At 43.8% G+C, this 70,667-nt stretch overlaps 6 protein-coding genes across 6 annotated transcripts in view; 2 read left to right on the top strand and 4 right to left on the bottom strand.

The window, feature by feature from the left end:
• tmem230b (transmembrane protein 230b) overlaps positions 1 to 2,294 on the top strand; it is a 3,113-nt gene extending 819 nt beyond the window's left edge. The window contains exons 2-3 of the mRNA XM_080533072.1: positions 701 to 823; positions 947 to 2,294. Coding sequence (XP_080389198.1) covers positions 701 to 823; positions 947 to 1,087 — 264 coding nt within the window. The 3' untranslated portion in view covers positions 1,088 to 2,294. The remainder of the gene's footprint in view (positions 1 to 700; positions 824 to 946) is intronic.
• A 31,704-nt stretch (positions 2,295 to 33,998) lies between these two features.
• gatd3l (glutamine amidotransferase class 1 domain containing 3, like) lies at positions 33,999 to 36,535 on the bottom strand (the record flags this gene model as incomplete). The annotated part of the gene is given in 6 exon segments (XM_080531450.1): positions 33,999 to 34,043; positions 34,045 to 34,146; positions 36,057 to 36,120; positions 36,265 to 36,314; positions 36,318 to 36,323; positions 36,416 to 36,535. Coding segments are annotated over 6 exon segments (387 nt in total).
• A 3,008-nt stretch (positions 36,536 to 39,543) lies between these two features.
• Positions 39,544 to 42,040, bottom strand: tmem127 (transmembrane protein 127). Its single transcript, XM_080531249.1, has 3 exons — positions 41,394 to 42,040; positions 41,112 to 41,276; positions 39,544 to 40,853 (listed from the first exon to the last, which is right to left on the bottom strand). The coding sequence occupies exons 1-3, from the start codon at positions 41,635 to 41,637 to the stop codon at positions 40,543 to 40,545; spliced, it is 720 nt and encodes a 239-aa protein (XP_080387375.1). The 5' UTR covers positions 41,638 to 42,040; the 3' UTR covers positions 39,544 to 40,542.
• A 278-nt stretch (positions 42,041 to 42,318) lies between these two features.
• Positions 42,319 to 45,057, top strand: ciao1 (cytosolic iron-sulfur assembly component 1). Its single transcript, XM_080532665.1, has 7 exons — positions 42,319 to 42,678; positions 42,891 to 43,039; positions 43,155 to 43,266; positions 43,416 to 43,504; positions 43,677 to 43,878; positions 44,001 to 44,085; positions 44,174 to 45,057. Exons 1-7 carry the CDS (start codon positions 42,540 to 42,542, stop codon positions 44,406 to 44,408), a joined length of 1,011 nt encoding a protein of 336 aa, XP_080388791.1. The 5' UTR covers positions 42,319 to 42,539; the 3' UTR covers positions 44,409 to 45,057.
• A 63-nt stretch (positions 45,058 to 45,120) lies between these two features.
• On the bottom strand, positions 45,121 to 59,018 carry snrnp200 (small nuclear ribonucleoprotein 200 (U5)). Its single transcript, XM_080533021.1, has 45 exons — positions 58,712 to 59,018; positions 58,240 to 58,403; positions 57,969 to 58,140; positions 57,592 to 57,784; positions 57,408 to 57,463; positions 57,200 to 57,298; positions 56,934 to 57,086; positions 56,744 to 56,843; positions 56,506 to 56,642; positions 56,282 to 56,362; positions 55,887 to 56,060; positions 55,613 to 55,750; positions 55,263 to 55,418; positions 54,991 to 55,161; positions 54,619 to 54,812; positions 54,365 to 54,488; positions 54,067 to 54,216; positions 53,790 to 53,900; positions 53,108 to 53,239; positions 52,763 to 52,951; positions 52,420 to 52,617; positions 52,051 to 52,203; positions 51,833 to 51,913; positions 51,600 to 51,683; positions 51,377 to 51,483; positions 51,151 to 51,269; positions 50,883 to 51,037; positions 50,513 to 50,702; positions 50,212 to 50,385; positions 49,921 to 50,081; positions 49,520 to 49,747; positions 49,200 to 49,391; positions 48,855 to 49,033; positions 48,623 to 48,774; positions 48,408 to 48,516; positions 48,173 to 48,281; positions 47,886 to 48,075; positions 47,547 to 47,711; positions 47,282 to 47,403; positions 47,029 to 47,172; positions 46,672 to 46,848; positions 46,402 to 46,562; positions 46,184 to 46,265; positions 45,981 to 46,073; positions 45,121 to 45,653 (listed from the first exon to the last, which is right to left on the bottom strand). Exons 1-45 carry the CDS (start codon positions 58,754 to 58,756, stop codon positions 45,504 to 45,506), a joined length of 6,414 nt encoding a protein of 2,137 aa, XP_080389147.1. The 5' UTR covers positions 58,757 to 59,018; the 3' UTR covers positions 45,121 to 45,503.
• Positions 59,019 to 62,895: 3,877 nt separating this feature from the next.
• slc20a1a (solute carrier family 20 member 1a) lies at positions 62,896 to 67,560 on the bottom strand (the record flags this gene model as incomplete). The annotated part of the gene is made up of 10 exons (XM_080530996.1): positions 62,896 to 63,208; positions 63,338 to 63,422; positions 63,572 to 63,757; positions 63,879 to 64,347; positions 64,504 to 64,719; positions 64,837 to 64,956; positions 66,404 to 66,500; positions 66,667 to 66,752; positions 66,945 to 67,088; positions 67,224 to 67,560. 10 exons carry the CDS (start codon positions 67,558 to 67,560, stop codon positions 63,053 to 63,055), a joined length of 1,896 nt encoding a protein of 631 aa, XP_080387122.1. The 3' UTR covers positions 62,896 to 63,052.
• Between the last annotated feature and the right edge of the window lie 3,107 nt (positions 67,561 to 70,667).

Below are 70,667 nucleotides of genomic sequence, written 5' to 3'. Positions count from 1 at the left end.
TATCTCACATCCATAATTGCAATAATGAATTCAAGTGATACAGCAAAGAAAGTGGCTGGAAATGTGTTTATTTGGTTTACTACAAAGCATTAGGTTGTTAGTGCAAATCTAACACATGCAATGCAGTTTCTGCAGCATCTCTCATGTGAAGAATAGTGGTAGCTACATCATGTTATGGATATGTTTGTCACCGCCAGGGACTGGGGAGTTTGTCAGGATCAAGAGAAAATGATTACATTTGCTGAGTTGGTAGTGGCATCCGAATCTACAGTGTGTAATTGATTCCTATGTAAATCAGAGGCCCTATAAAAACAAAGACAAATTCCAAAATTACATAAACTATGATCCTTGCATTAAGATGGACTCAATTCAACGTATTGAGTCATTTGTTGATGACATTTTTGCATTTTAAACATGTTCATTTAAACAAATTTCAACATGAACTGCTCAATGTCTGCTAAATGTCTAAAATGTTAAAAATGTAATGTAACATGTTGATACAATGTTGTTGCTAGTGTAATTAAAGACCCCATTTTGTGAAATCCAAGTAAGATGTTTGCTTCTGGGACTTCATGACAATTAACATCAGTTTTGTAAACTGTCTGTTAATAGCCCATGCTTTAGCTGCTGGAGATCATGGAGATTTAAAAAAATACAAATATGAATTGATAAGCACTTAAGTTTCTCTTCTATCCCACAGTTCAAAAGGAGCCCACCAAAAGTTCCATACAAAGCCATTGCCCTGGCCACCGTCCTCTTCTTGATTGGCTCTCTGCTAATCACCATTGGGGCCCTCCTCTTGGCAGGATACTTTGGAGTCACGGTGAGTTTGAAGGGTAACCGAGCCCACCTTGACACTATGAGAACCAGATGGATATTGAGTTTTTCTCCTCAACGTCTTTGTTGTACTGTGTGACTTGATTTGTGTTTTTCTTACCCATTTTAGCATCGGGATAGAACTGTGCCTGTTCTTATCATTGGAATCTTGGTTTTCCTGCCTGGATTTTATCACCTGCGGATAGCTTACTATGCATCTAAGGGCTACCGTGGTTACTCCTATGATGATATCCCAGACTTTGATGACTGAGCCACTCCTATGTTAGCTTTGGTTCCAGTCTCTTTCTCATGTTGCCAACTCCTTGCACCCAGATTACTCCTAAAGCAGACGACCTTTGATGCTAATGTTTATCATGGATTATCTGCTTTCTTTTTTTCATTGACTAAAATGCCGCCATGGACTGACTTCTATGAACAACAAATATGTTTCACATTTCATTCCTAAGCAAGTTGTATTTGTTGTTGACCAGTTAATTAAACAATGAAATGTTATCCCAGGTTTATTTTTTTTCAGGTTATAGCAGTTTCCATTTAGAGTCAGTTTTTCAAAGTATTTCTAAATTAATTTGTATATTTGTACATGCAGTGCAATACTGTACAATGTAAGGACATTCATTCTATGCTGATTGAACAACCTGATTATTGCATGACATTGTTGCTGAAGGCATAATGTTTGAAATGTGATGGCTAGTTTATCAAATTTGCACTTTTTTTTCGGTTGAAATGTCACTTGCTCTTTCCAGAAGTGTCGGTGTAACTTATGTAATTAATGCCAATCCTTTGATCTCCATATGGTGTGCTTAGCCTGTAAAGTTAATTAAGTTAGAACAGCAACAATGTTACGCAACAATCTTATGTTCAAATTGTTTGATATCCTTTTTAACTGATAGTGTTGTCACTTGCATGGACTAAGGAATGTGCTCAATTATGAAATTGATTAGCGTTTATGATTCTGTAGTCTACTGGTTGTGCACTAGCTCAAACACAAACTGTATCTCCAACCTTCAGTTTCACTTTTGAATAGTTACATGGTACCTACCTGCCCCAGTCTGATCAGCCTACCTCAATTCTAATGATTGTCATTCAGTTTGGGTCAACTCATGCCCTCTTGTGGATTATAAAAGTTTGCTTCTTTGGAAAAAAACAACAACTCAGTGTTATACACACCTCTATTGACATTGTCTGAATGTCAAAAATGACACACATAAAAAGCTAATAAACAAAACATGATTTATTAACGATCAATTGTGTGTTGATTGGGTACTTGAAGCCTGTATCGGAACACATGTGCAGCCGTTGGCTGTTTTAAATCCAGGTAGTTTATTAAATGCAGATCTTAGATCAGTTTACCCCACCCCAGACCTGTATGCTTTCTATTTGAGGGAGAACTCCGTTTATATTTTTTTTTATAGCTTCAGTGTTGCACATGGATTTTTGGGTGAAAAATTATAAATAGATAAAAGGATGTACTAGAATGTATAGGGACTAAATAAAAACATCAATATTAAACTGGACCAGTGTTATTTCATTTTTATAATTGAGGGGGATATGCCTATTGTCATTGTTCCAACGTGCTCCACCGCGGAGCGTTTGTCTTTTGTAAGGGACCCCAATACGTCCCATAGTTTACGTCGCTCGTTCCCACGAAAAGGCGCTTTGTCTGAGGCGCTCTGTGAACAGTGTGTGCATGTGGTAGGGAGGAGGGGGTTTCGAGGAAGGGACGAGACTGAAGAACATTAGTATATGACTATCGAGAACTGGCTCTACCATCACCGTCTGAAACGAAGGTGCACATTTTTTCGTGAATATTCTGAACAACACTTGGATTTTTAAAGTTGGTCTCCAGCGCTTGTTTTTCGTCACTTTGAGTAGGCTACGTTTGGACAAAGCAGCGCGATGGACTGGGCAGAATAAGAAAGTATGCCTGGACACTTTCAATGGGCTTTCCAATATTGCAGTCCATTAGGCTATTCCATATAGTTGAATCCGAATCCTATGATTCAGATAACATTCAGTGACATTTCTATTACAAGGTCCACCATTGAGATTGAACGCATTACTTTTTTGACTGTCCACGACCACGCGTCAAGAGAGGATCGCGAAACACAGCGCGCTACATGAATACGACCACCTGCTTTTTGAGGAACACCTGCATTTTTCACAAGTTATGTTTTTTTTTCTCCAAAGGAGTAATGAAACCATAAATACGCCCAATAAAGTCCTGTAGGACGTCTGAAAGAAAAGGCCACCGATGGACTGATTAGATTTCGGTCAACTCAGAGAAGTGCCTCAAGTCAGGTAAGGTCGGACTTTTAAATCGGGGCACATCCAACATGTGAACATCATTATGACAGGCTACACAACGGACCAACCTTTAATACACATGTATATATTATGCATTAATTACAGACTATCCTTTCGTTAAAAAAAAGGTTTGCCTTTCATCTTAGTCCTAGACAAACAACTATAATGGCATATAGAGGTAAAGACTATTTAGGTCTCTGCATGGAATTCAGTGTACCACGAACATGATACGCACTCCTCCACCCCTTAAATTGTATTCAGTCGTTCATCATTTATTTCATTTATTTATTCACGTTTTTAGTCACTGGTAGAGGTATTACAGGTGTAGGTGCGATTTATTTTTTGCATGTGTGAAGTCGTTGGAAATGTAGTTAATTCATAGACTGCATTAAATAAGTCTGTTAGATTCTGTGCTTTCATTAACCTAATATGCATTCAGAGAACTGGTCAATCACTGCATATTTATGTTCATTTTTTATTCAGGGACTCTTCCCTATTAGCCCATATGACTGGGGACGTGTCAGACAATAGACTGAGGGACCTGTTCTAATCTGCATAATAGGAGGCAGGCTAGATGGTGATATGGAGCATCCTTGTAAACAACTAAAAGATACACTGATGGAGCTCTATAGTAAACATACATTTTAGGCTTCTTGAGCTGTTGGTGCATGATTATACACTTACCCTTTACTCATGTGCATTTAAATACCTCCTATTGTTTCTTCATGTTTCTAAACTGATCAATGAGAACAGCATCTGTTCTCTTCACACAACACAAATCCAACAGAAGAGGCAGAATATGCTGCATGTTTTCTTATTCTATACTCAGAGTGTACATTCTGCAATATGACAGCTTTTCCCTACATGAGTCTCACATGTCATTTGAGACTGACTTGATCTTGGTCATGATGATGTTCTGCTTGATACGGATATGATTTATAGATTTGCACAGATAGAGCATAGAAGTCAGTTGTGAGTGTGACACACTTTTATACTACCCTTTGGCTTTGTTAAATAATACAGTAAAGCTAAAGCTTTCATTGTAACATAATGATGGAGGGTTTGTTATTGCTGATTTTGTCGCTTTTCAGTTGCTTACTGATTTTGACTATTGTGACCAAAGTCCATTTGTCAAGCTCAGTTCATCCATGGACCTCAGTGATTTACCAGACACTGTGGTCCGATGTTCTGTAGATATCTTTGGAAAATAACTTCTAACATTTTTAATGTTGGTTATGACTGTCTTTAACATGGAAGTGTAATAAAGCATGTTTAATTTGTAGTTTTTGTTTCTTGCAAGGACTTTATACAAAATCGCTTAAAGTTCTTGGGAAAAATCTAAGGTAGATTAGAGAAAGAGCAAAGAAAGCTGTATTTCAAATGTAAATGACAACATTGTTTATGGCTATTCCTGTCTTGTGTTGGAAACTCTGATTGTGCTTCTTAATTACCAGATATGTTTGTTTTTGTGTTATATGAACTTTCTTTGGATCAACTAGGCTAAAGCATTTAGGCTGAGTCTTGTCTTTGGCCATGCCTCTTACCGGTTTACAAGATCCCACAGTTGAGATCTTATATTATGTATGTATGTTTCAATATCTGTTAGATATAGATTGTGACTCATGTGCAGAGTTGGTTATGTCATGAGACCCTTCCAGTCCCCAAAGTTCAGTGTCTTTATTCCAGAGAGGATGGAAACCAAGAGTGTTCTCTGACAGGCACTTTCTGTAATGGTCGATTATCAGACTAGGGCAGGAGTCAGGCGAGCTGGTTGCCAATGGGGAAAATAATAAATGTATATATACAATATATATATATATTGTATACAATACCGTATACAGTATCTCCACTTTTGCAGTGTTACCACCACCATCATGACACTGCTTATCAGCATGTTTCTATTTGAACCACCTCTTCATGTGTCTCTTCTTATATCCAGTCTCTCTGTTTAAGCAGCTTTGGTGGAGTCAGAAGTCAGGACTGGACTGAAACTCAAGGTCATGGGATGGAGTAAACCACTTTAAGGACTCTCAGAATTAAAGCTTAAGGATGTCAGTACATTAGATTTAGACCTAATAGGTTACACTGCACACACACCTGACTGCCCTGCCTCTCCACAGAGGCTTGCTTTTTGAGAAATATTATTTTTAATAATCTTTGAGGAAAACGCAATAATGTTCTTCTCCCAGTGCCTTCTTTTCAACTGCTTCGGTAAATAGTTGGTCAACTCTCTCATTGGGAGTAAGGTAGTAAGGCTGTTATTGTTTGCCCAAATCTTTTCTTTCTATTAATTATTCTTGTGCTGTATTGTAGTGGTTGATGATTGATGTCTTTAACTTCAGGCTGTATAAGCAGTGCCACTATAGACGTGTTCCTTCTTTGCACCTGTGATATCGTTCTCATCAGCCCCCCCCCCCAGACCAGCCAACCTGCTCTTAAGGCCATGCCCCCTGGCAGGATTAACCAGGATTACTAAGGAAGTAATACTACTGCTTATCAGGCCTGTCTCTGTCACCACCATGGCCGATGGGCCTGCTCAAGTACGTACACACACACACCCACACCACACACACACACACACACACACACACACACACACACACACACACACACACACACACACATACACACACACTCACACACACACGCACACACAACCACACACACACACACACACACACACACACACACACCCTAAACTTTTGTTGGGTCTACTTTCAGTGAGTTTACTGCTGGGGGATTATTATGGACAGCATTTCAACCTTCTCACCGTATGTGGCATGTCACTTCAGAATGACCACATCTTCTTAAGATCTGGCTCAACTTGTTCACCTCGCCATTCCCTCACTTTACAATACATACATGTACTGTCTACATGCCATACTTATTAAACCCTCCATGTTATTTGTCATGCGATCAAAATGGTTAGCAGCCATGTAAACAGAATTATCTGCAGTATTTGCTTTCATGTTTACTGTTTCATGTTTGCTCACAAAACAATCTGTAACATTTGTGATGGCATGCTTGATCAGATGTAGGAACTTAGGAAGAGATGATGTTTGGAATCCTGCATCTGTCAAAAGAAATCAGTAGCTCTCAGTCAAGCAGTGCTACAGTCTGCCAACTGTCTTCACAGGCATACTCATTATAGCCTGCTGACAGATGCCCTTTGGCAATCTCTCTAGTTTGAATTCTAATTTGATTACACTATTAACATGGAAGCAGCACTGCTGGATTAGTGTAGGTGTTACAAATACAGGCCTACCATCCTGAAAGAAAGACCAGCCTGGATCCAAAGCAATTTGTTTCAGTGTAGCCCAGCAACTAGTCTTAACCAGGTCATGTCTTTGCGTTTACATTTCACTAGTATTATCTTAGTGAAAAGTCTTGCTGCTGCATTTTCATGGGCCCAAGCTACATGAATGTCTCAGCTGTGTGTAAATATGATTATGTAAAACTGTCTATTTTACTAGGGTACCCTCCTGAGGAGATCATGCACAGTACAGGCAAAGCTACCCTCACCTCACACGTACTCAGCGCATCTGTTGTTCATTGACATACAGCAGCTCCATGCTGGCATTAATGTCACTGGTCAATATGTATTTGTTTAAATAGAGAAGAGAAATCATATTTTGTAAAGCGTTCATTCTGCTATTGATGACAGGCACTGTAACACATGAATATAGTATACTGTACGTACACTATAGGCTATGGGATTATGAAAGATTATGTTCTTTAGTACATCTCCCAGTACAGCACTATCAAATTGGCTTGCTAGCTGATTCTGTAATGGCCTATATGTGCATTAAATCTACTGGATATTGAGTCAAACTAGTGGGCCTTCTGTGTTTACATAGATTAAAAAGCCTCCTGCCTATATGTCTTACTCTACACCTGTAGACTTTGACCCTGTGAGGCTCTCTCTGTTGCGAGCCTGGACACTCCCTCAGGAACGGCTGCCAGATTCACGACCAAGTAACCAACTAAAGCCAACAGCAAAGACATCATCGTGTTGTCATCACTGTATTTTAGGTTGTTGATACCCACCACACCATGTTGAAATAGCTCTTGATGGAGACACATCTAATAGGTTATATTATGAGTACCCTAGTGTAGATAGAGCAGGTCAAAGTAAAATACTTTGTAGTCAAATGAGGTGTCCCTCACAATAACGGCTATAATAATATAATATAATGGTAATATATGCCATTTAGCTGACACTTTTATTCAAAGCGACTTAGGCCTTCATTGCAGTGAGAGCATACGTTTTTCAACAAGTATGGTCCCAGCGAGTGTGGTGAGTGGTGAGTACCTCATCAAGCATGATGCAGTCCCAGTGACAATACTTGTTATAATGTTTACATTTATGTAAGCGAAACATATCACAATTTATTAAACTCACAAAAAAAAATAATCTACTTTGCCCTTGAAAGTGATACATATCACACAGACTAAACCACCACTATGGATAATTCTCAACAGGTGTTAAGGGTCCTACTCTGACTCTGTCAGCCAAGTACAGGTCCAGGGGACAACAATATCCTTGAGGTGTTCTATTCAAAGCTGTTTACTAGATTACTAGTACCATTACTTTTATGAAACCAAATGTGTCATGTGAGTTGGTGAGCATCACCAATCAATAGTCTTTGACTATTGTCAGACTGCATCAACTACTGCATTCCACTTACTAGCTTTCCAATAATAGCCTCTTACATATTAGTGTAATTACTTAAAGTAATAAGCTGGTATTAGTAGTAATGAGTGAAGTGAGTGTAAAATGTAGAATGGGATGGCAGGGGGTCATTTCATATAATTGTCGAGAGAAGTGGGGATAACTCACAACTGTATTTGACCTTAAACTGTGGGTTACATCGCTAATTTTAACTGGATGGTGCAGCACCTCAGTTCTCAGAAGCCTCGTTGAGCTCTTTTTCTAATAAGAGTTTTTCCCTTCTTTTCACTTTTGGTGATTGACAGGTTTCATAAACAACAGGAATGGATGTATATTGAGTGGTTGCAATGCTGCACAAACAGATTCTAGATTATTCAAGAGGAGAGGGACTTATGAGGTCAAATGCATAGATACATAATTACTAGGGGTGTAACGGATCACGGAAATTCCGTGATCCGTTCGGATCGCCCTCCACGGTTCGGAACGCGTGTGTACCGCGGATCAATTGCAAAAAAAAAAAAAAAAAAAAACTCGTTTTTTTTTTTTTTTGCGTTCGTAAATCCGCTCTGGAATCTGATCAGCGTTCAAGGAACGCCTCTTGTCCAATCAAATTACTTGGTCCCTTTATGACGTCGGACCCAGTGTGCGCTCCGGCGCTCTCAAAGCGAATTTACGAACGCGGCCCAAGTGTATCATGTTACGTTGTTCGGCGGAGAAGAACTCGAAATGCCTCCCTCGTCATTTAAATCCCATGTATGGGAGCACTTTGTCTTCTCTGTCAACTATGACGGGAGGCACGAAAAAGGTAGCTCGACAACTCAAAAAAAACATTTTTTTCATACCATGTTCAAAATAAGAGTTCACTTTATTATTTAGTTAAAAGTGGCATAAAACATGTGTATTCATCTGCTTTAAAGAGCCCAGTGATTCACTGCTGCAACCAGGCGCCTCCTCCCTCTCTCCTATCAGTTAAATTGAGTGTATTTCAGTATGATTATGTCATGTTTGAGTGTAGAATATGTTATATATATTATATATATGTATGTATATATATATATATATTACCAGTTTTGACATCTTGAATGTTGTTGGTTTTTGTCACATAGTAAAAGTGGTGTTTTTACAGAATTCAAGGAAAAAGCAGTTTTTATAAAAACAAAAATGTTTGTGTTGATCCGAAAAATGATCCGATCCGTGACTCAAAAACCGTGACACGATCCGATCCGTGAGTTAGGTGATCCGTTACACCCCTAATAATTACTAAGTGTACTAAAGACTTTCGACTGGATGTGTGGTGATAGAAGATGGAGTGTTTGATAAACACAGATGGGTCTGGTGTTTTCCTATTGCATGTGTCACCTGTCAATTACTGTTGGCCTATTTAGACTGTGACAAGGCCTACTGTATGAGCTGGACCAATCACAGAGAGGAAGCTAATCCATTTGGCTATATCAGTGACAGAGACACCTACAGGTCTGTCTTATGATGTCACGCACACGCGCACAAACACACGCACGCACACACACACACACACACACGCACGCACACACACATAGGACTTGATGATGTCCACTAGCTGAGAAGGGGATATGGTACCCTCCAAGTGTAGGTTGTAATAAGTACTGTATGCTTCCTCTAATCCAAACCACAGATCAGACATCCAATCTTGCAGTAGACAGATTGTTTAGAGAAAACAGTCAGTTATCAAGCCATGAACCGAGTGGAAGGCTGTTTGAAGTGGGTTTATGAAATCATTTTGGGATGATGTTACTGTCATTTGAAGGATTACATTGGTCTTGTCTGAGCAGGGGTGTAGTGGGAAGTCCATGCAGTCTTGATAGCTGTGAAGTGTGTTACATAATGTCCATACGTGGGATGTACTGTATAAAGTGAATGTGTGTTTCAGGTTTGGAGATGTGTGAAGGCGTGTGAGGGACGGCCATGGGATTGGAGAGACTGTGGCTTCTGGGTGTCACCACTGCTGTTACGCTCTGTCTGCTGCGTAAGTATCTAACTGTAACCCTTGACAGAGTGTATATCAAGTTTTCATTCACCATTCACCATTCAATAGTGAAGATATGCAAATGTCGTCAACTCTTAAGTGAAGTGAATTCATCTGTCCCCTACTTTCCCTCTCTCACCATCTCTGCCACTTTGCTCGTATCCCTTTTGTTTGTTCCACCCCTTCCCACGTTCCCTTCTTTAACCACATGTATGTAATCTAATATAGGCCTGGGGCCTCATTTATAAAGCTTGCATAAGCCCAAAAACGTGTGTACGCACATTTTCCGGCAATTTTGGGATTTATAAAAAACGAACTTGCCGTGAAACTGTGCGCACCTCTACGCACACTGGGACCCATGCGTACGCCAGGAACTGGAGAAATGAGCAACTGCGACTCTGCTGGCAGAAGGATGAAACTGGAGAAACACTTTGAAATGGATACCATTTCCACCAACATAAATGGACATATTACCTCTCACATATTATAAATGAAGGGGTGCACACAAAGAATATACGTGAAATGTCTTTTTTCCGCCATTCTGTCTTTTCACTGACCATTTATAGGCAACTATGGGCGTTAAAAAGGGTGGGACAAGACGCTTGTGCACATGCTCCAAATTTTGAGTTGATTGTGATTTATAAAGGGAAGCAGGCGTGGAACTTGCGCGCGCACTGTTTTATAAATCCGAATATTGGTGTGCTTGCTTTGCGTACATACGCGGGCTGTTTACGCCAGTTCTACGCAAAGCTTTTTGGGCCTTGGTTTCTACAGGCTGGAAGAGTAAGTGGTGGATATTTGTGAATGTTTAGAAGAATTCTAAACTTTGGCTTTAGTACATAGAAGGCATCATACATCAGCCACTATTCTCATAAAGCCTAAATATTGGAAAGTAAAGTGGAGGGGGCTAGGGGGGTTATAGACACAAGTGGGTGAGCGAGAACGAGGTGAAATCCTGCTCCACAAAATAACTGCGGTTGCGGATTAAGATCAATCTGGGATTTATGATGCCCCAGTCCCAACGAGGCACGCTTCTGGGGGGAGGGGAGTTTGGTGGTCTGCAGGCCATGTGTGTACCCCAGGGGGTCGAGGGGAAAGGAGGGGTGAGGGAGGGGCCTGCTGCTCTATCAGTGAGCGTCCCCCTTTGAGATTAAAGCTTAATCACTGTGCCAGATGAGGTGCAGAACAAACACTGGCACCAGCAATCACAGACACAGCAAGCAGCAGACATATAGGCACAGAGAGGCCTGTAGGCAGTGCCCCAGGTGCTGCTAATGGGATTGCAGCATGTCCAGAGGTCCTGCAGCCCTGTGATCATGTCACCAAATGGAGCATCATTGTTTTACATGTGTATCTAATTTAAATGGAGCATACTCTGGAGGGTTAATAGCCATTGGAAGAGATTGGAATAGGCAGGCCGAAGTCTTCACACATTCCTGTGTGAAATGCATGTTTGTGTTATCCAGCCTAATCACTTCTGCCTCACTCATTGTTGCTTTACAGTATCTCTGTCCTTCCAGTATCTCTCAATCTATCTTGCCCTTTCAGTTTTATCCTCGCCTCTCCTGTTTTTATCCTTCCCTTATCTCTCCTGAGGCAGCCTAGATGTTGCTGTTGAATCATTTTATGATCTAATCTAAACCCCACTGAAAAAGAGAATGTGAATATTTGCACAATATCTCCTTGCAATTTTGCTCCAGTGAATTCCAGTGAAGTTTATCTGGCCCCACTACATGAGACTCAAATCTCTGTAGAACAGAGCCACATATTTGGTGGATGTTTTAAAGCTCTCTAGGATATTGGTTTATGTATCTCTCCTGCTGCTGTGTTTACCATTAACCGTTCAAGCATCACAAGTTCCACATCTAATTCAGCAGCATTCATCCTCCATGTGTTGCCTCCTTAGGTACCTCCCAGGGTGTTGAGTCAGTGGTCCGTGCCAGGGTTGGGGGCACTGCAGAGCTGACTTGCAGTCTTACCCCCGCTTCTTCGGGAGCCACCACACCAAACCTCTTCCCACTGCACGTGGTGGAGTGGGTTCGCCTTGGCTACAATGTTCCAATCCTCATCAAATTTGGAGTGTACACACCACGTGTGCATCCAAACTACAAAGGTGAGTCTTGCCCCAGAGCTGCATTCTATCACAGTCTCTATCAGAGCAAATCTAAGGAAATACATTGTGTGTGTGTGTGTGCGTGCGTGCGTGCGTGCGTGCGTGCGTGCGTGCGTGCGTGCGTGCTTGCGTGCGTGAGTGCGTGCGTGCGTGCGTGTGTGTATTTATAACATCACTGTACATTTGAACCTTTTGAGTCTAGCTTTCAAAACCTTGGTGCAATTGGACCTTTTGTTACGCTGGTTTATTGGAGGCCGTTAGCCTGCACACAAAAGCATAGGGCCGTGTTTTAATTGCATTCCTCAGTAATAGAACAGTGCTGCACAGGGGAGAAGGACAAAGCACAGTTTAACCTCAGTCACCCAGAGAAACTAAGATAACAGTTGCTGTTTCTCAAAGGACTGAATACAAGAACCTGGAAAAGACTGATTTCTCTGGTTATATCTGAAGTGATCTCTTGCTTAAAAAAAAAAAAAAAAAGGTTCCATTCCCTTCAAACAACTTTCAATGACCTTCCTTTGAGCTTTTCTTTCCCTCTCACAAGTGCCTGGCTGGGAATGTCCCATAAGTACAGCTGTGTTGTTTGAGTGGGAGTGGGGAAGGGGGTTACACTGGTATTTATGAAAGCTGGGGGGTTTTAGTTGAGAGACAACCCCAAATAGGTAATCCACCCAAACAAGAGCCCTGTAATTACTGTGTGTGTGTATGTGTGTGTTTTAGTACAGAGGTAGTGCAGGAGAAGGGGACAGGATGAGAATGGAAGGATTTTAATGGATGCAATCAGGGTGGTGGGCTGACAGACGGGCTGTGTGTATGTGTGTGTGAGGGGGCGGGGGGGGGGGGGGGTGTCGGGATTAAAGAGAGTGGGGTTAAATCGAGAGAGGCATGGGTAGGGTGGGGGCTGGTGGTCTGATGACAGTGTTTTTATTGGTATTCATACGGGTGACCCAGTAAGAGGAGATTGTTTTGCTGTAAGGAGGACGGGTGAAGCATAGGGAATAATAGAGTTTTCTTGCTAGAGTACCATAATCCAGTCATTGTCTCTCTGAGAACAAAAGACAAAGAGGGCTATCACACACCCACCCCTTCCTCTGCCGGAGTCCCTAACCACAACCTTCACAATCCCCGACCCTCCCGTCTAGGTCACTGAACCTTACAGTGAAGCTTTCAATCCCAACCTATAGTTTAGTTTTCACTTGAATAGATAGCATTCAGTAAGCACACCGAAGATCAAACGGAGCCTGGTGTGCACACCTAGCAGGCTCTGTCCACCAAGGCATGGGTTTAAGAGCGCCTGCTCTGCAGACGTCTAGCTTACGTCTAGGTTAAAAGTTTATTCTTAGAGGGCACTCATCCAACGCGTTCCCACCCATAATTCATTACCGCAACTGTGGGAAAGCTCGAAAAGTAAACAACATTCTAACAACAGAATAGAGATTGAAAGACTTGATGTTGATGCATAGTCTCCTGACATTGCCCCCAATAAGCTATCATACCTTCTGTGTCTGGCTGTCTGCTTAACCCAAGTCTGCCTCATTTCCTCCAATCTCTCCTCCCACTGGAGGCAGATGGCAGCATGTGAAGCATATCAGTGCTGGGGACTAATGTATTCTACCCTCAAATTATGGGGATTTCAGATTTAACCACAGCCCCACCCCACAGCACAGTACAAAAACAGTCAACGCCTCATATTCTTCTAAAGTTTGTGCGCAGGGACATACCAAATCAAGCTTTTTCAACAAGCTCTTGCAATTATGGACTTCCCAACTTCATCTAGTGCTCTAAAGTTTGCTCTGTCTGGAGCTGAATCTAGTGCTGACGACACACACCACCCTGAGAGTGTCACATGAAAGAATGAGAGGAAGAGCTATCTTAGCTGAGGGCATTACAAAGTCATGCTTTTAACCTCCAATTGTTCAGATATGCTATCAGGTGAATTTGAGATTACAATGAGTGTGTGATGTGTTTCTGTCTGTGCCACAGAGTGCTGTCCTTCTGTTGACCCCATTAGAAGTCCATCGCTCTCAGCCACAGACAAAGGGCTTGTGCAGGCTGCTGCTTGCAAATCTTAGATTTCTAGAGGGAATCAGAAACCCTTTTGAAGATGGCGGCCCACTTCCCCCTTCCCCTGTCTCTATTCCACACATGCCCTGGAGGAGCGATCATCAATCACCTGATAGCAGAGAGAGTAAGAGCCAAATAAATAGTGACTGAAACACTTGAAATGCAGTTGACAAGCTAGCGAAGTCTGTTGGAGTTGTGGCTGTTTAGCGAATGTGTTCGTCCAGGGCCCAGGCCGTCCTGCAAGTCTCCTTGCGCTGCTCACGCTGTCAGGGGCACTTACTCTAAAAAGGGCAGATCAAATGCCTCCTCTCTGCTGAAGTAAATGAGTGGAGACGGTGTGGATGGGACACCCTCCTTGGGGTAGAATGGCTGAGGCAAAGCCCCAGACTCAACCCAGCAGGCCCCCATCACTCTCTCAGTAAGAGCCCTGAGCAGTGGGAGCCATGGCTGTTTTACAGCACACAGACACACACACAGACACACACACACACACACACATACACCAACATTGTGCGCTCTTTTTTTCCTGCTGCAGTAAGACTGTACAACTCCTCCTCCGGCTGGCTCGATTGGTGTGATCAGAGTCAGGCTGGGGGATGTTAATTCATACTGGACTGTTCTTACATAATGTTTCAGATGTCAGATGTCTATTTTATTTAATTCTATTATTCTATTGTCATCTATCTAACTATCTATCTATCTATCTATCTATCTATCTATCTATCTATCCATCTATGTAGCTATCGAACTGACACTTTATTTTGGTTAACAGAGCGCTAGCGAACATGACCCTATTTGGCCCACCTCAGGCAGAACACTGGGCCAAAGAAAGTGGTGGCAGCTGAGGCTGATCAACATAATCCGCCAACCTGTATTTCTGCTAAAACTGGACTTGGTGAGACTAGCCAAACAGTGACACAATAAGAGAAGAATGCAGGCTGGACCCGTGGATCTCATGTTCTCCTGCTCAGAGGTGCTCAGGCAGGACAAACAGCCTGTTACTTCATCTCACTGCGCTCAAGGTGTGTCCCATGGGCCGGAATCAGAGGACGGGGAATGAGATCAATCCCAGCATTGTACTGTGTGGCTTTTGTGTGAAAGCCTTATCGTAGGTCCAGGCACTGCTGGGAGGTTGTAACTTACCACAGGCCTGGTTTGAGTTTCAGAGCCAGGCAGGAGAGCTGTGGCCGGGAGAGGGGTTGAGCAAGGTCTCTCTTCCCCTCTGCCATAGAAACAAACCAAGCATTGATTATTTGAAGGTAAACAATGTTCTTTCAAAACATTTATGGCCCGGTGAAAAGACCACTTTTTTTGGCTGTAGAGTTCAATTTGGGCCTGAAAGATGAAAGAGTTTAATGCATCATGTTAGTATTTTGGTGAGGAGGTTCTAATGGCCATATGTTGAAGAATGTCCCTGTTGCTTTGCCTCAATGAGCAGGTGCAACACCTGTTTCAGAGGCAAAGGTCAATCCCCAACTGTCAATAATTCACTGGCTTACATACAGGCAATCGTCTCTAAGTCATATGTTAGTTTGCAAATGCAGTGATGTAGTTTGCACAGGGAGTGCTACTGCTAAAGTTTGAACCCATGTGCTGCTGGTACAGTTGGATTGAGCATGTGAGCACAGCGGGTGCTGGTGCAGGGGTTAACATAGCCGGATAGAGAGGGAGAGGGCAAGTTAACTGTAATCTATCGCATGACAAAGAGCTATTCATAAGAGGGTTAAACTGATTAGGGGAGAGGAGGATTGAAGAGAGAAATTTTGGGGGGAGGGAGGGGGAGGGCTGTCAGGGGCTGGGGGCTGGCCCCAGACTTATGATTGTATTCAAATCAAAACACGTCCCACAATGCACCTCTCTCCGTCTCCCCTAAACACATACGGATGGACAAAGAAAAACAAGACTGAGAGCCTCTCCAAACATGGTGATGGGTCTTCCTCCATAGGTGCCACTGCCATTGTAGCATATGAAATTATGTATATCCTGATGCATTAGTACATGTAAATATGTGGCAGTGGGAACTGCCGCTGCAACGATCACATGTCCATTCCATTTCCTCTGAACAATAGAGCTTTATCCCAGAGATTTAATTCCACAATGAACACAAGCAACTCAAAGGACCAGAAGAAAAGACAATAAGCAATATTCGCCACACACTATCGCTACATCTAGCGGAAGTGTTGAGCTCCATGTAACACTCAGCTTGAATGATATTGTTAACACTGGTTTCAATATTGGCATTGGAGCACAGAGTGAGTTCAAACACACTGAAGTCCACCACAGAGAGCTTCCTTGTATATTAGAGCCCCAGGCCATGATTACATAAAAAAAAAAAAAAAATGTTGTCAGAATACAAAAAGCACAAGGCTGGATTTCTGGCAGCTAGCGGCACAGCTCAGAGAGAGCTGAGTGATTCCTAACCTGCCACCCACTGGGAGAGAACCTGACTCTTGCTAATATGAAGAGGGTGCGCCTTAGAGGGGCGCACAGCACTGGAGGATTAGCATTTCCATTTTGCACCCTTGACTGCACAGCAGCCAGACCTGTCAGACAAGGAGCTCATTTTAAGGTAGACTGGAGTTGTCATGTGATATCTGAGGGTGGAAAAAAACATAGAAGAGAATAGACACAAGCACAAGAAAGGAGCATCTATTGTTTCAGTCCCTCTGGGCCTATAGAGACTAGTGTCTGGATGATGTAGAGAGGAGGACCTAATGCACACCAAGGGGGAGTGATGAATGTGTCTGGTAGAGTATTGCAGCTCACTGAGGTCACAAAGGTCTCTGGCTCATTGGTGGTAGTCGGTGGATTATCGATTCAAACATTCGACCTAACCTTTCCGTAACCTCTCATTGAATTCCTCATGGAATGTAGAAATGGGTAGTTTTACTGTTCTGTATTGTTTACTGTTCACGGAAATGTTGAACTATTTGTACATATGGATTGGGGATGAAAGATGCCCCATTAATGTCCAAATATTGAGCAGGTTTCCTAATGCATTTGTGTAGGACAGAGGTATTTGTCCATCCTCGATAAAATGGGACAAAAGTAATCGTTCACAGAACGGATAGCTATTTATTTTGACCTAATTGGTTTTTTATGCATGGCTGCAATTTGGGCATATGGAGCACCCAGGCAATATGTGTCACTCCATGTCAAGGTTATTGTCTCACCACAGATTCAAATGAAAACAGGCTTTTGACTCTCTCTCTCTCTCTCTCGCTCGCTCACTCTCTCGCTTTTATCTCTCCCGTTTTCTGTTCCTCACTGCTGGATCTGTCACAAGCCATTTGGCCATTATTTAAATCAAAACATGTTGTTTTCATGTGTCATTTTTCAAATCACAGGCACAAATCCACCCCTCAACCCTCCCCAGTCAGTGTTTTGCCCTGTTGTGTTTCTACAGCAACTGAATTCAAATCCAAACTCCCAGCCCGGGGTATTCTTGGTTTCATCACTATGGTAACCTGAGAGAATTAAGAGGGGTGAGGGGTGCCGTCTCTTTGTAGGGATGGACAGCTAGGAGGCAGTGGGAAAGGGTTAAGTGTTCGATGGCGAAACTAGAATTCCCTAGTGGTGAGCCAGTTGGCAGGGCACACACTAGGCTTTTGAAAATCAACACTTATGCGTGTCCACGTGCTTCAGTGCCTGGGTTCCTGGTGTAGGTAGCCGCTATTTAATTAGCTATTGGGAATTCCATGGATTGTGTTTGATTCTTAATTCAAATCATTCTAAGAGGTGCTGGTAGCCTCTAATGAGCTTAAAATGTCCCTCAATATTTAGCCACACAGGGATTAGGTGCGTGTGTGTGTGTGTGTGTGTGTGTGTGTGTGTGTGTGTGTGTGTGTGTGTGTGTGCGCGCGCGCGTGTGCGTGTGCGTGTGTGTGTATGTTTGTGTGTGTGTGTGTGTAGTGTAGTGCAGTGCACATGAAAGTGTTTTTTCTTCATCGTACTCAGTTTAGAGTTTATTACGTTGCTGTTTGGAAAAGAGTGCATAGGAAATGGGCAGTCTAGGGAGGATCCCTCACTTTGAGATAACAGAAAATATACGAAGCCTTTATTACACCTGTTATCATCTCGGCACACATTTCCCCTCTCAGAGAGCCCAACCCAGTCATTTAAATCACCTGACCTAGGATCAGAGCTATCTGTTTATGGAAACACAAACTGAGCGACACCCAGCCAAAGGCTTGGTCTGTCATTGTGCAGGTTAGTCAATCATTACCCTGGAAAGCAAACCCAACCATTAACCACAATAGCCCCAGTTAGGAATGTGAGGTTATTTGTTAGTCATTGTAATCCCATAGTGTGGTGTTTCAGCCACCCTTAAGGCTATGCATTTCACAAGATGTATCCCCGACCACTCCTGTCGGAAGACAGCTGAATGGGACCACTATTGTGTTTTCCTCTGATGTTTTTTGGGCATAATTTCAAGGTTGAAGTAAATTCAATAAATCTCCCCCTGTCATACAACACCCTGGAGAGATGACCTCCGGAGCTGAACTTTCAGATTGTGGAGTGAAAAGATTCTATGATGGAGCTACTTTTTAATCATGGTTATTCAATGAACAGACCTGCTTTCAAATTGGTGTTTTACACATTGTGCTTTTCATTGTGATTAGTTTCCGATGCACAAGTATTTAATTAAGACACTCAAGCTGTGAATATTTTTGGTTTGTAAAAACTTGATGCCTTTATCAAACTGGTCCTTTTCTTTATAGTCAAAACAGTTAATTTGTTTCTATTTTCCATCTTGAAATGTTGTTTATATACAGTGTTTAAGAGCTTTGATTTCTGACCACTCTCCTTGGTTGTAGAGTAGGTTTTATTGTGGCTGCACTGTTTACTTTCAAACTGCTTTGGCTGGGGCCTGCTATGAGCTATATAAGGCATTTATTTCCCCCTCCTATCATTTAAACCCCCTGAATTTGGGGGGAAAAAGACTTCATTGATATACAGAATAAAAGGAAAGGGGTGGGGGAAGGAAGGGTAACTCGGTACCCTGAAAACCAGGCTTCAGTCACCAAGCAACCAAGAGATCAAGTTTCAAAGCCCATAAAGGAGTTGTAAGAAGTAGACAGAGAGAAAGAGGGGCGGGGTGTGAGTGAGAGACCCGCATGTGTGTGTGTGTGTGTGTGGTGGTGGTGGTGGAGGGGGGTTGATGTCATACAGCGTGTCTTCCGCACTCCGCTGTGTTTGTCTCTGCCATATGCTCCTCCATGATAAACAAAAACAGGTGGTACATTTCAGAGCATGATCTTTGGATCCTGGTGAAATCCAACTAGCTGAAACTCACAGAAATATCCAGCCTACCTATGACATAGGTTGCTATTGCTGTCAAACTGCCTTCACTTCTGCTCTGCACTGCGCCACATTTCACTGCACTGCACTCTGCATTGTAAACAACTGGAGGCGCAAATAACATAGGAGATCTTCCTCAACCATAATCTTGCACAAGTGAATCATGTGTTTGCACTTCTCGACCCAAGGATCTCTGGTTTGTCGCCTTTAAATTACATTCCATGTCTGGCTACTGCCATATTTCTCATTCCATATACATGTATTTCTTCCAGCATACCAAAGTAATAGCGCCTTAACCCAATGCAGAATCACTGTAATGTGTTGCTGACACTAAGAGCAACCCACAGCAGTGACCATGTTCCCCCTGAACTCAGAGTTGTGCACCAGCTTAAAAACTTTGACTGTGGCCTTTTGTGTGACACTGGATGCCTGTGTCCTGTCCTCTGCTTGGTAAGCCCCATGTCTGCATGTGCTGACTCAGCTAGTCTGGTAGTTGTGTGTGTGTTGACCTGGTGGCCTGTCTCTCTCACTCTCTCTCTCTAACTCTCTCTCTCTCTCTCTCTCTCTCTCTCTCTCTCTCTCTCTCTCTCTCTCTCTCTCTCTCTCTCTCTCTCTCTCTCGCTCTCTCCAGGCCGTGTGTCTCTGACCCGGGGGGCCTCTCTGCTGGTGGAGGAGCTGAGCCTGGAGGATGAGGGCTGGTTCGAGTGTCGCATCTTGCTGCTGGACCGCACCACCGACGAGTTCCGCAATGGCACCTGGACCTTCCTCTCCATCACAGGTGCAGCACCGCGGGTATCTGTGGCAGAGGGACCAGACAGGACAGGGCAGCATCTAGCTGGTCATCCCACTGTCAATGCTGTCCTCTAGAATACCCTCAGTAGGAGGCTGGAAGATTACAAATACAGTCCCTCATCCACTGCTTTTCATGAGTCTTATTGCAGTGTGTGAGGGGTTATTGCGTAATCCTCAGCATTTAACACAGTTCACGTCTTGTCTTTGTCTGTGCCTGCTGTCTTCCGTGAGATGATGTTGACACGACACGGTAGTGTCTGTTATGAGCCACAGGGGACTACTCAGAGAGTGCTCGTGACATGAGCTTTGGAGGATAATGGGCTATTAAGTAAAAATGTTGTGTTGTAGCATTTCTCCTGTCAAGCAACACCTTCCCCCAACTTATTTTTCTCACGTACACACACATCTCCAAACAAGTAGTATCTGTCTGTCTGTCTGTCTGTCTGTATCCTTCTCCGCCATCTTTCACTCCCACACAAGCATTCACAAACAGATACAGTACCCACACACACCCACAGTGATTAGGTTACAGGTTATCCTGTAGTTAAATAGGGGGAAAGTACCGGTAAGCAAGTCTGATTATACACAAGCCAGTGTTAAAGCACTACATGTGTTGAGTCAGGTTACAGACAATTGTCTCTCTGCCAGGCCTGAGTCCACACTAGGAAGTTATGAATACACCCATTACCATTTGTTGTGATGTCAGTGTCAGTTGTTGCACATCAAATAGGGATGCTTCAGCACCCACAGTATTCTGTTACATCTGAATACACTTCCTTAGAAATGTGTTTGTGGTATCAGATGGCAAATATAATGGCAAACAAACAGCATTTATTCTATAAATACTGCACTCATTCTTATACATTCATTTAGTATGATTTGTAACATTCCTCTCAAATAAAGAAGCGTCATTGTGAATAACGAAAAATTAGATCACACATGATGTTTTCAACAGGAAGAAGCTTTTCTGAGAAACTGAAACAATTCCTTCCAGACTTAACAGTGTTATACGAGCAGTATTGAGATCCAGTAGTGTTTCATCTTCTGCTTCATCTGTTGTAGCTCCACCTGTCTTCATCAAGACTCCTCCTACCTTTGTGGAAGTCCTTCAAGGAGACTCCCTGACACTCAGCTGTGGGGCCCATGGCAACCCTCGACCCACTGTCATCTGGCATAAAGATGAGATACCCGTTGAGAAACATCAAACAATTACGGTATGGGAGGATACGCTTTGTAGGTTCAGTTTGTTGTATAAAGCATTACATTGTTGAAACCAATGGATTCAAGACTTAGACATCTAGATTATTGTTGCAGTTGTATTTTCTTATGTGCTTGTGGCCACTGTGCCAGTGTCATGACCTCCACCTCTCTCTCTCTCTCTCTCTCTCTCTCTCTCTCTCTCTCTCTCTCTCTCTCTCTCTCTCTCTCTCTCTCTCTCTCTCTCTCTCAGGTGCTCAATGGCACCTTGTCTCTGGCCACCGTCACCAGAGAAACAACAGGAATGTATAAATGTCACGTGTCCAACTCGGAGGGGAATCTGACCCATACTACACAGCTGCTGGTCAAAGGTTAGTGTTGTAACTATCAGTGTTCTAACCATCTGGTAGAGTCATATTGTCTCTGCTGAGTTCAGAACTCACTTTAATGGTCTCCTAGGTGTCTCCTAGGTGTACCCTTAGTGCTATCATACATTAGTCCTTGAACTATAAGCCTGGTCAACAAGTCGAACCATTTAGTTGAAGGCCACATATGTTTTCCACATATGTTATGATGTCTGACTTTGACAATGAAATGAGACAATCCTATCATTGTCTTTCCTGCTCAAGGGCTTAAAGATCAGATTAGGTTCACTGCAAACAGTACTTTGATAGTCTGGTTTACTGGTCACAGGTTAGAGTATAGATAGACTGCCATCTAGTGGTGTATGGGTCGAAGTGTTCACTGTGCTGGTCAGACCAAAACCGAATCTGATTGTAAATGTATTAGGCTTCATGACCATTTAGGTAAAGCAGTATGATTCAGGTGTGTGTGTGTTTTGCAGGTAGTGTACAGGTAGAAGCCAACTGTTTTGGTAACTCCCCACTCTCCCAACTTCAAAACAGGTCCTCCAATCATCATCATCTCTCCTGAGGACACCACACTCAACATATCCCAGGATGCTGTTCTGCAGTGCCAAGCTGAGGCCTACCCCTCCAATCTCACCTACGAGTGGTGGAAGCAGGGAGAGAATGTCTATCATATAGAGTGAGTTGACTTATGTAAATCAATTGTATCAAAGTTCAATAAAAAGTATTGCTTTTGATTATTTATCCATGTTTTCAATCCCACAGCATCAATTACTGATTATCCCATAAAGCCATTTACTGTATAATTACATTACAATACTATTAATTAGATACATACAGTATCCTATTACATTACACTTTCTTACGAAGTATGTTTGGGGGATCAGATGGCAAATTACACTTTCTTACGAAGTATGTTTGGGGGATCAGATGGCAAAAAGCATTGCTAGTACATGGTAGCGTCTTGAGCACCTGTACGGAAACTATTGAGGAGGGACATACAATATGATGGAGGATATACTACCGTAGCCATCAAAACAGCAAAAAATATATAATCCATCCCCTTAACCTTGTTATGCAACCAGATTTTTTAAGTGTACGTAGATATGTTCTCTTTTTAATTATGAAGCTATTATTTACTTGAAACATCTTAAGGAGTATCTTGTCTGTATGTTTATCTGTTCTCAGGTATCTCAAATCCCGGGTCAAGATCTTAGTGGATGGCACACTCCTCATTGCTAGGATAGTCCCAGAGGACACTGGGAATTACACCTGTAGACCAACGAATGGGCTATTGACTCCGCCCTCTGCCTCTGCCCACCTCAAAGTGAAGCGTAAGAGCTTTGGTTAATGGCTGTCTACACATCTCTTGATCTCCTGTGTGTTTTAGTTTAGCTCTGGTAGCGTAATTCACCTGCCTACTCTGTCTCTCTCAGACCCTGCCCGTGTGGGCCGAATGCCAAGGGAGACATACCTACCTGCAGGAATGGGGGGAGTCATCGTCTGCCCAGTCCAAGCTGAGCCCCCCATGCTCTTTGTCAACTGGACCAAAGACGGGGACAATTTAAACCTTGACAATGTGAGTGAATAAGCAGGGAAACATCAATCCTATCAATGGGGACCTGCGTCATTCTGGTCTGTTTTATTTCATGACGTTTTTCCTTTGCCTGTTAAGTTTCCTGGCTGGATGGTGAACAACGAGGGCTCTGTGTTCATTGCCACTGCTAATGATAATGCAGTGGGCATGTACACCTGCACTGCCTATAACAGCTATGGGACCATGGGCCAGTCTGAACCCACCAAGGTGGTCCTGCAGGTAAGGCTGGTCCTCTTACATCATCGCCCTGATTAGAGTATCAAACACCACCTAGGTTGCTACAGGAATGCTACTATGAGGAATATGCAACAGTGTTACAATTCTCTCCCGTTGCAGGACCCTCCCTCATTCAGTGTGTCTCCACGTGCTGAGTACCTTCAGGAGGTAGGCCGAGAGCTAGTCATCCCCTGTGAGGCCAATGGAGACCCCGCTCCAAATATCACCTGGAGCAAGGTAAGGAGTCCCATCCACCAGTATAGCTTAATCCAGACCGTTTATGCCCCCGACACACACACACACATCTCTCTGTTTGCACACTCCTGATACCCCACTGCCTTCTAGGTTGGTCCTCCTGTCCGCTCCCCCTACACAGTGTTGTCCAATGGCTCCCTCCTCCTGCGGCCTCTCAGCAAAGACCACCAGGGTGCCTGGCAGTGCTCTGCTACCAACCGCGTAGCCACTGTCAATGCAGGGACTGTGGTCTTAGTGCTGGGTGAGAGTCAGTCTATTAACATGCACATTGATCATTATAGTACAGTTCACAGGGGTAAGCTTACTGTCCTCATCTTCCCACCAGGCACCAGTCCTCATGCTGCGTCATCAGTGTTGGTCGGTACTGGGATGAACCAGGCCAACGTCTCCTGGGAACCTGGCTTCGATGGGGGTTACACCCAGAAGTTTACTGTCTGGTTAGTAACTTGACTCAGTGTACATCGCAATGATACTGATCACTGTCCTCGGAATTCCTGGCTGTTAAATATGTTTTTCCTGCTTTTGTTCCCAGGGTTAAGCAGGCATCCAGAGGGAAACATGAGTGGTCTTCTCTGCCTGTGCCCACCTCCAAGAACCACTTGTTAGTGACTGGGCTGCTGTCTGGCACCAGCTACCAGTTCAGTGTTCTACCTCAGAACAAACTGGGCTCTGGGCCCTTCAGTGAAATCACCTCTGTCAGGACACAGGGTCAGTGCCAGTGCCAATCCCAGTATTGCTCTCATTAGTCTCCATTGGACTCATTAACAGTACTATTATTGTACATGCTGTACAAGCCTGAGCTCATCTTGTCTCTCCTCATCAGCCCTGCCAACAGACCCACCCACAGTGGTGACCATTCTCCCAACACTGGATCCTCCCATGTATCTATCAGCCAATCGGACTATGTTGGGGATCCTCCTGCAGTGGTCAGCTCCTGAGTATCAGTCCTCTCCTCTCACTGGATATGTGCTCCAGGCAAGGCGGGGCAAAGGACAATGGCTAATCCTCGATAGTGCTGTCAGTGTCAACCAGACTGAACTACTGGTGCAAGGATTGCTCAGGGTGAGAGTCAAGTCAACGATTGTTTTAGAACTGGGCAATATGATGAAATAATATGAGTGTTATATAAAGACTTAGATTTTGTGTCTATTGAACCATTACTCTTCCCTCCTCTCAGGACTCCAATTATGACCTAAGACTGATATCTTGCAGTAACAAACTTATGAGCGAGCCCAGTGAGTCTGTCAATGTGTCCACCACAGGTATGTACCATTACTGTATTACTATCTACTGCTCAACGGTTTGATGGAAACACTGGTTAGGTTCATATAGCCTAGTCACATCTAATCAATGTGAATATAGCTTGAATATATTCAGGCTCCTGAGTGACTTTGTATTGACAGTTCCCAGAGAAGTGCTTGCCTTTCTCCATGGTGTTAGGAGTGCTTCGCTCACACTGTAACTGTTCTCACAACAGGGATGGAGATGTACCCTCTGCGTCCAGGCTTCCTGGAGTTTGTCCCTGAGCCTTTATTGGCTGGTGTTTTGGGTGGAGTGTGCTTCCTGTTTGTGGCCATCATCCTCTCCCTGGTGACAGCCTGTTTTATGAGTCACAGGAGAGCCAGCCGGCGCAGGAAGAGGAGAGAAGGTAAAGACTCTCCTGTATCGGTGGTCCCAAAGAGAGAGGGAGAGAGAGAGAGAGAAAGAGAGAGTAGTGTGTCTGTTCCCACATACAGTATTAATTGGTTACATGTCCAAACAATAAGTAATGTGAAGGACGATAAAAGGTTGTTTACAGGTCATAAAAGAAAAAGAAAACGCTGTTGACAAGCATGTCATTGCCACATCTCTCCTTAAAGTTGTTTCTGATAAAGACTTTCAGAGCCTGCTCTCAAGTTTCAGTTGATGGCATTTTTATCATCTCATCTTTTTAGTTAATTTTAGTTGTGCCATTGTTTGACCTTTTCACCCTCCCCCATCTTTTCAGATCTCCCCTCTGCCTTCCAGAAGAGTACATCTGCAGAGTAAGTGTCCATCCTTACCAGCAGCTCTCCCACATTACATTGGTCTTCTCACCAACCCATTCTACATATTTATGTGCTCATTTATCATTTGAGGCTTCTGAATCAAATACGCATAACAATACCACTCTCCTTTGTGCAACAAATTACTACAATGTTGCTAATTTTGAATATCCAATGTACTTCACTTAAGCTAATCTATAGTCATGATTCACATTATGTTGCCCCTACAACCTGTGTAGTAACTCTGCAATTACTCTAGTAACAACATTTTATAAACATTCTCTGACATATTGTGCAGGAATGAAGTAATAATGACTGTGTGACATGTTAATGTTAACATGTTAATACAATGTTGTTACTATGGTAATTACATAGTTACAACACAAGTATAGAGGCAACTTTATGAGATGTGGTACCTTTATTCTGAACTCATCTCTCATCCGTTTTTTCTTCCTTAGAGCTCGCTCGCCTTCTGACAGCCCCGACAGTGTCCTGAAGCTGAAGTTGTGCCCTCCCTTGTCTTTCTTCCCCAACTCCTCATCTTCACAATCTGACCGCTCCTCCTTTGATAAAGGCAGCCGCGGAGAATATCAGGATCAGCGCAGACAACTCCTAGCCAGCCCCTCTCCTCCACCCCATTACACACTGTTTGAGAGCTACATGGGGGGTAAAGCCCCCTCGCCCTCTGCTCTGGAGTCCATCACACGAGGGCCAGATGGACGTTTCATTATCCAGCCTCTGCCAGAGGGCTCTAGTCCTGCCAACATAAAGAAAAACATGAAAAAGGACTCTCCCAAATCCAGCACTCTGAGCTCTGAGAAGGATGCACAAAAGGATTCTCCCCTCACTGTGAATGTCCTTGCCTCCAGCAACTCCCCCCATTCTCCAGGCAGGGTGAAGGCCATGGCCAGAAACTTCTCTCGCCATGGCTGCTTCTACTCTGACGATGGGCAGGGCTCAGAGGCACTGCTGGAGAGAGCCAGCTTCTACTCAGACAACAGCGAGAAAAGAACCTGTGACTCCTTGAAAAGGTACCATGTGTCTGGGCACCCGGAGGACCTGCTCCCAAGTCTGGACAGAAGAGCTAGGCGGATGGAGAGGGACAGAGAGAGGCCTCACCACTCAGGCTACCAACCTATGGAAAGGGAGAGTCAGCTGACCAACACCACCGTGGTGTCACAGCTGGACAGTGAACATGAGAGGGACAATCTTAGCAAGTGTCTACAGCTAGCTAAGGAAAGGGAGGAGATGGAGCGGGAGCTGGAGAACTATACTGCCAGCCAGAAGGTGCGGGAGCATGAGAGAGAAAGGAGGCAGCCTGAGAAGGCAGTAAGCCCTCAAAGGGAGTTGGGCAGTTCAGAAGCAGAGGAGCCTATATGGAAGCCACTGAACATTACCTTACGTCAGAAATCTCACCGAGTTTCTGGGCAGACAAATCGAATATCGGACTATAGGAAAGCTTGCTACTTTGGGAATACGAGCAGTCCAATGGATCGTCTCCCTTCCTCCCATATACAATGGGACATTAGCCCAGTTACCTCTGTCACCGGCCTTGTCCCAGTGCAAAGTCCACTAGAGACCGCCACACAGAGGTATCAACATCCTCACACACGTCATGTTGGGTCAACTATGGAGGACTCACTACAAGTAGACTGCTCCCGCTCCCCAGTCACTCAGTGCACCTCTCTGTCCCTCATCTCCCCTAATGTTTCATCAGAAAGCCCACCTGTCTGCTTAGGGCTCCCCAGACACTTCAGCAAAGCCAGGTCAAAGAGCCCGAAGCAAACAGCAGAAAGAGAGACAGATATGTATCGCAGGAGGTCCATGGTTGAGGAGGGATGGATGCAAAGGACAGAGACAGGAGGAGGTGCCTTAAAATCAAGATCTTCATATGCTTTTGGAACACAGCAGCTGCAGCCAACAGTGGAGGATGTTCGATCTCTTTCAGTAGATCGAGAGAGGGCTACACGTCCTGGTCAGCCTTACCCAGACACTGCACCATATCGTTTTTCTGAGAGAGCAGAGGCAATAGATGAGTTAAGGGAAAGGGGGAATACCAGTCCCTCTAGCTATTCTACCTTGCCCTATGAGCTCCATAAAGGAGGGGCAAAAGTAAAGGTGAGAGATGATAAGAGTGAGGATGGCCCTCAAAGTTCACTACTATACCCTGGGATGGAAAGAGAGGGGGTCAGGACACGCTCCAGGAAGAGTGACAAATGTATTTTCAGTGATAGTCCCAGCAGCATCTCCCCGTTAACTCTTCTAGAAGAGTGTGACAGCGATCAGTCCCATTTCTCTGTAGCTAGAATGTCAGAGTCTTTCAGAAATAAGCCGGCAACCCAAGTTCCCAAAATGTCCCCATTGCAGACAAGTGCAATTCTGGAGTATCTTAGCCTCCCAGGTTTCATAGAGATGAGTGTAGATGATCCTGGTGATGACACTGAACAAACAGACACTGCTGGCCAAAGCTTAGAGCAGACACCAGTGACTTTTCTGAAGGGTAAGCCTGATGTGGTTCCAAAAAACTGGCAAGTTCATCTTCAGGAAAACCTTGAAATTAACTCAAGCAAAAAAGGAGTTCCCCTAGAGAGAAGGAAACCTGCATGTCCAGTGGGAACAAGTTGTAAAGCCAATGAGAAGCCAGACTATAAACACTCTCTGCAAGTGGAATCAAGAGATTCAAGTCTCAAAGTAGCGTTTTCAGACAAAACCAGAAAACATACACCTGATCCAGAACATGCAAGCCAACATTATCATTATGAGAAGTCACAACCTCTTCTTGCCCAAAGGTCTATCAGCGTAGAGAGACCACAATCCAGAATGGGTTTAGGGTCGGCCCAGACATTAGTTAGTGCAGCTAAAAGCATGGCATCCATTGCATCAAAACATGCAGAAAATGTTGCAGGTAAATCAGTGTCTGAACAATCCCAAAGACTTCTTTCTCAGGGGAACAGGACTAATAGAATATCCTCTCGGATCCAACAACCCCTTGTACCATTCATGAAGAAATCTCTAAGCATCGGCCCCTGTAGAACCCTCTCAGGCATGGGACAGCCTCGTCCATTCCTAAAGAAATCCATCAGTTTAGGCTCACAGAAATGGGAGCATTTTGAAAGCCCCAGGACCTATGTCTCGGAGAGATGTTACTGGGATGAATTCCCAAGCCCTGACGTCCGGGTCAAATCCTATAGTTTGGGTCGCACCCCTTCTTCCTTCTCCAGGCCAGGCCCCTCCTGGAGGGAATCAGGCCCTATCAGACAGCCCAGTGTGGGCAGCTTGGAGAGGCCTCACCATGCTCAAAGATCCCTAGCCAGCCCTTCCTACCTCACCCCCTCAATTTATCCACCAAGACAGACCTCAGTCTCTGGTAGAGGAGAATCATCCGATCCACGTCGACAGGCCACTGCATTCCCCAATTCCTCAAGGTGGCCTATCACGTATCAGGAAGCCATTAGGTCTGTGCAACACAAATATGTCTCCATGGGCTCTTCAATACCCCAGTACCCACCCAGACCAGGCTCACAAGGGGAGAACCCAAGACCCATGGACTCATCTATACCCCAGTACCTAACTAGACCAGGTTCACGGGGGGAGAATCCCAGGCCCATGGACTCATCTATACCCCATTACCCACCCAGACCAGGCTCACAAGGGGAGAACCCAAGACCCATGGACTCATCTATACCCCAGTACCTAACTAGACCAGGTTCACGGGGGGAGAATCCCAGGCCCATGGACTCATCTATACCCCATTACCCACCCAGACCAGGCTCACAAGGGGAGAACCCAAGACCCATGGACTCATCTATACCCCAGTACCTAACTAGACCAGAGTCACGGGGGGAGAATCCCAGGCCCATGGACTCATCAATACCCAAGTACCCACCTAGACCAAGCTCACGGGGGGAAAACCCCAGGCCCATGGACCCTAGGAGGGGCCCACCAAGGGTCTACCTGCCCAGGGGTTACAGCTGGCCCTCACCCTACCATGACCCTTTCCCACCCAGGGATGTAGAGAGTCAGAGAGAAGCAGATAGGGGAATGGGGAAGGGGGCTGAAACAGAGATGAGAGAGGGCAGGGAAGGACGGAGGGCTAGTTATGCCAGTCAGAGCAGTGGGAGAGGTAGTGTTGGCCTCCTCCGCCAGTCCCTCTCTATTACCCCCACCCTCCTCAGCTCCCCAGAGACTACAGAGGAGGGTGAGAGACACAGAGCCGAGATGGATCTACGTGAGAGAAGAGCCAAAAGGTGAAACCACCACACCTGTCCAATGAAAACAACCACACAGAGGTGTCTTCACAGCAGAAGGATTTGAAGATATTGTCAAAATGTCATTGATGTATCATTCAGTTATTGTCATTGTTCTGTGTATATTTGTCTGACCACTTGTTTTGTGTGTCTGTCACTAGAAGGAACACATCAGTAGATGAGAGTTATGAGTGGGATTCTGCTGATGTCTGTGTGGACTTCGAAGTCCTGGAGGCCATGAGGTTTGATCAGACAGGAGGAACAGGGGTAGGGAAGGGCAGGGGGGAGCTTAGACATGATCGACCTCGCTCTGCTGGCCTCCAGGACCTACAGAGGAAAGGTGAGACTTCACCACACTATGTATCAGCTCTTGATATTGTGTGTGAATGCATGTTTGTTTTTTCCATTGTGGTTGATGTGTTTTAGCCATGACTCTCCCATCCATGCTATTCCTCTCCCTCCTGCCCCTCTCAGGCCCGTCTCCCTCAATCAGTCCACCAGCCTCCATCCCACCTCGCTGCCAATTGAGTCGCTCTCTAAGTGAAGCACGCTTCAAAGCTCTCCGTCTGGAGTATCAGGAGTACAGGCGTGCCCAGGAATCCACCTGCGCCCGTGACTCCTGCCTCCCTCCTGACACAGACCCTGATTCCAACTCAGCTCTGCTCTAGCAGCCCCCCCCCCCCCGGTCCGTTCCTCTGTCTGTCTGTCTGTCTGTCTGTCCACTACCCTTTCACCTTCACTTGACCTCTCACTTGTGAAATCCATGTGTTGTGAAATTGTTTTTGAATGTTTATTCCTCTTCCTCTGCCTTTTGTAAGACAATTAGCTGAGTTCTCAGTTGATATAAGATACTGAAATCATGATGTTGTCTCTCTATTCTGTCTGCACTGAGAATTTATTTTAATGGTGTGCCATTGTCTTCCTTTTTGTGTTTCAGACCGTTCAAAGGAAGGAACCAAATAACTTTTTTTCAAATGCACAGAAGACAGGACTGTGGCACTGGATATATGCTGTATACCTTTGTGAAGCTTCTGCTACCGCGACACCTCATTATTTTATGTACAAAATCAAAATATGCTCAACAATTTCAATGGATCCTCTGTGGGTGGATACTGACAAAGGTGTAACCAACTTAAAGAGACACTCAATATGCTCATATTGCGCTCATTGTGTTGTACTACATGCACCAGCAACTGCCACAGACAGTGATACGCTGTTGTCGTGCCATCATTGTTGACATAGAAGACGTACTTGGCCCTAATTTCAGCCCGTTATCAGACTATGGATATTTACTGTATATTTCATGGAATTATTCATTCATTTTGAAAATGACATGGGACAGTTAACCTCTGTTAAACCAACAAGTGTTGTATGGGTTTTTGGTACGCTTTGACAATCAAACACATACATAGAAAACGCCTTTTTTTAAAGAAAAAGATGTTGGACAAATTTTCCCTACACTGAGATCCTGAATTACATGTTGATATCTACAATTACCACAAGGCAAGCTTTAAAGTGGTGGCAAGCCATTACTTGTGCCTGGTAGCTGTATTTTAAGTCTACAGACTCTAAGTCTTTTTCTTAAACACTGCCCTGTTATTAAATCGGATGAGCACATTTTGGTAATTACATCTAAGAAACATCAGTTGGTTTGTGAAAATGTCTGGATCTGAATTTCAATCTGTGGAGAAGTAGTAACAGTAATACGGTTCTTCTTTATGGTAGAAGAGTAACAATATTGTCTCTTTAGAGCCACATCTTCCCACGGTAAATGGCATGTGCTTTGAGTGAGCGAGCCTTAATCTTTTTATTGCATTGTTTATTATACTAGCAGCTAGCTCAGAATTCTTAACCATAACCCTGGGTAGAAAGTCTTGGAGTATAAACATTATTAGAAGTATACTTTCAAATGACAAGTGTAATTGCTTTTGGTAAATTATTTGTCTCAGAGCAATAATAAAACACAGGATGTGATTAATATCCATTATTCCGATATCTAGCTACAAGGACAAAATGTAATGTTTTTTGTAACTCTCACAGGTGAATATCCTCATAGAATTGCCAATAATCCACCTAATTTTTCTCAGCAGATTATTTCAAACTAACAGGAACATGTTGAGTGTACAGTTCATATTCTCAGTCATGTATTTCTGTTTCTCTGTTCATGTTCTGTTCATGTTCATGTTCTGTTCATGTTCATGTTTCTCTGCTCTGTTCATAGCCTTGTGAAGCCCTAAACTATTACACTTTTGTATGTTTTGGTATCACAGCAACTTCAGATTCAGCCTTCATCCTTCAATCCTTCATTATCAAATTACTCAGATATGCAGTGCCATGAAAAATGACCAGTGATGTCATGACTGCACATTTCAATCGCAAATATAACTTGACAAAATGTGTATCAAATGAAGGAAAGGTTTTATACCCTTGTCTACCACACAGTATTGCCCTTAAAGATGACTGAACACAAGCTCCCAAATTAGGATGTATTATTTGAAGTTCAATAAGGACAATATGGCAAGAGATAAAATATATACTTTTATTCATCCCAACTTTTTTTTACTTAGTACTTCCAAGTATAATTGAGCATTATTGTATATTTATTCACATGAGTTTTGCAACAATGTTTACATGCAAGTTCACATTATTGATGTGAAAACAACACTGTGAATATACTCCATTAAGGTAACTTGTAATTCTATGTTGGAATTAGGAGTCTCCATTATTGTTGTACATTTGATGCCCTGAATTGTGCCCTGTTACCTATGACAAAAACTGTACTTTGTACTTTATACTGCTGAACTTTTTTTTACGTGACCGAGAAGAGAGATTTTTAAAATATGATTTCATGAAAGAAAAAAGGAAAGAATCAAATCCTGTATTATACTTTAACTTTTGCAACTGTAAATCTTCATTTTGAGTAATTCTGCATTTTTAAAGATGTTTTGTACAAAGTTGATTTTCTTTTTATATCTGGTCATTTGATTGTTGTCATTGTCATTTTATATGTTTGTATTGAATAAATTGATTTATTCTGAATTTACCAAAAGGTGATGTCATGATTTTGGCATTTAAAAAGCATTAAATCTCAAGCAAACATATTTACATCCATACATATGTTTATTACTCATCATGTTAAGGAGTGAAATCATGTCACTAATCAACTTTCTGGGATTCTCATGCAAGCGCAAAGCTGCTCACATTGGCTTACATACGCATGACATGTTTGACCATATTGCCAATACCATGAAATATACCTCTCTCTATCTCTATACCTCTGTCTCTATCTTACCCTCTATCTTACTTATCCCTCTCTCCGGTCACATCTCCACCACCTCCTCTGTCACACAGGGGTCCCCCAACGCTCAGTCCTCGGCCCCCTGCTCTTCCTCTGCTACATACTCCCCCTCGGTCACATCATCCGCCAATTCAACCTGGACTTCCACTGTTACGCTGACAACACCCAGATCTACATCAGCACAAAATCCACCCAGAACCCACCCCTCAGTCACACTGAAAACTGCATATCTGCAATAAAAACCTGGCTAACCCACAACTTCCTCAAACTCAACAGTGACAAGACAGAAGTCATCCTCATCGGCACCAAATCCACACTCAATAAAACCGGACCCATCACACTCACCATTGAGGACACTACCATCACCCCCTCCCCCCTGGCTTGCAACCTTGGCTTCACCCTAGACCCCACCCTCTCATTTGATCCCCACATCAGCTCCATCGTCAAGACCTCCTACTTCCACCTCCGAAACATAGCCAAAATTAGACACTGCCTCTCCCCCCCGCTGCTGAATCCCTCATCCACGCCTTCTTCTCCTCCCGCCTTAACTACTGCATCTCCCTACTCACCAGCATCACCTCCCGCTCCCTCCATAGATTTTCCAAAACTCAGCCGCCCGGCTGCTCTCAAACACCCGGCCCCGTGACCACATCACTCCTGTGATCTTTGAGCCTCGGAAAAGCGCTATATAAATACAATGAATTATTATTATTATTCATTGTAATGGTAGTGGTAATGTGTCTCCCACATGAATGCAGGTAGGAGTGCTGATCACTTTGTTCTTCTCGTCCAAATAGGCTTCGTGAAACAAACAGTCAAGGTCAATGCAGTAGTTAAAAAGACAGTGAAACAGGGGAGGCTGGTTCATTAGGGGCAATTGGACATTGCCCCACCAAAGGGAGAAGAGAGAGATTTTTTTTCTATGACTTCTAGACAGTGTTGCTTCTGAATATCATAGTCCAATCAGCTAGTGTTCTGTGGCGTATATCATAGTCCAATCAGCTAGTGTTCTGTGGAGTATGTTCCAATCAGCTTCAAGTCCCGCCCCTTTCGGGGCAACTTTCACACTACGCGAAATTGCACTAGGCTGTTCTCGTAGACTTGCATGTAAAATCTATTTTGGTAACTTCAGGCCATTCGGTCATTTGTCTATGGGGTTTTGGGACATGCACCGAAAGGGGCGGGACTTGAAGCTGATTGGAACATACTCCACAGAACACTAGCTGATTGGACTATGATATACGCCACAGAACACTAGCTGATTGGACTATGATATTCAGAAGCAACACTGTCTAGAAGTCATAGAAAAAAAATCTCTCTCTTCTCCCTTTGGTGGGGCAATGTCCAATTGCCCCTAATGAACCAGCCTCCCCTGCTTGAGGATATTACAACTGGACCTATTACCGAAGTCAAACTTCGTTTGTGGTCGCAATCTCCGCGGCTGTTAGGCTGCTACTGTTGGTGTTTTGCGAAGCCAGAATACACAAACTCGACCTGAAGGTAAGAGAGTCAGCTAAGATAAAAGCTACTTCAAACATTTAGTAATATCGTCAGCATGGTACGTTTTCTATTGTCGTCTTTTAGCTTGTTTGTTTATGTATTCAGCACACGCACACACACACACACACGCACACACGCACACACGCACACACGCACACACACACACACACACACACACACACACACACACTCACACTCACACACTCACTAGAGGGGATGAAGAGGTCTGTACAGGGGGGTAGGGGGGATGAAGAGGTCTGTACAGGGGGGTAGAGGGGATGAAGAGGTCTGTACAGGGGGGTAGAGGGGATGGAGAGGTCTGTACAGGGGGGGTAGAGGGGATGGAGAGGTCTGTACAGGGGGGTAGGGGGGATGAGGAGGTATGTAGAGGTGGGTAGGGGGGATGAAGAGGTCTGTAGAGGTGGGTAGGGGGGATGAAGAGGTCTGTAGAGGTGGGTAGGGGGGATGAAGAGGTCTGTACAGGGGGGTAGAGGGGATGAAGAGGTCTGTACAGGGGGGTAGAGGGGATGAAGAGGTATGTACAGGGGGGTAGGGGGGATGAGGAGGTATGTACAGGGGGGTAGAGGGGATGAAGAGGTCTGTACAGGGGGGTAGAGGGGATGAAGAGGTCTGTACAGGGGGGGTAGAGGGGATGGAGAGGTCTGTACAGGGGGGTAGGGGGGATGAGGTCTGTACAGGGGGGTAGAGGGGATGAAGAGGTCTGTACAGGGGGGTAGAGGGGATGGAGAGGTCTGTACAGGGGGTAGAGGGGATGGAGAGGTCTGTACAGGGGGTAGAGGGGATGGAGAGGTCTGTAGAGGTGGGTAGAGGAGATGTAGAGGTGGGTAGAGGTGATGAAGAGGTCTGTAGAGGTGGGTAGAGGGGATGAAGAGGTCTGTACAGGGGGGTAGAGGGGATGAAGAGGTCTGTAGAGGTGGGTAGAGGGTATGAAGAGGTCTGTACAGGGGGGTAGAGGGGATGGCGAGGTCTGTACAGGGGGGTAGAGCTATTCTCATGCTAAAATCGACTGTAAATCCAGATTTTAAAGTTGATATTCTTCCCCGTGGAGCATGCCCCCATAACCTGTGCCCCACCCAAAATGTTTAGCACCAGCCGCCACTGCAGTGAAATACAGTGAAAGTGTTTGCATTGGCGTGTAGCATATTCAGAGAGGGTAGAGTCAATGTTAGGTTACCCACACATTGACACATACAATATTGGATTACAAAATTGGATTGGATGGATTGGATTGGATTAGGACCTATACACAAAATGAATAATAGCTTTGAGCATCTGGAAGCGTGTCCCATTGGGGCTCAGGTGATACATAGTGCTGCAAAAAGGGAAGTTAAATTATTATCTTATTAAATCAGTTTCTGAGTCGACAGGTAGTTGTGTAATTCTTTATCAGGACCAAATGCAATGTCTAAAATACCCAGATGTGTGAGGAGGTCTCTCAGCACAGAACCATACTCACTATGCTGTCTCTGTCTCATGAATATCAGTACCATCCCACCAGCCGCATCCTTAGAACACCTGAAGGGGACACACAATTACAAAAAGTGCCTGCCTGCCTTCTTACTTGAGCAACCAATCAATAAATACATCTACCAATCAATGCCACTTACCACTGCAATATTGGTATTTCCCCAGTTGCCCCAGTCTCCTCCATGATGTGCCAAGCAGACAGGCTGACGAGAGAGAACGACTGCTGCCTGTTTTGCAAGCAAAGGCCTGGATGTCAGCATGAGTCAGCTCCTGACTCAGTGTTAAAAAGAATGGAGGAGTCAGCACCACCAACCCTGACAGTCCCTGACTGAATTCTATTTTACCTGTAGCAATGTTGCACCTGCTGAAGATGTATTTATACTTACTCACACTGGCCCCTAACCTCACTTTATAAGCTAGCTTCTAGGAAGAGAAGACTCTTTACTTCTTTGTCTGGAGAAACCTCTTCCTTATCACCTTCTAATCTTATAATGCCTTATAATACCGTCTTATCGCTTTTGTATCATCCCAATTGGACTATTGCAATTCCCTGTTCACCTGCCTCGACGCATCCACCCTGGGCCGGCTACAAATGGTCCAACATGCAGCTGCAAGGCTGTTGACTAGGTCCAGAAAGTCACGTCATATCACTCCCATTGTAGCATCCCTACACTGGCTCCCCATCAAATTTCAAATCAGAATTTCATAGATGTAATTTCAAGGTTCTGGTCATCACCTACAGAGCCCTCCATGGTCAGGCACCTGCTTACATCTGTGACCTACTGCGTCCTTACAGCCCCAGTAGGTCTCTCAGGTCCTCTGACCAGGGTTTGTTGGTTGTCCCCCGTGCCAGATTGAAGACCAAGGGTGATAGAGCATTCCAAACCGTGGCTCCCAGGCTTTGGAATGCTCTTCCCTTGGATCTTAGATCTTAGAAACCTGGATGATGTGACTATGCACTTGTGAGCAGATTTAGCAGGGTTATCGTTTCTCAAGTTACTCAACCTTTAAACAAATACGTCCCACTGAGGTCAAATACATCTTAATCAACGGAAAGAAAGTGCGGATACGTGCATGGCCTACCTTTATTCTCACGCTTTAGTTCTTCAATGAACTCCTGTAGTTTTCTCAGTGTCTCTCTGTGTTGTTTTTGGAGGAACACTACATTCCTTTCCAACGATACTACTCGTGACATTTCTGAATCCATTTAGTTTACCCCACAACCATAGGTACTGTTGCTAGTTTATCATAATCAACAAGTGCTATACAAATACAAGTTATTATTATTATTTATTATTATCAATTTAAAAATTACCAAACGCCATCGTGAAGTGACGTCACCAGGCTATTTCTCACCTTGCGTTCGACGGACTTCGGTGGTTGTCATAGCAGCAGACAGAACACCTTGAGAGATATCGATATTAGGAAGAGTATGTTTTCTGTTGTTATTATGTAGACAGAAGATAGGACATGTTGTTATTATGGACACAGAAGATAGGACATGTTGTTATTATGGACACAGAAGATAGGACATGTTGTTATTATGGACACAGAAGATAGGACATGTTGTTATTATGTAAACAGAAGATAGGACATGTTGTTATTATGGACACAGAAGATAGGACATGTTGTTATTATGGACACAGAAGATAGGACATGTTGTTATTATGGACACAGAAGATAGGACATGTTGTTATTATGGACACAGAAGATAGGACGTGTTGTTATTATGGACACAGAAGATAGGACATGTTGTTATTATGGACACAGAAGATAGGACATGTTGTTATTATGGACACAGAAGATAGGACATGTTGTTATTATGGACACAGAAGATAGGACATGTTGTTATTATGGACACAGAAGATAGGACATGTTGTTATTATGGACACAGAAGATAGGACATGTTGTTATTATGGACACAGAAGATAGGACATGTTGTTATTATGGACACAGAAGATAGGACATGTTGTTATTATGTCCACAGAAGATAGGACATGTTGTTATTATGTACACAGAAGATAGGACATGTTGTTATTATGTAAACAGAAGATAGGACATGTTGTTATTATGGACACAGAAGATAGGACATGTTGTTATTATGGACACAGAAGATAGGACATGTTGTTATTATGGACACAGAAGATAGGACATGTTGTTATTATGGACACAGAAGATAGGACATGTTGTTATTATGGACACAGAAGATAGGACATGTTGTTATTATGTACACAGAAGATAGGACATGTTGTTATTATGTACACAGAAGATAGGACATGTTGTTATTATGTAAACAGAAGATAGGACATGTTGTTATTATGGACACAGAAGATAGGACATGTTGTTATTATGTACACAGAAGATAGGACATGTTGTTATTATGTAAACAGAAGATAGGACGTGTTGTTATTATGGACACAGAAGATAGGACATGTTGTTATTATGGACACAGAAGATAGGACATGTTGTTATTATGTACACAGAAGATAGGACATGTTGTTATTATGTAGACAGAAGATAGGACATGTTGTTATTATGTAGACAGAAGATAGGACATGTTGTTATTATGGACACAGAAGATAGGACATGTTGTTATTATGGACACAGAAGATAGGACATGTTGTTATTATGGACACAGAAGATAGGACATGTTGTTATTATGGACACAGAAGACAGGACATGTTGTTATTATGGACACAGAAGATAGGACATGTTGTTATTATGGACACAGAAGATAGGACATGTTGTTATTATGGACACAGAAGATAGGACATGTTGTCCCAGTACTCATTTATGATAATAGAGAGGCTAAGTGTGATACATAATAAGCTTGTAGTTCTCAACTGGAAAGAACATCCCAAACCCAATATAGCATTTCGGTTTTATTTCAAATATGACCAGCTTTATGTATAAACAGTCCACAATATGTTACATTACATCTTTACACACAGATGAAAGAACAGCAACAATATGAGGGGGGAAGCTAAAGTAAAATAAACAAAGGTCAAATGAAATAAATCAAAGAGCAACAACATCACCTACTGGTACAACTACAATATTAAACACATCAAAAATTAACAGAAAGGGCTGAATCTTGAGATACTCAGCTGTAAAATGTTGTTATTACAATCAGATTCTCAAAATCTAGAGAATCAGGACTATGGGACTCATGCAAGGGAAAACACACATTCTGTGACTGTCACATAAATCAAGTTAATCACTGAATACAAATAAGAGTTGTCATTCAATTGGACCATTTGACTTCAACTATCAAGAAGTATAATTTATTCAGAGAGAGGCTGATTCTACCATGGCTTCAACCTCCATTACCAGTGAAACAGAAAAGCATGTTCCTGTTTTTTCTTTACATATGAAAAAAGTGTAAAATACAGTGTATGCATTTGCAAAAGGATGGGAGACTTACATGTTTTTTCTGTCATATAGCAAGGAGGACCTCACATCACTGAGAAATCAATTTGGTTCAAACGTTATTGTTTACGTTTCTTTAGAATTTATCTGTGGACTTAACGACACCAACAACAGTGCCTTGCATACAAAAGTTTACATATCACACGAATGAAAGCCTATAAATAAATATGGATCCATTTGAACTTGGGCAATGAAATGTAAAGAACTTTAATTTCCCTATTTTTACGTTAAACTAAAAAAATTCCAAATTATATTCAGGACAGGTAAATAACCACGCTCATTCAAATAAATTAAGCTGCCTGACGTTCTGTGGCATTTTAACACATCAAACCAAGGGCACAATACTAGTACTAGCACTTTGAGGAAAGCCCAAACTTTGTTCAGAACATGGCATTTGTCAAGCTGTGACTTCAACACTGTCATATAACAAGGGTCTTGAACCATATATATAATCTTTTAATAAACCAGATGTAGACCCAAATCATACAGCAGAGCATGAAACACCCATATCATTTCTCACATGTAAGGGTCAGATCCTAAATGCCATTTACATGCACATTACTAAAAGCAAAGCCTCAGTGGTGAAATTAAGAATCAAGTATTGAATCTCTGCCACCATAACAGGAAGCTTTCATGCACTCGAGCACCCAGAATCAAGGAAAATGTGTTCATTTGTGTACATGGTATTGATTGGAAAGAAGAGTATTTGCAGAAAATATCCATTTGGTACAATTATTGGGTCTTATGTCTTTATGTGTATGTTTGTTTGTTATGAGGCCAAAGTGGTGCTCACATAGAAGCATGGGTTTAAGAGAGAGAAGAGCCCTAACTGGCTACACTAGGGCGTGTATGCAGGTGGTGGCTGGAACTGGTTGGCAATGTCATAATCAGCAGGATATGTTTCACTGCTTTCCTCCATTTCTGAAAGAAGCTCAAGAGCCTGCTCCTCCTCCTCTGTCGGGTAGTGACGCAGCAGATTGGCAGCTGTGGCCAGAATGGAGGCTCCACCAGCCCCTGCCACCAGGTAGAAGCTGATAGCAAAAGTGACGTAGATTAGGGAGCCGTGGTACTTCTTGTGCTGCTGCTGTAGCGACAAGATGAGCTCCGAGGCCCAGTAGCAGAACCCAATCACTGTGGCACACTGCAGCACTGAAGTCATACAAAGAGAGAGGAGCAACACATTATACTTCTACTGAAACAATGATTGTTCCTCTCACAGACACAACATTACATTACTCTCCCGTAACAGTTTTCAACCCCATTTTCAGTCGTCTCTTCAGAATGTGTCCAAGTCAAGACCAAATATTTAATCAATCTCACTGAAAATCATTAGCCTATACAGTGCACAGACATGTTAAAGCACATAGCACACCAACAAAATACTTTTACTATCCAACCTGTTCATACCTGTGAGAATGTGAGCAAAGGCATATCTGCGGGTGATTTTGAGGGCTGGGTGCTTGGGCCCAAACACATCCAACAGGAAAGCTGTCAAACTGCATAATATGCCCAGAAAGCAGAAGGCAGCGATAACTCTCAGCAGCAAGATGGTCTGGGAGTTCACACAGAAATCTGTAGAAGATGATAATAATTAACACACAAATACCGGATCATGGGTGTAAACAAAGTGGGACAGTCTTTTCCCCCAAATAACACAGTGCCTTAAGGCAGCTGTTAAGTGTTACTAACCCTCTAGGAGTTTGGGGTCTGTGTATCCCAGGACGTCTGCCACTCCCAGCTCCTGTCGGGGACAGGTCCCCCCGTGGACCCGGAGCCAGGCAGGTTCGGCCAGGGCCGTGCACAGGGCCGTGATGGAGAGGGCTCCGGGCAGGGCAGAGGCCAGGCTCCTCTCGGGCTGCTTGGGCAGGGTGGTCCCACCTCTCCTCCGCCGGCTCCCAGGGACAGCAGAACCCGCTGGCGCATACATCGTCATTCAATCTCACTTTCGATATATAATCCCTCGGGTCGGAGAGCTTTTAACAATGAATCTGCCCTTTTGCCAATGGCAGTGAGTGTATGTACACCGTTGGTAATCTATGTTATGGAACACCCGGCACATAAATATGACAATAAATAGATCTACGGTGTTTGACTACTTCGCAACGCCTGATGTGTGTAATGACGCGCTGGCGATGAACAAATGATTTCCCCAAAGCCTCGGCAACGGCCTGTTGTTAGACGTTAGCTAGCTAGCCTGTTCTCTAAAACGATCATCTAAAAATGTCTAAAACAATACAGTGAACTGGCATCCATTATCACCCACACCTGATTATAAAGGTCCCGTCATTTTGACCCATACATAAATCGGAAAAACCCCCAAATGAGGACTTCGCTAAAAAAACAAAACAAAAGGTAGCTCCAGTTGGCTTCCTGAAAAATGTTTCCTTGTTCATCTCCTTCTTCTTCGTATTTTTGTCTACACCGTTTAAACTAACCTTGGCATCGCTTACTGCCACCCCCTGGTGTAAAGGTGCAGCTACAGCAACATTAACTACAAGCCCATTCTTTCAATGATGTGTAATGCTCATCCCGTCCTGCTGGTGGCGATAGTGAGCCCGTAGACTTAAGCGAGAGGTCGGATCCAACACTTCTGAAGAAGCAGATGTTGGGGAAGGAAGTTTATAGATTGTGTAGAAATGTCACCATAGCCAGAAGATACATTTAAATATCATTTGATACCATATACAACGTGAATACAACAATATATTTTTAGCTAAAAATTAGCGCGTGACCGTAACGAGTACATCGTTGTCTAGGAGATACATTGAAGTAGTTGATATTATTGGTTCGACGTGGTGTTTTGACGTTGGCTCCACATTGTGCTTATCAGTTGCAATGAAGGACACATTGGCCCTGGTTCAGAGATTCAGCGCTCATGCAGATTCACACTGCTGGTGTGTCGCATGGAACCCCGGGGGCACATTGATGGCCTCATGCGGTGGTGACAGGGCCATTCGGATATGGGGAAAAGAAGGTAAATTCATGACCAAAATTGTTCCATCTTTACTGTAGGGCCTAAGTGTAGCGAACCTTACCAAGCAGTTTAACATGTTCAACTTTAGTTCATGAGATTGATGACGGTAGAAGTAGAACTGCCCTAATCATTGTAATTGTCGCTATATTGAAGCGTCAAGGGCCTGGGACAGCGAGTGAAACATTTCCCTCATCATGTGATTCGATTTCTAGGTGATTCTTGGCAATGCAAGAGTGTGCTCCAGGATGGACACCAGAGAACTGTCAGGAAAGTTGCATGGTCGCCTTGTGGGAATTACCTTGCCTCAGCCAGCTTTGATGCTACGACCTGTATCTGGAAAAAGAAAAATGATGACTTTGAGGTGTGTGAGGGAATATAAAGTGAATAAGACCACTATTATAATTGGTTGTGAACAATTGTATCTATGCTTTTTCTGGAGACCTGCTTGAGAACATTGCACTGTCTGTCCCTCCTAGTGCTTGACTGTGTTGGAGGGTCATGAGAATGAGGTCAAGTGTGTTGCCTGGGCCCCATCAGGGACCCTGCTGGCCACCTGTAGCAGAGACAAGAGTGTCTGGATCTGGGAAGGTCAGTGTAACACCAACAATTATGCATATTCATTTAGGTCCTATTAAACATTACTACCTGTTATCCTCTTTTACTAGAGACCCTCAACGATTCACCTGTTGTCCCTCTGTACAGCAGATTATAATCATTTCTCATCTTGTCTTTTTCAGTGGATGAGGAGGATGAGTATGAGTGTGTAAGCGTGGTGAACTCTCATACACAGGATGTCAAGCATGTTGCCTGGCACCCCACACAGGAGGTACTGCCTATTTTCTATGCTGTTTGCTTTCTCTGCTGTACTACCACCCAGTCTTTAAATATTTTTTTATGACTATGGAAAGTGTTCTCTCGATGAGTGTGTTCTACATTTTGTGCCTACTGCAGTCACCATTCTCCTCCCATACTAAAGCTAGCTGATGTTTTCTACGCAGCTCCTGGCCTCAGCCAGCTATGACAACAATGTGTGTGTTTATAAAGAAGTGGATGATGACTGGGAGTGCAGGGCCACCTTAGAGGGACACACCTCAACAGTCTGGAGTTTGACTTTCGACCCAAGCGGACAGAGAATAGCCTCCTGCAGTGATGACCGCACTGTGAAGATTTGGAAAGAGTGTCAGCCTGGAGGTGGACAGGGTAAGCTGGATAATACACATCAAGCTTCAGGGGTCAAAACTGTTAGGATGGTAATGTAGATCGGTTGGAATAAAGAGCCTAATCCATCAAACCCTCATGCTGATTTGTTTATTCATTCCCAGGAGGCAGTAGTGGCTCAGAGGCAGCTTGGAAGTGTGTTTGCACCCTGTCAGGGTTCCATGCACGGCCAGTGTATGATATTGCATGGTGAGCACCCCCTTTCCTATTCCTTATTTCTTTTAATACCTAAAGTTAACTCCAGTCAGTTAAGTCAGGTATCTTGTGTCGTTCTCAGGTGTCCACTGACTGGTGCCCTGGCCACTGCTTGTGGTGATGATGGAGTGCGTGTGTTTAAGGAGGATGTGACCGCTGATCCAGACCAGCCTATCTTCTTCTTGTCTGCCCAAATACCCAAGGCCCACAACCAGGATGTCAACTGTGTCACCTGGCATCCAAAGGAGGCTGGGCTCCTTGTCTCCTGCAGTGACAATGGGGAGATAGCAATCTGGAACTACCAGTCAGAGGCTTAATTGGATGAAGCATACTGTATGATTGGCTTGTTTAGGACTTCAGTGGTTGCCAGTGCTGAATTTACCTAGTACACTCACCTGCACTGATATTGTAACATGCTATGTTTATATTACTCATCATGATAGTGGTATAACCAGTTTCAAGGAGAATTGATTACTTGATAGACCTGGATCATTGTCTGTGCTGATGTTTCATTTTGTTTCTAAAATGTAGTCCTCAGGATGCCTGAGGACCAATCGTTGAATCGATCCGCCCACTAGTGTTATTCTCCACGGATTCAAGTCTGAATTCACTTTCCTCCCTGAGGCCTCCAGAATGGAAATCCATTCTTGCAAATCAGCGTCCTTTCAGAACCTTAACCCATGTGTGTATTGCAGCGCTTAGGTTTATGTTAAAGGCTTTTATACTCTGATTGGATAGACAATCCAATCGTTAATGCATTTTGCATTAAACCCCTCAAGTGTGACATGGTTACAATTGTCTTGAAGATGACTGAATGATATGGAGTGATCAAATTCAGGATGAATCACCAGTCCACAGGGGCTTGAGTGTGAATCTCAACATGTGCTATGTAATCAATGTATTTTTAAATAACAATACTTGGCATACAATGGCACTTCATGAAAGAAATAAAATACAATATCATAAACCTGAAATCACAATGAAATGTCCTGGAATTTACTTATTCATAGTTAGAAATCAGGCAAGAGTGGATTTTATTTATTGTAAAACCAATGCAGGACAGCACAAAGCATCTTACTACAAAATAACCTATTGGACCATTCCAATTATAACCACATCCGTTTATTCCAGAGCTGTTGAAAGTTACGGTGGACACATTTTGAAAGACAAATCTTCAATATTCAATGACTGGTTGGTTCTTCTAATCAGGCACTATATACATGTGTATCCTGGGCTGGTGCACATTAACCATGTTATAGAAAAACAATTGTAGCCATACAAGATATTTGACCATTATTACCATAAGAGCCTACGACGACAATGGCCCACAGAAAAAATAAACAGAAATAAAATGACACAATTATATAAAAAGAATTCATCAGCAGACTGCGACACTGTTGCCAATGTACTGATCAGTCTGAGTCGCTGTCTCCATCACTCTCTGCCTCCTTCACGTCCACGCTGAACTTGTACTCTTGGTCACAGCCCATGTAAGCATCGCTCATGAAGTACAATGTGTAGTTGTGAACGCCCAGCACTGGTGCAACAAAGTCCAGTTTCACCTGCATTCGGAGTGAGAGAGTACATTAAATATATATGTATATAAACTTGATTGAAATATTTTTTTACATAAAAATGTTGAATGTTCTATGGGCATTTCTGCTCTATGGGAAAAGAGACCGTAGAGATTGACAGGAAGGACGGGTGAGAGAGGAGGGAAGACATGCAGGATTGGTCAAGGACCAGGGACCCTGAGATTAGTGAGCTCAGCCACCCAGGCACCCCGTGTATTCAGTTTTAATACCACACACATTTATAGCCAAAGCTACACGTGACGGCAGGTATTGTTTACAAGTTCATATAAGTGTCCAGTTGGGGTTGTTACTGACCTTGGCCTTCTGCTGCAGGGTCAGCCTCTTGATGGAGATCAAGCTGTTGGACTTGGGGTCACCAATCACCACCCACCAGCCCTCCTCACGTTTCTGGAACAGCACCAACACCACAGTTAATGGTTTAACATCACCACTGTTGACTTTGCATTTCAACCAGTAGAGTAACTTTAACTCTGACAGTAACTTGTGTTGAAACATACCTGGGGGAAGAGTGGGGCAATAACTGGCCCAGTCACCTCCTCCTCTCTCTCCAGCTGAACTAGAACCAGGACTGGACCTCCGCTGTGAATAAGAAGAAAATGATAAGACACCATCACTTCTTCTGTTACAATCATTGTGCTCATATAAATGGTCTGATATTCATATCTCTATATTAAGATTTCCCTATACCACTAAGAGCCCTCAAGCATCCTCTCACCTCTTGATGTTGTCCTTCTCTGCCACCTCGTAGGACAGTTCGATGTTGGGGTAGCGGTTACAGAAGCGAGCCACGTCTGCTATCTGGGTGTCAGAGAGCTGCAGCAGCTCGCTACGGTCCTCATCTTCCATCTCCATGATGTCAAAGATACTCTCCACACCCTGAGAGAGAGAGACATCAGCCTCAAACACTCAACAAACACAAATACAGCCTTTGATTAATTGCAGTGTTACCAATAGATAAAACCATGGGGAGGAGAGAGTATCTCACCTTATCCGTGCAGCGCTTAATGTGTTCGTTGGTGAAGTAGGGCAGCTGCTTGAGATAGGAATCCTTGGACCACATGGCCTGTGTGACCATCTGAGCTAGCTCCATCGCTGCCAGCGCAGGGCTTAGCCACCCGTTACTGGACAGCACGTCCACACATGCCTGGATCAGACGCACCGCCTACACACAGCACAACCATAGTACACATAGTTAGCCACACGTCAGGATGCAACACCAACACAGCATAGCATAGACTAGTCCCTTACCAACAACCCTTACCAACACCATAAAGGTCTATTCATACCTGATCAAAGGCCTGCATAGCCTGTGTTACTTTGGCCCAACTCTCCTCCTCCTTACCTTGCTCAGGATCTCCTCTGTGTCAGACTGGAGCTCAGCGCTCAGCTGCATCCTGGACAGGTGAGCCTGCAGCAGCAGGTTGGTCTTCACGTGGGGGTCGTTGAACTTGGGGTTGTTTAGTTTGTGGGGCACTTTCTGGGCCAGCTGAAATATAACACGTTTTTGCGACTCGATTAATGTCCATTTCATGTGTGGATTAATTTCATATTTGAGCACTGATTTCATATTTGACGTAAATGCGTTGTGTGTTCACCTGTCGGAGCAGATTATCCTCATGGTGTCTGATGGGGATGTTCTTGTACTCGGCAGCGTTAGAGATGATCTCTATCAACCCACGGATCTTTGTCTTGGCATTCAGGGACATACTGAACAACTCTGATAGAAACACAAAAGGAACAACATCAGTTGACAAATATAACATAGTTGTATCAGTACTGATACTGGCTATAGGCACTTAGAGTAGCTATACAGTGTTATAGTCTATGGAGCGGTAAACACTATTGGTCATGGTAACTAACCGATGGTGGTGTAGTTGATGTAGTAGTAGGCCGCGATCATGCCCAAGTTAAGAGGTGCCACGTCCATCTCGTCTTCGATGCTGATGCACTTGGACTGCTCCAGGTCATGCAGTGTGTTTTCCACCAGCTCTGACAGGTGGTCTGACAAGTGACGATGAGACATGCCTGGAGAGAGCAAGGGATGAGAGAGAGAGAGAGAGAGACAGTTTAAGATATGATTCACATAACCATTAAAAATTCAGACTTTCAGTCTGGACATTCAGTCTGGTCTCATAAGGCAACATCAGGGAGTGTCTAAAGCAGACGTCAGTGAGCGTGTCACTCCTAGACGTGACTCACCCTGCAGGTTGTAGTAGTTAGGGTTCTGGGTCATGCGGCGGTAGAGGAACGTCCAGGTCAGGTAGTCCACTGCATCCTGTTTGTTCTCCACCGTCTTGGTGACGATCTCGGCGTTGAAGTGGTCGTGCATGCAGTGGTCCAGGTGAGACTCCACCGGCAGCGGCTCATACAGGAACTTCTTGAAGAAATCCTAGAGTGGAGAAAGACAGGATTTAGTTCATCTCTTTCATTGTGTCGTCCTCACGGAGAGTCTGGATAAAGACAGACGGAGAGGAGGATGACGGTACCTTTTTGGAGCCCTGGCACATGATGACGCAGCGTCCCTCATCGTCCTGTAGGGGTCGGTTGGCCTTCCCTACCATCTGGAGGACGTCATAGATGGGGTAGTCCACGTAGCTGGGGACATAGGGAGGAAACTGTCACTAAGAGACAATGTATATGGAATATGGTCATGAATAATATGATGTAGTCTTTGTATTAACAAAACCTATACAGCGCCACCTCCATGTGGTAGATACTTACGCATGGATTTTGCCGTTGTAGTATTGGGTGTCCATGACAACGACCAGGTGTGCAGAGATGTTGGTACCCCAGCAGAGGGAGCGTGATGCCACCACCACCTGGACTGCACCTGGAGGTTGGAGAGGGCGATTAAATATCATCACAGAAATCCTACTCCATCCTTTATTGTACGGCCAGGCACGCACTAGCAGGTTCAGAGGACTGGCCAGTTGTACCTGAGTTGAAGAGCTGCTCCACGATCCTGCGCTCTGTGCTGGACAGGCCCTCATGCAGGTAGCCCACCCCATTGGCCAGCGTCTCCTTCAGGGTGGCATCAGCCACCTTCTCCAGGAAGGGAGCCAGGTCCTTCTCAGTACAATGCAGGAACCTACAGGGAGACATGAACATCTGTTACTGATGTGAAACCCTTGGCATTACTGAAGACCTCTGGTCGGTTACGACACTGACCTCTGAGGAACCACATCAGCAGCGCAGAAGGTGAGGATGTCGATAGCGGTGAGGCGGGTCTGCCGGCGGGATGGGACGAACACCACGGCTGGTTTGGAGGGGGAGTGCTTCATGATGGCGTGGTACACTGGCTTGGCCATGGACAGCAGGCGAGTCTGAGTGTGGCTCACATTGAAGCCCTAGTAGAGGAGAAAAGATAAGAGGGGTTAGATTCAGATCATCTCTAGGTGAATAAAGAAAGTATTCTAATGGTATACAGTAGAGGAATCCCTTCCACGTGAAGACCAGGTTGTTGATGACGTAACATGGAGAGAGAGAGAGGGAGAGAGCAGACAGTGTTCAGACCTGGATGTGAAGCTCCAGAGGAACGGGCCGCACGTTGGGGTGGAAGTTAAAGGTGGCCGTGGTGCTGCAGCCCAGCCAGTGGGCCACGTCTTTCGCATTGGAGAGAGAGGAGCTGAGGGCCACGATGCGGATGGGACGCTCGATCTGAGAGGAGATGTACCTCATCCTGGAGCAGATCACCTCCAACACGGGCTGGAAGCAAGAGTATGAGTGTTAACATACATGTGGTCAGAACTTCCAAAGGCAAAAGAGAAGTATCGTACACAGATGCATAGTGCCTTTATTACAGAGCATGTATCCATTGGGCTCAGTGGCCTTACCCCGTTCTCTCCTCCTATGAGATGTGTCTCGTCCACGATGAAGAGGCTGACGTTCTGGACGTTCTTCCTCTGCTTCCAGCGGCGAGACAGGATGTCCCATTTGTCGGGGGTGCTGACGATGATGTCGCCCTTGCCCAGAAGCTTCAGGTCTGTGCTGGTCTCTCCTGTCAGCAGCACCACCTTCTTATTCAGAGCATCCTGGAACTTCTGGTGCCAGTCAACAAACACCTGGCCACAACACAGGAGTCAGGTTAGGTGAGGCAGGAAGGAAGGATGGAAGGAAGGAAGGAAGGAAGGAAGGCAGGAAGGAAGGATGGAAGGCAGGAAGGAAGGCTGGAAGGGGGCAAGGCTTGGGAGCATCATAAGTTAGAAGAGCAGGCAATGTTGTCAACACTCAGTACCTGTTCAGCAAGCGCCTCCATGGGCGTGATGTAGACACAACGTCCCTCCGCGTTGTGCAGCAGCATTCTCAGAATGGCAAACTCGGCACAGATGGTCTTTCCACTGCCGGTGGGGGCTCCCACAAACACGTTGTCATCACTGTTGTACACTGCGTTGAACACTGGAGGAATATAAATAACCATTACTCAATAGTCTACAGCCCATATCGAAGCACAGAAAGTGTACAGAGCCGGGCCAGGTGCAATGAGAAACCGTTGCACAGCTTGCCGACATCTCTGAATGTCTCTTACCCTGTGTCTGGATGGGGTTGAAGAAGGGGAACTTGTTCTGGTAGAGGGTCTCAAAGGCGGCGTTCCGGAGGGCGGTCACAGGCAGGGGCTGCAAGTCCAGCAGCTCAGTGGGAGGGGGGTACTTCTCTGGCAGGATCAGGTGACGGAAAGACACTGGCAGCTGGGTCTCACAAGCTGAGAGTGGGAGAGATGGGCAGGGGTGGGTGAGAGATCAGATACATGCTCATGACCATTCTATTACAATAGATATTTGTCATTATAGTTTACAGCTTCTGATAAATGCTAGAGATGTGCTACTCACAGAGCCAGCGGTCGGAGGCCACGCGGATGAAGTACTGAGGCGGCAGGGGCTCGAACACGGGCACAAAGAAGGTGACCAGATGCTCATCCTGGGCATACTTGGCCTTGAGCAGGAAGTACTCGTGGTGCAGGATGACCTCACTGTCCACATCCTCCACCAGGATCCAGAAGGCCTCAGATGACCCGTGCACCTGGGTGGGCAGGAGACAGTGGGTGGGAGGGTCAGTGTGAGAACACAGGTGTGTTACAGTAAGAAGACCATCTAATCCAAATACTGTCGCACGTTTCGAGCACTAGTTTACCATGACGGACAGAAACGTGTATAAATCCCATCCTTTAAATGGTAAGTTTGTTGGGGGTATTTCACACACCTTGTCGTCCCACTGGAAGTCAGGCGTGATGGTGAGCTCCACCTTCAGCGTAGAGCGGGTGATGGGCTGCAGGTGGACTGCCAGGTCCAGCTTGGGGAACTGGTGCACGTACTTGTGGATGGTCTTCCCCATCTTCGGCATGCGGATCAACTCACCTGGGGGGCAAGAACGATCATTTCAACAGCTGGAAGGGTAAATCAATACCCATGCAGGGTGTGTGTTTATATGTGTATTGGGTAGAAATTGAAGATTTGGGGTGAACACTCACCAATTTCATTATGGTTCAGGTCATAGAGGCGCTCGAAGGGGAAGTTTTTCTTCTCAATCTTCTTAATGACTTCCTCCGGCAGCTTCCTGAACTGGCGGAGAGGAGACATGGATTGCCACCTGAGGAGAAGAGGAATTAAGGGATTAAGACGGGGAAGGCCGGAGGAGCTTAATGGCTTATTAAACTAGGGCTGTTTGTCTGGAAAAAGAAGCATTGGCAGACTCACATCCTCTTGTCAATCATCTTGCAGAGGTTCATGGTCTTATCTGTGAGCTGAGCCCACCCCCTGCTCAGCACAATCTCAAATATGGCTCGCATCAGCCTTCCAGCACTCTGAGGACACAAGTCATTATCAGCCTCGTGAGAATTTCTTTACTTTGGTAAATAAACATCATTATACCATCTTGTTAATTGAGAGTACTATATTGCAAGCATAGATGTGACCGTACCTGTGTAACGTACACCATGTCGGCCATCAGAGCAAAGCCCTCTAGTTTGAGCTGGGAGATGTAAGCCTGGAGCAGCACGTTGATCTGTAATAAATAAAAAAAACATGCAAACATCAAAAGTGGCTCCAAAATATGTACTTATTATGATACTGCTGTACCATGGCATTATGGTTGACCACAAACACAGTAGTTTTTCATATATATCTATATCACAAACACATAGACCTATATACCTTAGCACTGGGCTCCTCAATGCTCTCCTTCACTGGGATGGGAACTCTCTCAAGCAGCTTCTGCAACTCCAACTTCTCTTCCTGAAACAATTCCCCTCGTGTCAGCATTCAAATGCAGTGTTTGAAAAACAGTCTCTGTTCTAAGTTTGTTGATGGCTCTCATTAAAGAAATCACTCCCCATGAATGTTGTATGCAAATATGAGCTATCGGTGTGTACCTCTCGGACAGTGATGTTCCTGAACTCAGAGGAGAGGGAGAAGACACGGAAGAGCTCGATCTCACTCAGCGTGGGCTTCAGCAGCTGGTTGTAAGTCTGAATGGAGTCGTGGGTGATGTAGAAGTGACTGGCAATACGACCCAAGTCTGTCACCTTCAGGGGAAGAAAATAGGGCGGCCGTGAACAAAGACAACCTTGTAAACAAACCCAAATTTGCCTAATACTATCAGTCAGCGTTCAGTTAGGAAGAAACCAGCAGAGGGTTCTCAATTACACTGGCCATCCCTCACAAACAGAGAGCATGGTGTTGTGTACTGTACACAATGATATGGACCTGTGTGTCTGAAATAAAGCTAAATTGAATTGTACCTGGAAGCTGCCACTCCTCTTGTCATATTTGACCAGGCTGTTCTTGTCCAGCACGTTGGCTGCCGTGTGGATCAGGTCCATCCTGCGTCTCTCCAGCAGGGGGTCTGAGCTGCGGTCATCATGGGAGACCCCGTAGAGGGTGGGGTTGCGCAGCATGCGCACATACAGGTAGGTGTAGCCAAGCCAGTTGACTGCATCCTGATAGGACGAAGAGAAAGAAAAAGCGGTGAGCGTTTTAACGTTCAATGTTCACCACTGCAGAGATCAGTCTGTATGTACAAACCACAGAAACTGTGTATGTTTGAGACTTCTACAAGATGTGTTAAAAGTACAAGACTCTCACCTTAGTAGTCTGTACGTTGCCCAGTACTATCTCAGCGTTGAGCATGTCTGGCAGTTTGCCCACCATCTGACTCTCGATGGGCAGTTGCTGGTTGAGAAGGGACAGGTAGTACTGCAGCTCCCCGTGGGACGTGATGAGGATGCCCTCGCCCTTGGTGTCATACTGAGGACGGCCGGCTCGACCAAGCATCTGAACCACACAACACAGAGACATGCGTCATTCAGACAGCTTACACACACGGTCAGGGAATGTGATGATCATTTTGAAATAATCTCAGCAGCTATTGAGGCTAGCTTGGTATAGAAGATGACTATGTAGCTCTGTGTCCAGCTGGTGCATACTGACCTGTAGGATGTCCAGGGCTCCTAGTTCGGTCCATCTGCCTTTCTCAGGGCTGTACACTTGTGTGCCTTTAATGATGACGGTGTGAGCTGGCAGGTTGACACCCCAGGCCAAAGTGGCTGTTGACACCAGCACCTGAAATAGAACCCTTTCTGTGAGACAGGCCCTTTTCTCTACAGTATCAGTTACATTACATTACATTTTTGGCATTTAGCAGACGCCTTTATTCAAAGCAACTTCCAACATATACATTTGTCTAAGTAAGTGAATCACCTATCCATCAGTTATCGCAACAAAAAGTAATTGATGCTAGGGCCAGGAGCTAGTGGCAGTCATAATGCTAGGAAGGAAGAATTAAGATTTAATTTATAATGTGGGAATACGGTACATGTGGGAAAACTAGGGTTAGGGTTAGGTGCTAGGGTGCTACGGTTAGGGTTATACATGCCAGCATGTACCAAGTCGACGTAGCACCTAACCATAACCCTAGTTTTCCCACATGTACCGTATTCCCATGTACCGTAACATATATATATATATATATATATTTACAGTAAAGAATCTGTACAGGGGTGTAGCAGAGATGAAGAGGACTTAGGAGGGACAGTTAAGGTGTAGCCTGAAGAGATGGGTCTTCAGTCTACGGCGGAAGTGTCAGGCAAATAGATGTTTAGATGCCAATCACCTGAATGTGGCGATCGGCGAAGAGATCCTCTGTCAGGGTACGGTCCACTCTGGTCATTCCTGCGTGGTGGATAGCAAAACCGTAGGGGAGCAAGTCCTTCAGCTCAAGGTTCTGGCAGAGACAAACGACAACTGGATTAGGCATTAGAAAATGACTTTTAAATGCGACTAAGTGACCAGGAGTCATTGCTCCTAGGAAAAGGGGTGCCAAATATGCATTTAGACAGACTCAATAGGCTTCGGTGTCTGGAACCAGGCCTCGGGTCAGTTGGACTCACCTTGCACTGCTCAGCCTCAGTCCTCAACACCTCAGTGGAGGCTGACCCCTCCCTCAGGAACAGCCCCAGTGTGTCCTTCTCCAGGCACATGTCCCTTATGGCCCGGGCTGTCTTCCCAGTCTCCTTCCTGGAGTGGACAAACACCAGGACCTAGCACAGGGAGGGAGATATGTTATTGTAGGGGTACATCATAGCTTGTGGATCACTCTGTAAATTGGGGTTATTCATAGTTAATAGGGATTCAATAAGATTAAATGTTATGCGGCAAATGTTTCGAGAACACTAGGCTGAGCCTCACCTGGTTCTTCCCTGCATGCTCCATGATCTTCTCATAGACAATCTCATTCATGATCTGGAAACGCTTGATGGCCTTCTTCTCCGTGATGCCAACGTACGTCTGCTCCAGAGGCACTGGCCGAAAACTAGAGAAACATGTAAAAGAATGGCCTTTGAGCTTTGTGTTTACAATTCAACCCCATGTAGGAGAAAAGCTGACTGTGTTTGAATCACTGAGACTGAGTTCATAGAGGTTCTCCCTCTTTCTTTGCTGACCTGTTGTCGAAGTAGAAGAGTCCTTTGGCGGGGTCCACACGCAGGCAGGTGGCCACATCTTCGTAGTTGGGCAGGGTGGCACTGAGGCCCAGCAGACGGACGTCCTCCTGGGTCAGCTCCACGTTGCGGATGGTCCTCGCCACCAGAGACTCCAGCACAGGACCACGGTCGTCATGTAGCAAGTGGATCTCATCCTGAGGACAACATAGCCAATGACATACTTACATCACATGAATTTAGTATTATGTCACAGGACACACAGGCACATAAAGTTTGATCATGGGTTGCTTGAAGAGGTACCAGATGGGTTAATGTTCTTATGTCTTTTATGAGAGAAGCATCTGCTTCCTTGAGACTAGCGATTGCACTTACAATGATAATGAGGCGCACTAGCTGTGTGTAGGTGCGCTCTCCTCCTTTGCGGGTGATGATGTCCCATTTCTCTGGGGTGCAGACGATGACCTGGGTCGCGTTGATCTCCTCCTTGCAGAGCTGGTGGTCTCCTGTCAGCTCAGACACGATGATGCCGTAACTCGCCAAGCGCTGGAAGGGACGCACGCATGCATGAAAACCAGAACATAAAAGTCTCAAGTAAGAAATTCAAGTTTGAGCTCTACATCCAAAAGGAGGACAACAAGTCTTACCTTACTGAAGTTCCCCACCATCTCCTGTACCAGTGAGCGCATAGGGGCCACATAGATGATCTTGAAGTCGTCTAGATTTATGGTTCCGTCAAGGTTGATGTGCTTCCCGATCTCCCTCAGCATAGCCATCAGGGCTACGTTGGTCTTACCAGCTCCCTGGAGGCGCAGTGGAACAGAGATGGAAAATACATTAGGATCAGCTGTTTAGCATAGCAAAGAGCATACAAGAGCTGAAAACGCAACACTTTCATAAACAAGCAATTGTATGAACGAAACGAGCAGATCAGAGAGCGATAGTAATCACAGGCTATGAGAGTAGTTATGTAGTTGGCTGTTGTTTGTTTACTGACCGTGGGAGCGCAAACCAGCAGGTTCTCGTCTGTCTCCATGGCAGTCTTGAACAGCTTGCTCTGGATGCGATTAAGGGTTTTGAACCCTTCGAACCCAGCCTGGGCGTACTTGGGCAACTTGTCAATGGGCGTTAGTACCTGTAAACACAGATACACCATGAGAGGAATTACAAAGTAAAACAGACATACAACTCCATTTCCCAAACATTGCTTGCCATCTCACAGTCAAGAGGCACACACACACACACACACACACACACATACACATACACACCTCATCGTCAGCGAAGGGTTTGGGCTTGAGGGCAGGTACGTGCACTTCCTCATAGCCTTTGCGTTGCTTGCGGAAGGAGCCGTCTGGCAGCTGACATCTCTTGTTGGCCATGAAGTGACTTCCCTGTGTGAAGGTCAGATCCTCCAGGTCCAGAAGCTGCCGAGGGGTCAAGTTCTGCGAGGAGGAGGAGAGTTATAACGGCACAGACATCTAGCAATGTACGCACGCACAGTTGCTTTGGTTGCAGTATTGCAACATACATACATGTTATATACAATATCTTATGCCTGTAAGATCTGTGTAGACGGTCAGACGTGGATTAGACATGGGGTGATCCGGTTATATTCACATTAGAAGAGGATTGTGTACGGGATATGTGCATATGTGGTCCTCACCTCTCCATGCCCGGTGTCCATAGACTCTGAGTCATTGTCTACACGAGACTTCCTCACTCTTTCCCTGCGAGAGCGCTCCTCCTAAACACAAACACCACGTGTTAGGAGGTGGATGTTTAGCCTACATTAAAATCTTGTCAAAATAATTTATTTTTATGATGTGTTTACTTGACATAGCACAGAATCAAAAACTATCACAAACTATGATGTAAATGCCTTTGTACCCGAATAATATCCTCCTTCTCTGTCTCCTGCAGCTGGTACAGAACTTTGGACAAGTCCTGATCAGCCTCCATCTTTCCGATGATCTTCTCCTTCTCTGCTTCGCTCTGGGCACTTGCCAACATTGTACAGTACTGAACTGAGGGGGAGCAGAAGTGAATTATCATCTCATAAAACGACCACTCAAATAAAGCAATGAACACTGTAATAGTCTTAGCCTAGTGCAATTTGAGTACTCACTCATGCGCCGATGCTGGCGAAGGATTTTGATGAAGTCAAAGGTGTTGAACCCCAGCAGCAAGACCAGCTGGTTCTCACACTCTCTATCATCACTGGCCGTCTGTGTGATAAATATATGGTCAATCAGGCCGTGGGTTATAAGACACACATACAAACATACAACAACAAAAAAACACATAAGCAAACTGACCTTTAGGATTTCCAGAACCTCGTCTGCTTTCTTCTGTGAGACGATGGCATCGTCATAGAAGCGGCTGAGCTGACGCTGGAGCCAGAAGGCGTCAATGTCACGAGGATGCAGGTCCTTTTTCTTAGCAGTCATTACGTCACCTGTGACACCCAGCTACAGGGGAGGAGAGAGAAATAAATAATTGAAAAGACAGCATGTGTGTTTAGTATTTATAAACAATGATAAGTTGTTAATTTAGTGTCTGTTAATGTCGATATGGGACTTACGTTGGCTGTGAGTGTGCAGCCCACGTCTGCTTCCTCTCCTTCACTGTCTTCATCTGAACCCTGGTCTCGCACCTCCCCAAATTGATCCTCATCTCCCTCCTGCAAAAAAAGGAGTCCACATCAATGCACCCCATGTACCATTTCCAACATACAAAAACCAGTCAACTCAGCCAGACTATGAAGACTGAAATTGGAAGGACCTACTCACCTCTTCATCCGATTCAAATTGGACATTCACCCCGTATGTTTCGTCAATGTTGTCATCTGTGTGTCGAAGCAGTGGTAGGTGTTAATATTTCATAGTAGCCTAACATAATCTGAATAATCTGGTTGTGTGGGTATATTGCAGAACTGTGATAAGGAGGCCAGAGCTTCAATGGTCTGTTTCATACCCATGTTCTGGAGTTCCTTATCACCCCCATAGTCGGATATCTTCTTGCCCAGGTTGACAAGTACATGGTAGCGTGTGTCATCTGCAGGCCCCAGCAGCTGCTCCACTTCACGACGTCTCTCCTTGTCCCTCATCTTGTCATTCTTCAGTACAGCCAGGACCTCGTCAGCAGCCCCGCACAGAATGTCTCGTGGCTGCATAAATATAGAAATGCCACACACACACACACAGTCAATGCTATTCAAGGCAATCTTTGTTGTTAGTATAATATAATGTGCTTAACTGAGTTGTCATCAATGCCTGCATGGGGTGTTGGACATGTCATCAGTTCAGCACTCAGTAGTTGCAGAAATGTCTTGTGATGAGTGATTATCTGACCTGATCTCCCAGGGCAGCTTGGATGAAGCTGAGCAGGACCTCATAGGTCTCCCTGGTCTCCTTCGTTTTGGGCTTGTACACAATGCCCACCATCTCATCAATGCCTTCTGACAGAAGGGTGAAGCCCTTCATCTTGTTGATATCATGCCTGTCTTCATCTCGCTTCCTCCTCCTGCACACATCAAAGGAGGAATATGGTGAAATGAAAGATGCATACTTTGGTTACAGTAAAGTGACTCGTGCGAGGAAAAATGTGCCACACTAAACTCACTTTGCACGTCTTTCCTCCAGCATGGAAGGTTTGGTCCTCTGTGATTTGTCCCCCATCTTGGTGCCCTCCAGCTTCCCCACCAGAGACAGCACCTCTCCCGTGGGCTCATCCCGCCGTGTGCGGTCAATCAGCGACCGGTCAGCTTGCAAGACCAAGTTGGAGTTCTACAACAACACGACTAGAGTCAGACAAACTAACTCCAAAGGGCTGTGAATAATGGAACAAGACAATGCATAGCCTACTTGTTTAACGTTACATCAGGCTCCTATCAAGGTCAAACCAAATTAAAACGGAATACACAGCAGTGTTATCACGTTGCTTTACAACACTGTAAGCATCTTCGATTTGACATGAATGAGACTGCTGCTCTCTGCGACCCAACGACTTACAATGCGTGGCTAGTCAAGACTCTAAACTATACATAGCTTAGTGATACTTCACTTAACTAATTAATCACTTGACATAAACTTACCGCTTTGTACTCATACTGCAAGCTACGTGCGGTGACATCCGCCATGGTAGAAGGATGTTTTGCGCACTTTTGTGCTCAATGAAACCCGGTGGAGAACACAGGCTAGCTGGCTAGCTGGACGTTAGCTCGCGGTTTTGCAGAGGAGCCAGCTAGTTAAACTCGCGTCAGAGTCTATGTTACTCTGCTAAAACCTAGAAGGACGGAGCAAAACCCCTCTAAATCAATCCGTATATATTTAGGGAGATGTGATTTGTTTATTCCTCTTTAGTAAATGCGTTGGCCCTACGTTTCTGCAAAACACGCTCCTCTTCTCCTCCACACAACAAGGTACAGATACTACTTCCGCTTCCGTAAGTCATAGGACAAATTGATGTGTGTCTATTTTTGTTGTACAGCGCCCCCTATTGACTAGTAGTGATGCACTGCAGCGAGCTGGAGCAGAAGGTTTTTCAGCTAATGCGTCACCAGGCGTCAGTCTGCCTTTATAATTCATCTCCTTGGGCTAAGGGACAATTCAATTGCAAAGAGATGATCAGTGATCGTTGAATAATATTGAAGATGATCCAACTAAGCTGATAAGTTATATTTCTCTGACCTCAACAACATCACAATGCCCTGAGCCATTCATAAATTGGCTGCTGTCGCTCAATTATGTTTTTGTTTTAATATTGTACAACGGTAGTAGTGGCTCAGGGCATCGTGATGTTTTTAAGGTCTATGATGGCAAAATTGTTATGCTTATTGAGGGTTTTATAAATGTTTTGTTTTATACTGTATTAGGGTCAATGACGTGACGTGTACATTTTGTGTCCGAATGTAATATTTTCTCAAATTAACAATTAATATATATATACATTATATTAACTAACACTATTTGCTCTCCTTGAATACACAAAGAGTTTATGGTGATTTTGTTTTGACAAATTCAGGCACTTTCAGCTCTTTAAAGGGTTGAAAAGTCATTCGGTACAACCGTCCGAACACAAATGCAACCAGCTAATGTGCCATTAAAATATCTAAAATGATATTACAACTATTATATAAACATTCTGGCATGATTTTACAAGGGTTTATAACAATATACTGCAAAATGGTTATTTTTATGTAGAAATGTTTGCTTTCCTCAAATCACTTTTGTCACCAAAAAAATATTTCACTGATATCATTCGCAGCAACCAATTTCAAGGCACCATTTTGGATCAAATCAACTGATATGACATCATTAAGACCCCTGCAGCAGACCCTCTGAGTGAGAAGAAAAGTAGCCTGCTCTCTCTTAAATGTTTGATAAATGCACTTTTCCGCTCCCTGTTATGAATGTCCCCAAATATCACATCATTCGGTACAACCGCTAAAACACACTGAAAATGTTGAAATATTTTAGAAAGATATATTTAATATGAATTCTTATATTGCTAAATTTAAGCTCAAGGTCAAGTTCTCACATAAATAGCTAAACATGTGCCTGTTTTAACTGTTTACTTGAAGAAAATCATTCGGTACAACCAAAGAATAATCATTCGGTACAACCAGAAATCTGGTTAAATATAAATATAATGGTTGTACCCATGGGCGTCACCACCATATATTTGGGGGGGGACGTGTCCCCCCCACCTTTGAAACAAGGTCGTTTGGACCCCCCCACATTTGCCATCAAAAATATGTTGCATGGCTGGTCAGCGTTATTTTCATTGCTTCACAATCAAATCCGTTCCACTTTATGAGTAGGGGATTGCCCATATCCAGAAATCCACTCCGCGTTTTACTTCTGTTTTTAACGGCACGCAGCATCAGACACGCACGCAGATTCAAAACATTCAGACTGAGGCAAGACGATATTTAGATCATCCACCAAGATGGATATAAGGATTTATTTTTTTTCTAAGAAGAGAAAAGTAAGTCAAAGTCATCCAAGTTTTCCCGTGAGTGGCCAAACAGCAACATTGCGTTCTCCCAAGGTCAAACACAGCCAGCTTTTCTGATAAGAATGTTAGCACCTTATGAGACATTCTCTGTATTAGCAATAGAATTAGCATAGCCTACTAGCAACCAAATACGAGCTAGATCAGCTATATGGCACTAGCAGTTTTGTTAGGCATTACTAGTGCGGTTAGACATGTTTAAATGCAGAACAGACACAGGCGAAATGTCATCAAAAGCACAGAATGGCGACAAACACCTCACAGTGCTTACCTGTCCTGTCATTATTGCATCTCCTGCCCGTGTTCATTGCCCTGAGCATTTGCACTATTTAATTTGGCCATTGCACCCACCCAAAGAATACATTTTGCATCTGATTGCTTGAGCTAGGGTTAAAAAAATAAGAAGAAAACACCTGTTCCATTTATTTTTCTATTTCTAAAATGCTTGTGATTGTATTTTTTGTATTGATGATTGTATTTCTATGTCAAATGTTCTATTAGAGAAAAACAATATGAACAAGTGCTCAATGCATCCCCATTTCTCCTGATATAGGTGGTTGAGAGTGAGAGTGAGTCAGAGGCAGGGGCAGCAGGCAGGGGCAGCGGAGACAGCTCTAATTCACTCTTTGATTTTTTTTGTTTGTTATAGTTGTATGTTCTGCAATCCACTGAAGAGGGCTAAGTTTGATTGTAATAGGCTCTGAGTAGCCTAGGTACATATTTTATGTTTCCTCATAACTTTTTATTCAATTTGTTGACTCAAAGTTACCTCATTCTTTTCTAATTCACTCTTTGATTCTTTTTGAATCTTCATATTTAATAAAGTACCTAAAAAAGTGCCACGTGTCAGTGTCAGGCCTCTGTGAGTTAAACCAAAACATAATAGTAGTCAGTAATTGCAGACCATGCCAGCTCCAAGGAAAAACAAAGAAAGAGGGAGATTATTTTGGGTGTAAAACGCACCAGAATGCAGGAAATTGAATCTACTATTTAAAAAATTTCGGGGGGAGGACCCCCAGACCCCCCGAAAAATAAGTGTCCCCCCCACATTCAAAAAGCTGCTGACGCCCATGGTTGTACCGAATGATGACAATCTATGTTAGTCCTATTTGCACATCTTTGGGGGCAAAATATAAAATATATTATTAATGGAAAATGTGTTATACATCATTTAACTTATTAACTTTTTGCACTTCTGAAAACCTTATCCGTCATTGACCCATTAATTGAAATGTTCTTAGGTATGTCTGTGTAAATTTGCAGAGAAAGCAGATTGTACAGAGTTAAGGACTTTCCAACTTTCCACCAGTGTGCAGAACATCCTGTTGCAAAACCCCAATCTCGTCTGTGAGCATTCATCTCACACCTTAGCTGACGGAAGAAACACAAGTGACACTTTCTCAGAAAAATAACACGTAATAAAATAAATAAATAATAATAATAAAGTAATAAAATGTAAAAAATAGAATAGAATATTTATTAAATACACATCTATCAATAAATCAATTATTAGTCTAGGCTCATTATGATACCCTCTTAGAAAAACATGTTATTAGGTTTTCTTTACTACACTAACTACTACACATGTTTGTGCTAGTTAGTGTAGTGTAGTTAAACCTGTTTAAAACCTGACTTTAACTGTAGAAGTCACCACCATGCTGTGTGCAAATGATCTTACACATGCAGATTCCATATACAATCCATGAGCCACCATACAAGATAGTTTGTGTCATATATGCACATCGCAATATTTTTGGCTGATGTTTCTCCCTCTAATGTTATAGAGTTCTAAACATGGTGGGTTGCTTTGTAATTACATATAACAAGGCTATTATGAGGATTTGCCCTGTTATGGATCTGTGGGCTGAAGTGGATTCATGACAGACAATTGGTGACTAGGAGTTGAATTACTCATTCAAAAGTTACAGGTAACTTATGTTTTATTGAAATGAATAGAAGTCCCAAAATATTATAGAAGGATATTAAAATATTTTCATTTTATTGAAATGTTTCTACCAGCCTCAAAAGACAGACAGCAAATGAGTAGTTCATGTAATTTTATTTTAAATCAAAAAAATAAATTACAAAGGTGTAACCCCTTCTAGTTCTAGCACGATCTGAATACTAAACTTTTTGACGTATGATACCATTTGTCAAAAAATACAATTCCTTGAGAGTTTTACATGATTATCAACTTAAATGATGTTGGTACTGTATAATAAACAACACCACACATGTGTATAACAAAGAAACAGAGACGGAACTTGGTATGTACAGATCAATTAAACATGTTGAAAACAAATGTTGCTCTCAACAACGTTTAAAGTATGGTCAGTGAAGTAATAACAGTATTCCTGCAGACTATCATAGATCATCAGCAGGGTTGAGGGCGTGAAGATAGTTCCAGTTAATCCGAGGCTCACAGGATTACATAGGTGAAGAGTGCCATGATGGCGGCACTGATGAGGCCAGAGATGGGGACTGTTACAAACCAGGCAATGAATATGTTCCTGAACAGACGCCAGTCAACAGCCTTCTTGGAGCGCAGCCAGCCCACAGCTACCACGGAGCCCACCTGTGTGCACACAACAGCATGAACTTAACAACTAAACTCAACACTACAGAACACAGGTTTCTACTGGTTAGGCCTCAGGATTTGCCTGGATTAAACTCAAATGTAATAAGTATGCTTTCTTTTAATTACCTTGCAGTGGGTTGTGCTGACAGGGAGACCGATATTGGAAGCTACCACCACTGTAAGTGCTGAGGCCAGTTCAATGCTGAATCCACTGGTGAAGGAAATATAAGATTGACAATATATTATAGACTGTAATCAGTTAGTTGGAATAATTAATTCATGTAATCATTCATTTCATAATCATCATTATAAGAGATAAGAGACAGAAATTGTTTATTTGAGTTTCATTGTATGAGGTACCTTGAGGGGGTGATGGGGGTAAGGTCCTTGCCCAGGGTCTGGATCACTCTACGGCCCCACACCCAGAGTCCAGCACAGATACCTACTCCTCCATACAGCAGCAGCCAAATAGGTGTAGGGGCACTGGATGACACAGAGCCACTCTCATACACCAGCCACAGGGCCACCAGGGGACCAATCGCATTACTGATAGAAAAGAACAGAAGAGAGCATACTTACTTCAAAGTGTCAGCCTACATGATTAGTGTACACAAATGAACACATTTACCTAATACTTCACTCCATATATTTCCCTCCTCTCCAATACCTGACATCATTGCCTCCATGGGCAAAGGAGCCGAAACAGGCGGTGAGGATCTGGAGGAATTTGAAGAGCGATGAGACCTCTGGCCGATCCACCTCTAAATGATCCTCCTCTAGAGGCATGTCTTTGCTAGCCTCCAGTCCTACATTCCCCTCCACAGCCGACGCCCCGTCTGCCAACGCAGAGCAGTAGCTGTTGTAGCTGTCCAGACGAGATCGCCTCCGCTGCCCGCCGTCGTCCCCCTCCTTGTATTTGGATTCCCCGTGGATGCCGTAGATGGCCATGGTGTAGGACGTATAGCTGTTATTACGTCGAATGGGTCGCTCTTCAATCTCTCCGATGCAGTCCCCCACCTTAGCCAGGTGAAGCTTGTGTAGAAGGTCTTTGTAGAGGCCTGAGTCCTTGTGCACTGTGTGGGCCTGCCCACTGAGTGGGTCAGTAATGGTCATGGGGCCTAAACTGCCATTTAGCCCTGCAGGAACAACAGTTACACTCCATATCAGTCAATACTGATATGTGGATAATCACATATAAAAAATACCTAATTGATACCTGCATAAAATGCACACCATTACAGTGAAGTGGTTATCAATTGAACACAGCATTAAACAAAGCACAGGTAACTCACCATTGGTGATATCCAAGTCTTTGGTGTCCATGTCCTTAGTGTCCAAATCAGCCTCCTCAGAGCCTCCAATTTTAAAAGACACCATCGGTTCATCGTCTGGCAGTGCCTGGGGGACAGGGTCACAGTGTTTGGGGGTGGAGGACTTCTCTTCAGTGGCAGGTTTAGATGTTTTTTTTTCCATCAGTGGAGTCTCAAAAGGGCTTGCGGCCGTCTCACCTAAGAGACAAAGAACCAAATCAGATCATCAAGCAGCACCATGCAGGGCGGCCATAAGGACTATTTCTAAATCAATCTGCCCATTTCAATTTCAACGGTGCAAGTAATGACACTAACGTCTGATCTTCTTCTTGAGGCGTGGACAGACAATGAACCATACGACCATGGCTGTGATGAGGCCGCAGCCCAGCGAGATGAGCAGTGTGCCCCACCATGGCACTTGGTCGAACCCCAGCACTGTGAACAGGACAGGGGAACAGGGGAGAGAACTCTTAGACCAGGAGGATGGGCACCGGGTGCTAGCACTAAGACTAAGTACTGTACACACTCCAGACTCTCCAAGGTCATTCTTCAGCCAGAGCAGCTGATATGGCAGAACTGACATTTCCCACAGTAATTCAGCCCTCAAGGCCCTCCTCGGATAAGGACGGGAACAGCACAAACCACATGGCTCATTTTACCATGGTTACCAAGGCCCCTCCTTCATCTTGAGGTGCCAGGAATTGGGTAAGAATTCATGTAAATGTTCTAACTTCCACTAAAGATGTTTGATTACATTCTTTGAGATGAACAGTATCAGGCAGAGCACATGGTCTGTACAACAGATAATGACAGTCAGACAGGCGCTGTGGCATAGTGATTATGTGCTCTTAGACTGCAGACAGAAGAACCTGCCAGGGTCAGTTTAAACTATGTCAATACATAATATTACTGTATAGTCTACACTACAGTATGGTCCACACCTAACAATCGAGTAGTATTTCTTTACTTGGACTGCAGTCAAATTAGTAAGTGCATCTATCTAGCCAATGCAACATCGTAATTAGACAGCTCACCAATAAGTTCAATAAGGTTAGTAACAATAGTTTCATTATAGGGACAACTATTTTGTCTTGAAGACAATGACATGTACACTACCATAACCAATGTATGGCCAACTAGTAAATACATTTGCTGAAAAAGGGCAATGTTCATAGTGGTATGAATATGGGGCAAAATAAGTTGTCATGCTCAAGTGCTGACAGAAGTGGGAGACAGGGAGAAAAACACAATTTACAGCAAAAAGAGGCACACAGGTTAATAAAAGCAAAATATACAGGTCAATAAAAGCAAAATATACAGGTCAATAAAAGCTACACTATAATGACTATGACTCATGCTGCTATAGATACAGCAATATTGTACCTTCTCCGAAGGGAACACATATTATTTTCATGAGGCTACAAAGCTGGTTCAGTGAGTCAGTGCATGTTTGCATTAGCAGAATTAGCATGTTACTGTGAGTAAAAAAATTATGTATGGGTGAGGTAGAGGTAATTTGTGTTGATGAGTATCATTCATTGTGGGCTATTACATACTATTATACTGCTATTATACTGCAGTGTAGTATGCGCAGATGACAGATTATGATGTATATTATCCTTTCACATACATCGGCATGCAGCCGAGGCCAACTGACTTCTCTCAAAGTCCTGCAAGTAAAGCAAATCGTTTACATTAAAATATCCACCAGTCCTTATTTTCTGTTATTCAGGGAGTTTTGTACATTAGTACATTCAGGGAGTTTAGTAATTGAATAGGTTATGTTAAAAAAAAAAAATGTTTATGTGTGTGTGTGTGTGTGTGTGTGTGTGTGTGTGTGTGTGTGTGTGTGTGTGTGTGTGTGCATGCACACTGTACTCACTTGGGGCTCCCGTGAACATGATAGAGAAGAGGTTGATGCTCATGGTGATAGCGTAGAAGATGGGAAGAGCTTTCAGGCCATTGGGTACAGGGTCCTCCTGAGGAAGGCAAGAAGGCTAAGAAGTGACTGGAAGCCATGATAGTTATGCGAAGGATCATACTCTAAGTTCACTCTAAATTTAATCCATCTATATTCACTCCCAAGTTATCCAGAACATTTTGAAACAAAGAAAAAAACAATCAGGTCTGATTTTCACTTTTTACCTTATTCAGGATGAACTTGCGGACGAAATAGAAGAGAAATGCTGACATAATGCCTGACAGTAGAGGCGAGAGGAACCAGGATGAAACTATAGAGGGAAAACAGAAGAAGAAAAGCGTCTTTTCAAAGAGTACACAGAAGAATATGAGAACATCCACAAAAGGCTTTTTCTTCGGTCTGTGTATGAGCATATATTACATTTTTATGTAATAATGATGATTATAACTCATAAAATCTCTCCCTCACACAGCTGCTGAGGAAAACACAGTCATTTACATACCAATCCGTAGTAGCTCTATCCATTTGACCCCTTGATGACCTCTGGTGGCTACCATGGAGAAACCAATTGTTGCTCCCACAATACAGTGGGTTCCAGATATGGGGAGCTTCAAAAATGAAGCCAGCAACTGCCACACAGCAGAACCTGTGACACACAAACGTGAACAATGACCTCATTGGTTGCCTTTTCAACAATGTTAGGAACAGTCACCATTAATCTACATTGAATGCAAGGAGATATCTGAGGTCTAATAACAGTTGTCATGATATGAACTCTCACCAAACATGGCACTGATGGAGCCTGCCATCAGGACGTGTTCAGAGCCATTGTACATGTTTACTTCGATGATGCCCTGGCGGATGGTCTGACTGACCTTGGCCCCCAGCAGAATGGAGCCCAATGTCTCAAAGATAGTGGCTAGGATGCAGGCCTGTCGTAGGGTGACCACTCCAGAGCCTACCGCCGTGCCAAAGGAATTGGCCACATCATTGGCTCCCACAGAGAAGGCCAGGATGAAGGCAATGATGAAGCCCAGCACCAGTAACCACAGGTAGCCCGACATATCGGTCTTTGTGGCTATCGCTACAGTGGTGGCGGCTATGGTGGTAATTTCCATCTTGTGTGTGTTTTGAGTCTAAATATAAAACTTCGTAAATGCTCTACAAAGTGAGTTTCAATATAACTTAACAATGCTTTTCAAAATAAGATTATCAACGATTAATGAGGTATTTGAAATTAAATAAATAAACGTTTGAGGTATCCTATCTTAATTAAACTACACAATAATGTGATTTTGTTACGCCTTTCCTAGCTCAGTTTAAGAAGTGGCTATTGGGAAGGGTACAACTATAATTGCTATCTGAGTATAGAGAGATTGTTTGACAGCTTTCTTTGAAACTCGGACAACATGCAGAGTCGGAGGACATCCATTGTGTGGTAGCCTCGGCAGCTGGTTGATGATATATTCAGCAATACAAATCTGCAAATTATATAATAAAAAAAGAGTTACCACATTAAATAAGGAGACCAAAAACAACAACAAGAAGAATGATTCTAACACTTGCAAGCTTAGCCTATAGGTCATTTTCTGGCAAGACTGACACCTTTTCTGTACTTTGAGTGATCATTGATACATGACACAAGAGTGCAACCAAAATGTGTGTGAATGATTACTAAGGAATCCCATGGCTTAACCATTCTTTGCACTGTTTACTTCATGGGTACAATAAAGTAACATCACATCAGGAAGCAAGACGGTAACGCTTACTTTGGAAAGTATTCATAATGTCAGAAAAATATAATTTAGGCTTATCTTTGTAACAATATCAATAATGGACCCTTTAAATGCCCATAAAGTACACTTAATTACACTGACAGCAAAATGTAGCCCTACTTACTTTGTTAAGGTTAAACCATAGGCCTAACTCAGGTACAAATAATATAAAATCATTATATAGCCCACAGTGCATTTCAACAATTACCAGAAAAATGTAGGTCTACTTTTTTTTGTTTCAAAACTGATCAAATAAGCCAACACATGTGAGAAGGCTACATGACAAGACATTTAAAAACTGACTGAATTTAGAAATAAGTAAATAGTTATTTTCCTATCTGTTAAAAACGCTGTTGATCCTCTTTACACTTCCATAATGCTCCCCATCAGGCCTGGTCTCAGAGCAGACTCACGTCCGTCAGTACGCGCAGTGCGGTACGAACAACCAAAGGTGATGAACGAAGGCAGCCTATAATATTGAGAGTTCAGAATAACAAGTTGATACTCACCAATGAGGCTAAATGAATGTCTTGCGATTGCCGCGAGGCTAGTGTTCTGAACCGTCGCAAAAAAAAAGCGGAGCACGTGAGCCAAAAATCAAGCGTGAGGTATCCTGTCCAAACTAGTGCAGTCCACTTTTAGTAAAGGCACAGGCAAAAGTCTACGTGCTGTGTCATGGCTCCAGACGGTTTATGAAGTCAAATTGTTAGTGGGTTTATATATTTTTGTCAATGGGTGGAGAATAACGGCTCATGCGCACACACTTCAGATTTAATCATAAGACCGCAGCTGCTAGAGGCAGCAAAGCTTAATATTTAGCTTGTTTACAGGAAACATTAATTACAGCTCTCTTGGCACACCTTGTTCAGATAGCAAGAACATTTTACTCTAGGCAATGTCAACCCTTCTTGTGTCATGTATAAACTAGTAGACATCCTAGAAACGCCACTGATGACTGATGTTTTTCGACTAGGTTTACTTCAGACCTTGAAAGACAACACCCGTATGCAAATATTGTATAAAATGCCGGATATTGGAATTACTATTTCTCAAATTCACCTAAAAAACAACTCTCCCTCTCTCTCTCTTCGGCCATAAGGACATGTTCAGATTTTCAATAAATAATTAGCTCCGAATTAAAAAGATGGTGGGTCATCAAATGTGAATGATCTGTCAATAAAACATTTTTATCTTCTGAAGAAAAACTATTTCTGCCCCAATACCTTAAATCAACTCTTACAGTATTAGATAATTAAATAATGACAACATGGCTGAATTGGCTAGCTGTCAAACACAAAAGTAAGTCTGGGTTAGTGATCAACCCCCAATTTACTATTAATCACCTTTTCTGTGAAGTCTGCAGACATATGCGCATCAGCAGAATTTACCCTGTTCCGAAATGCTACATTGCCCCCAAAAACTGCTGATGACTTCCATTTAAACATTACTCATTATTTAGTACACCTTGGTGTTGGAGGTGGAATCCATGAGATCTCTATATTTTAGTCAGCATGTATTGGACACCCATTCCCCTTGAATGGAATTTCTTGACCCCTGAAACACATCTGGAGGTGGGACAAATAGTTAAAACAAATAGAGTTGAATGTTGAAATCCAGACCAGTCCATAACTCTGACATTACATATAACAGACACTTACAATTAGAGATCACAGGGATATTGTCCCTGGAGTAATTTAGGGCTAAGTGTCTTACTCAAGGCACACTGGTGGTGGTGTTCCCAGGTGGGATTTGACCTTCTGATCACCAGTCCAACTCACTATTCATTAGGTCACCACTAGCCCAGGCATACATCTTATACTCTTACTTTGGAGTTTCTTTTTAATTCATAAACATACAGTACGTAGTCCATTTGTCTTTCTTTGAGACATCTTTTGTTTGATCTTTTTAACCAGGAAAAGCGTAAAGAGATTTATGTAATACCTCTACTACTATCAAGTAATCAAAGAGATTACATTGGAAAGATTACAAGAGATTACATTTTTACACCTTTTACTACTCATTGACTGAGACTAATTATAGTACCAATGGAATTTGCGTGAGTCAACAGAGGGTAACTATTTGCAAAGGAGGCTTTTCCATCCTAAATAGGTAACCAAAAGGCCTCTTTAAACAATGTTAATGATGTTCTGCTCAATCTGTGCTCTGATGTTAATTTCCAAAACCACAAGACATGTGTTTTCTTAAAATAGTCTGTTGGCTGATGTTTGTCTCTATTATGTTGTGTAATGCTTGTCCTCAAAACTTAAACCACAACCACAAGTCTGTTGTTGCGTGTGAGATGTAGCTCCAGGATAATACGCATTGTTAAAAATGCTACGGATACTAGATGGACCAGTGAGAGGATGGTGGCCAGATACAGTATTTACAGTATTCATACTGCAAATGCATCTCTGTTGTCTATACCCTTCCATAGACATGTTCCAGTCTGC

Source organism: Nansenia antarctica (genome assembly GCF_963989245.1).
Source record: "Nansenia antarctica genome assembly, chromosome: 5".
NCBI lineage: Eukaryota > Metazoa > Chordata > Actinopteri > Argentiniformes > Microstomatidae > Nansenia > Nansenia antarctica.
The sequence above is the reverse complement of the archived record's forward strand: the minus strand, read 5'-3'. Positions and strand labels throughout refer to the sequence as shown.

What these genes read in the sequence shown, in the direction of transcription:
- tmem127 (XM_080531249.1), bottom strand. Translation starts at nt 41,637, where the DNA reads ATGACGATGTATGCGCCAGCGGGTTCTGCTGTCCCTGGGAGCCGGCGG. An exon ending in AGACCCCAAACTCCTAGAGG is followed by an intron (nt 41,277 to 41,393) that starts GTTAGTAACACT and finishes CATCTTCTACAG; the next exon opens with ATTTCTGTGTGAACTCCCAG. An exon ending in CTTTGCTCACATTCTCACAG is followed by an intron (nt 40,854 to 41,111) that starts GTATGAACAGGT and finishes GTATGACTTCAG; the next exon opens with TGCTGCAGTGTGCCACAGTG.
- ciao1 (XM_080532665.1), top strand. Translation starts at nt 42,540, where the DNA reads ATGAAGGACACATTGGCCCTGGTTCAGAGATTCAGCGCTCATGCAGAT. An exon ending in AGAAAAATGATGACTTTGAG is followed by an intron (nt 43,040 to 43,154) that starts GTGTGTGAGGGA and finishes TGTCCCTCCTAG; the next exon opens with TGCTTGACTGTGTTGGAGGG. An exon ending in GAGTGTCTGGATCTGGGAAG is followed by an intron (nt 43,267 to 43,415) that starts GTCAGTGTAACA and finishes TGTCTTTTTCAG; the next exon opens with TGGATGAGGAGGATGAGTAT.
- snrnp200 (XM_080533021.1), bottom strand. Translation starts at nt 58,756, where the DNA reads ATGGCGGATGTCACCGCACGTAGCTTGCAGTATGAGTACAAAGCG. An exon ending in GGAGCAGCTCTTCAACTCAG is followed by an intron (nt 48,517 to 48,622) that starts GTACAACTGGCC and finishes TCCAACCTCCAG; the next exon opens with GTGCAGTCCAGGTGGTGGTG. An exon ending in TGTGCCAGGGCTCCAAAAAG is followed by an intron (nt 48,076 to 48,172) that starts GTACCGTCATCC and finishes TCTCCACTCTAG; the next exon opens with GATTTCTTCAAGAAGTTCCT.